This window comes from Gymnoscopelus braueri (genome assembly GCF_963280865.1).
Source record: "Gymnoscopelus braueri genome assembly, chromosome: 6".
Classification (NCBI taxonomy): Eukaryota; Metazoa; Chordata; class Actinopteri; order Myctophiformes; family Myctophidae; genus Gymnoscopelus; species Gymnoscopelus braueri.
Genome location: NC_137607.1, coordinates 7,850,255 through 7,922,343, shown reverse-complemented (window position 1 = coordinate 7,922,343; position 72,089 = coordinate 7,850,255). Strand labels below are relative to the sequence as shown.

Here is a 72,089-nt window from a genome sequence, read left to right as displayed (position 1 = left end):
AGTCACTGCCCATATTTCGCCGCAGGCTGAAAACTCACCTCTTCAGGAAACACTACCCTTCCTCTCTGCCTGACCTACTTGTTGTTAACTAGTTGTACGAACGCTTGTTTTCTATTGTTGTATTGTTTATTGGATCTTGTTTAGTCGATACACTTATTTGTTTTAGCTCATGCTCATTTGATTTAGCTATTTTGTCTCATCTGTTTAAGGAAATAGGTAGCTGATATATTGCACTTTTACCTTAGCGCTAGGTATACTCTTGGTTGCTTGTTTTTGCAGAAAATGCACTAAAGACTTCTGGTGATTAGTAGTTTTCGTTCCCTACCTATGTTGAATACACTTATTGTAAGTCGCTTTGGATAAAAGCGTCTGCTAAATGAATGTAATGTAATGTAATTATATCACCATTTATGACTTTTAACTGTTCTTATTGTTGGTTTTTCAGAAATGTATTTACTGTCTATTAGTGTCTAATATGTTTAATTAAATGCGAAAAGTCTATTTTCTGCCCATGCATTGAACACTCCCCAGAGGGGTGTAGACAAGTTTCTTTGTCCCTGGGATTGGAGTAGGGTGTATTTTGCTCCTCCTGACTCCCAGGTGTTGTACATCATCATTAGTCAATGTCTGTGTATATATATGATGCTTTTGTCTGTCATTATAATATTTGCCTGATGGAGACTTTTACCATTTGAAACTGAGGGATTCTTCCTCTTTGAGGTGCATTTCTTGGAGGAGGAAGCAGATGGAACCGAGTGATCGCCCGCCTGAGCGTTCGCCAGGAAGAAATAGAATAAATCGTCGTGGCTTATCCCCAGTGGAGCGGAGATATTGTGCTTATACAGAAACTCGAGGATCTTTGTCACTGGCCAGTCTTTGATCAGTGGACGTTTTTTTGCTAAACGGGAACTACACCGAGAAGCAACTTCTAGCTCTGGATCGCCAGTCTCATCCTCCTCGTTCTGGGTGTCCAGAACACACTCATCCGAACCGGAACCATTCTCCTGCCCGATATGAGCCATGATGAGCCAGGAGATGGTGAGTACTATAGCTGACTTAATAATCATACCCCGAATGAAGCGTTGGTTTAAACAGCAGATGATAACACAGCAGATGTTGTCAGCTCGGCAGTAGATGACAACTCAGCAGCAGCTTAGCAGAAGTGTAGGCAGCAAGTCCAGCAGAGACCTAGAGAATTCGAACCGTATTTAAAGGAACCTTGTTGCTAATGTGTGAGCTGTGATTGGAGTATGAGTGTGTGACGTAATGACCAGCTGAGCTGTGAATGGGGAATTGAAAGCTGATGTTCACATCAGCTGACTGACCGCTGGTTACAGCTTTGGCGTGCACGACTTCCGTGTCCTAAGCTCACATAGTGTACTTCCAATACGTCTATAACTTTATCAAATGACTTATAGAACAGGTACGTGGACCCACTAACAGATGGACCACGACTAAAGTGAATACGTTTCATAACATCCTCTAAAGCTCTGTGAGCTAATCCATGTTTGTCTGTCTTCTGGCCATCTCTCTACCGGCTCCTCAGGTGGAGAGCTTGGGACAGGTGGTTGTTTCATCTGTGAATTTGAAATAGTGCATTAGCACTCTCAGTGCAAGACTGCACAGCATCAAACACATGTACTCTTTTGGGTGGTAGGCAACCACCTGGACTAAAGCAATAGGACACTTGGTAGATGTTTTGGTTGTGTAATTACCTTGAGAAGATTAAACTAGTAAACCCGAAGAAAAAGTCAGGAATTCAATGTGCGATCGTTATTCTAATGTCCAAATGTGCTTTTCTGTCATTACTCTTCATACTCCAGACAGTGTAGATAACAAAGAAAGGCTAAACAAGCAACACACGAGGATTCATACAGGAGTAAAGCCCTATAGTTTTTGCACAGTTTGTGGCAAATGTTTTATTCAACGGGTCACCTGAATAGGCACAGGCAATCTGTAAAACATGGTGATTCATACAAGTATAATCATTTACAGTGTGTGGCAGATACTTAAAGGGGAACTTCGCCGATTTTGCTGCCCATAGCGTCAAATGACGTTTTCCGCGGGTTCTCACCTATGTCCGCACTACATGGTGTCTCAGTGAGACCAACCCCACACACACCCCAAGGGGTGTCTCCCAAAGAGTGGGATCAGCCTTCTTTCTCCCTGCTCGCGTCGGTAAACACTCCGTGGGAGGAATACTAACACAACAGATATTTATTTGAACCATAAAACACAGAAGAGCAGCTCCACCGCAGAGGAATTCAACAGGCTGTATGCTGAAATCATGCTGGACACAGCTTGGATTAATTACTTTATAGAGTAAGTAATGATTGCTGTAAACGTTATGCCAATTTGACATAATAATCCAAGTGTAATTGTACTTGATTGCTTTAATGTTAGAGATTAATAAAGTTAGGGTAGTAGTATACAATGTGTAGTTGACTTCTGATAGACGCATGCACGCAGAGCAGTGTTGTTTACATTGTCGTTCCATAGCTAGCCAAATGCAAAGCTAAACCACTTGAGTGACAAGCCAAATTTATGCTTTGTCTCTTGTCAGATTTCAAATATAAAGTGCTTATGCCATGGCCACGGATGTTACAATTTGAATCGGCTGGGTGCAAGTACCCGTATCTTCCGTATTGTTTAAATAAAAGCATTTTAATCTGATCGGTGGTCATTTTCTCATAAACCTCCCAACCGATCGCATAAGGGTCGCATAATAAATGGCCACTGATCGGATTAAAATGCTTTTTTATTAAACAATACGGAAGATACTGGTACTTGGACCCACCCGATTCAAATTGTAACATCCGTGGTCATGGCATAAGCACTTTTTATTTGAAATCCGAACGTTTATGTAGATGTACGGATTGTACATGTAGAAAGTGCAAACACCAGGTTGAAGTTCCCCCATGACAGTCATGTTTCAGGGCTACGTCGCCGGGTCCCGAAAATAGCAGATCTACAAGCTCACAACGCGTCAGACTCGACACTTTGTGAGCTTGGAGGTCTGCTATTTGCGGCTTGCATGCAATATTAGTATAGATTGGCTTCACGTGGGATGATATCTATTTAATCTACAAGTGTAATCTAATGTGTTCTTTTCAACAGGACAGAATGTTGTTTCGCCTGCCTGCGGAAATGGAGTAACGTTCGGCTGATGAAGACCCCTGGGACTCGCCTTTTGAGATACAACCATATTCTTTTTCTAAATAAAACGATTACATTTACACCCTGCTTGCTCTACTCATTGATCATGGTACATTCTACATTGTATAAGCATTCATAATGACAAAATGTGAACCCCAATTCTATAAGGGTTCTTTTGAACTGTTTCATGATAGGAGATGGTCTTTCATTTGGCAGAATGGTAATTGCATTACAGATATAATAGTGAAAAACTCTTGTACATTCTGTTAGTATTTACTTCTACATGTAATCATAATTTTTCTGGGGACCCCAGCACATTGGATTCAACTTTACTGGTCTTAGATACAATAGGCTATAGTAAAACCTAATATTATCCATATACACCAATTAAAAGCATGAAACGGTCTCATTTGAAAAAAGAGAAAAAAAACGATTAGGCTGTGTGTATGACAAGAGTATTTGAACATTAGCATGTCATTCTAAAGTAATGCCCATGTTTTCTATAAGTTTAGTCCAAAGAATATAACTGGAAATGACAGTGAAACATTATGCTCTCAGAAATAAGGAGTCACACATGACATGAGTATGAAACGTTTTGTTTTATTATTATATTGTTGACTACTATGCTGCATCTCCATGGATGTCCCGACTCCCAAGTAGAAGATGGACGTCACGTCACCAGCACCGGACTGTCTACATGTACATGGTGGGATGGAATGTAGAAAAAAATTTATGCACGTGCGCGCGCGCACACAGACACACACGTTTAGCGTTACTATGCTAATTTATACATGATATATTTAGTTTACTATAAGATACAATCAAATCAATACAGAACACAATACAACAGCAGCCAAGACTAATAGTTTCACCTTGGCTTGCTGGCGCAACAAAGACACGGTGATGATGGGACTGACATCCTGGTATAGATATAGCAAACTTGCAATGGGTATTTCACGTGATCCAAGAAAGAACATGGCTTCGATGTCGTGTTTTGTGATCCAAAGGTAGACAAAAAAGTCGGAAAAGTTGGAACGTAACATTCAGTGTTGCCAGATCTTGTGAGAGAAATAAGCAACCAGGTATATGAAAACAAGCCCAAAAGAAAATACCTGTGCCAAGAGCACTTGAAACCTAGACATGGGTTATTTGAAAATTGCCGATCTACAAGCTCACAACGCGTAACGATGTGACGCAGTGTGAGCTTGTAGATCTGCTATTTTCCAAAAAATCTTGAGGGGAAAAAAGTGCAAAATGTGGAATATTTTTAAAACATTTTAACAACACATTTTTGGTAGGGTCTACCTGGCAAATATGTTGGCTGGCAGTGCACAGATGAGGGTCCGTGGAAAAGTACATGAACAATCAAACAACATAAAACAACAATCAAAACATTTGGAAACGAGCCCAAATATCAACTACATTTTAGAAACCAGCCGCTTATAATAAGCAGACATGGCAACACTGGCCAATGCAATGTGCTGTATGTGTTTGTTGATGTTGTTGTAGTGAGAACTGGGAGGGGAAAGTTACAACGTAGACCACGCCCCCACGCAGCCTCCTCCCCACAAGGAAGTGCAGTGCCCCAAAGCATTGTGGTCATTGTAGTAATGCAGCCAAACCCCAGTCATCCAGTCAAAGTCAAGACTTCTATATTTTTCTGGCCATAGGGTGCAAATTTGAAATTTTGCTACTGTTATCTACTATATTATAATAGATCATTAATATATATATGATTAACATTGAGTGACTGCAAGTTCTTCCAGGGGTGTAATGCTCCTTTAAGTTATAATGACAGGTGAAGAAACACGACTCAGCCTGACAAAAACATGCAGTAATCCTGGTCACTATACTGCCTCCCCCTGGCCAGCCGGGGCGCCTGATGGAGGGGAAGGGAACTGGTTGGAATAACGTGTTCCTTCCACGCGCTACGTCCAACCAGGGAAACTCTCCCCTGTCAGGTGACAAGAAGGTCAGTTGGCTCTCATGCATTGAAGGAGGCATGAGCTCGGCCCTGGCCTCCCTAGGTTGGCAGAGGGAAGGTAGTGCCCAGGATTACATAGATAATTGGCACTGGGTGTAAAAAATAGGGTTACAAAATCGCGGGATAAAAATTTAGGAGAAAAAAAAGAAACACGACTCAGGAAGAAAGTTGTTGAACAAATTATATATTTTTAAATAACATCTTTGCTGACATAATCATCATTTGTTTTATCCATTCTAAGGCACATTAATTACTCAATGTGACAATTTCAAAATGACTAAATAAATTCAACAATTTTAACTATTCGTCACACCACTCTCGTCTCGAGCGCTGTATTTACATTTGGATGGATATCAGCACAATCTACATTGCATGAGAACGTTAAGTTAAGACCCCCCCCCCCCTCTCTCTCTCTTTCTCTCTCTCTCTGTTCAATTAAATTCAAATGAGCTTTATTGGCATGAGAAAACACGTTTACATCGCCAAAGCAAAAGTTGAACAAAACAATCAAAACTGTAGCTGAAACCTGAGAACAATAGCCACACATTAGCCAACAGAGACATCAGATAGCCACACATGTTGGCTTTGACATGATAATGTCTTTTTCACTTCAAATTGAATTGTTCTACTTTCAATGGTGTATTGGGGCTCATTAAAATTGCATTGTTTGTTTTTGATGTCAATAATGAAAGTAGATATTCTTCTTCATAATAACATTCAAGTGATAGACTGAAGTTATAGCAGTGACTGAGACAACAGAATGAAAAACATGCTTTATAACTGAATGCCACCATTGGAGAGAAAGAAAGAGAATGAGACAGCAATAATATGTGGTATTATTTAATTTCATAACAATTCACTATGAATATAAATTCTAATGAAGTAGTGAGATTGGATTGGTGAAGTTACTGGCCAATTAAGCGTGGAAAAAGAATGCAAGCAAACTACACAGGCAAAATTATATTCTTAAAGAAAGCTGGTGCCGTTATCAGAAGCTTGTCAAAGTATAATCATTTACAGTTTGTGGCAGATACTTAAGTTATAATGACAGGTGAAGAAACACGACTCAGGAAGAAAGTTGTTGATTGAACAGTAACAAATTATATTTTTTTAAATAACATCTTTGCTGACATAATCATCATTTGTTTTATCCATTCTAAGGCACATTAATTACTCAATGTGACAATTTCAAAATGACTAAATAAATTCAACAATTTTAACTATTCGTCACACCACTCTCGAGCGCTGTATTTACATTTGGATGGATATCAGCACAATCTACATTGCATGAGAACGTTAAGTTAAGACCCCCCCTCTCTCTCTCTCTTTCTCTCTCTCTCTGTTCAATTAAATTCAAATGAGCTTTATTGGCATGAGAAAACACGTTTACATCGCCAAAGCAAAAGTTGAACAAAACAATCAAAACTGTAGCTGAAACCTGAGAACAATAGCCACACATTAGCCAACAGAGACATCAGATAGCCACACATGTTGGCTTTGACATGATAATGTCTTTTTCACTTCAAATTGAATTGTTCTACGGTTCGAATTGGGGCTCATTAAAATTGCATTGTTTGTTTTTAATGTCAATAATGAAAGTAGATATTCTTCTTCATAATAACATTCAAGTGATATACTGAAGTTATAGCAGTGACTGAGACAACAGAATGAAAAACATGCTTTATAACTGAATGCCACCATTGGAGAGAAAGAAAGAGAATGAGACAGCAATAATATGTGGTATTATTTAATTTCATAACAATTCACTATGAATATAAATTCTAATGAAGTAGTGAGATTGGATTGGTGAAGTTACTGGCCAATTTAGCGTGGAAAAAGAATGCAAGCAAACTACACAGGCAAAATTATATTCTTAAAGAAAGCTGGTGCCGTTATCAGAAGCTTGTCAAAGCCGAAAAGCTATTTTTAAGACAAAGTATGTTACTACGTAACTTAAGTGATCAGGTTCTGATAATAACTGGACAGGAGTCAGGAATCATTCTTAGCTTGGTTAATACATATTAACAAAGTACATTCTGATATGTATTAAGTAATTGTCCCTCTTCCTCCACATGTGAAGAAAAACTCACACACTAACTTGACTGGCACAGGTGGGTGGAACTTCCTGCTGTTAACTGGTTACTGATTGGCTGGAACCAACATATCAATCTATTCTGTGATAGTACTTGGATATTAGATATGAACCATTGTTTATTGTATATGAACCTCAAATGATTATGTATTGGGTAAAACAACACTGAAATATAGTATTGCATACAGTATACTTATTTTATTTAGACAGACCTAAATCTAAATGTTCTATCTATTACAACATTACAATAAAATAAAACAGACCCAATCTGCTTCATTAATGGACAATCATTGGAGCACTGGATTACTGTAACGCATGTTACTAATGTAACCAAATGGACTAATAGAGGTTACTAAATAAAGCACAGACACTACTGACTACGCAAGTTGGAATTGCACCAACAACCATTTAAGTCTTTAACTTTAGGAGGTTCGTTTTACAGAGCTTTAAAACGATATCGTTATGAGCTATACTATTATTGAACTGGGTGTAAGTCACACATACAAGGGTGGGTGCTAGATTAAAACATATTTTTGAATGACAAAACACAATATGACTGACGGCCTATCAGGCTGACAGGCCATCAATCTGATGGGTCTGTTAGTAGACGGCCTTGTTTTCGGCGGAACATTTTAAAAGACAAAATGTGTTCACCCTCCCCCCACACACACACACACACTGATTGGCCATCACACAAACCCTCTGTGAGTATATAGTAGGGCTCTGTTTAGTTTCAAACCACTTAAATCTCTGCTTGAGCTGGTTAAGAGCTAAACACCTCATTTGGAGTAGCTGAAGCTATTCACTCAGCTATAGATTTTTGTTTAGGTGCTCCTTCTGCAGTGAGCTAGCTTTGAGACATGGCTTTACTACAAACACTGAAGTCCCTGGTCAACAAGCGACTCAACAAGCGACTCTCTGCAGCTGCAGCTGAAGAGATTTTTGAGGTCGTTGGAAGAATCATAACAGAGTACGAGGACCAAGCTTTCTGTTCCAAGCAGGAAAATGACAGGCAACGCAGACTACTGGATTGGGTTTTAAAACCACACATCAAATTACACAGATCAGGTTGGTAATCCACAACATTACAAAACACAAAACATGAGTTTAAACATGTTTTTATAAGCACATTGATTTTAAACGTATTGAGGTATGTCCATACTAGTGGCCACCATTCAGATTAGGGGGACTATTAATGAATGATTTGATGACATATAGTGCTGATCATGTATTGTGAGACAGACAATTCAGCATTACAGGTCAAACATGCTGAGCTGACTGTTGTAAGATGTTTAAACATAGTTGCAACGAATACCATTTATAAATGGCTGAGATAGATGTGGGTGAATTACATCAATGACTTTACTTGAGTCAAAGTTCCACTACCCATGTGTAGGTAAATTGGAATGGTGGCAGCTGGTAACTGTTACCAAATGTCTTTGATAACCATAAACAAATGCATGGTCTTTATAATCTAACAATAGCATGGCATCTTACACTCTTATCAAAACATTGACCAAAACAATGATTGATGCAAACACTTGTAAACACTTACATTTCAAACTCTCATGTCTTACTCTCGTGTCATCTTTTGTCTAGATTTCTTCCATCTCTCTGTGCTAAAACAGGAGGTTTCCCCTGAACAGCAGGAGTGGAGCTTCAGTCTGGTGCAGGAGGTACCAGAGCCTCCACAGATTAAAGAGGAACAGGAGGACATACACCAAAGACCAGATGATGCTGATGGGTCACCACAGACATTACAAGCAGTGAAAAGTGAAGCTGAGCCTCCACAGATTAAAGAGGAACAAGAGGGTGCACATCAAAGACCAGAGGATGCTGATGGATCACCACAGACATTACTAGCAGTGAAAAGTGAAGATGATGATAAAAATGTCTCCAGAGAGACAGAGCCTCTAGCCAGCTTCCCAATTGAACACATGAAAAGACAAGCTGATGTAGAGAACAGTGGAGTATTACAGCCATTTACTGGTGTAAATGTCCTCTCTTCACATTGTTCTGAATCTGACACTGAAGACAGTGATGAGTGGGAGGAGAATAGAGAAGACCAGCCAGATTTAAACACACTGCAATCACACAAAACACACATGGAAGAGGAGGAAAGTATGCCTTTGAGACATGAACCGTCAAAGACATTCTCAAAACAAACAACATCCATGAGGAGTCACAATGGGGAGGATCCCTTTAGTTGTAAAGTGTGTGGCAAGGGCTTTAATTGTAATAGTAAGTTGAAGCGACATATGCTTAGTCATACAGGGGAAAAGCCCTCCAGTTGTACAGTCTGTGGTAAAGGCTTTCGTGACATGTATGTTCTGAAGCAACACATGAGGATTCATACAGGAGTAAAGCCATATAGTTGCAAAGCGTGTGGCAAATGCTTTCATTTTAATGGAAATCTGAAGCAACACATGGTGATTCATACAGGGGAAAAGCCCTACAGTTGTACAGTCTGTGGTAAAGGCTTTCGTGACATGTATAATCTGAAGCGACACATGAGGATTCATACAGGAGTAAAGCCATATAGTTGCACAGTTTGTGGCAAATGTTTTATTCGAATGGGTCACCTGAATAGGCACATGAGGACTCATACAATGGAAACCTCTTAAATTGTGTAGACTGTGGTAAAAGGTTTTGACCAAATGAATAATTTGGTCAAATCAATAATCTGTAAAACATGATGATTCATACAATAATCATTTACAGTGTTTGGCAAATACTTAAGTTATAATAACAGCTGAAGAAACATGACAATGCATTCAGGGAGAAAGTTGTTAATTGAACAGTAACAAATTATTCTTTTTATAAATAACATCTTTGCTGACATAATTATCATTTGTATTATCCATTCTAAGGAACATTAATCATTCAATGTGACAATTTCAAAATGACTAAATAAACAACTATAGTTAAAGGACTACTTCGCCACTATTTGAAGGCTGTTACCATCCTTTAGTATGATATCCGTAAATGGAAAAAATAAATAAATAATCATTTGGCGATAAACTGTCTGAGTCCGGTGCATTTTGCGTAACAAAGCACCCAGCGCTCATTTCCTACAATACCCATAGTGCGTTGCGCGACACACATCCGCTTCCGCCCCCGCCCCTACCCACGAAGCAGGAAATAATAGGAAAAAAACGCGCGCTGAAACTTTCTCTTTGAGCTTACTGAGTTGGAAGTAGCCGCCGCAGTATTTCTCAGTAGCGTATTTTGAAAGCAGTATCGAAACACAATGCCAGTAGTTTGTGTTGTACCTGGATGTGATGAACCCAGACAGAAGCAGAAAGGAGTCATCTCTTATCACCGTTTTCCATCGGGACTGGAGCGACGGGAGCTTTGTAAGCAGTGGCTGCGAGCTATTATAAACCCCCTCTTTGATTAAAACACTGATCCAGCTCTCCTCAAACCTCTTCGGGTGTGTGGTGAGCATTTCAAAGATGATGACTTCCAACACAATCTGATGGCAGAATTGATGGACAAGGACAAAGCTAGGAAGGCAAGGACTCTACTGACGGAGCACGCGGTTCCCTCAGTATTCCCACAACAAATGGAGCCTGAGGCATCCACGTCAACTGCTGCCGGCCTGCCCCGCAGAGCAGCGGTATGTTTTGCTGTACGAAGCAACATCTGTATTGTAACACTGATTGTGTTGTCACCGCTAATCTTTAGCCTAACTTTTTAGCCTGTACTCTCATACAGCCTCCCTTGTGCTGTATATCACATGGATTCAAGTTCACTGATGTCAGTCATTTGGAATGGAAGCATGTTTTCTTCGAAAATAGCCGATCTACAAGCTCTCAATGCGTGGTAGAGCTTGTAGATTGGCTATTTTCGGTTAATATTTGCTCCTTTCACACTGTTTCACAAATCACAACATTAGGACTTGGCCATACAAACATTTGCAGTCGTGAGATTTTATTTTGCTTTAATCCATAATATCACTAAGGCAGTGGTTCTAACACTGTCATGTAAATGTACACGTACCCCATTTGAGAAACAATGGTGAAATAACAGTCAACAGAGTGGAATATATTATGTGAATTGATTCGTATACATTCTCTCATGGGTTACGTTCTAGCTGGTAAATAATAATATTAATAATATTATAATATATTATAATAATAATAATAATAATTCCTCATTTTGCTGTGACCCCCAGGGGTCCATGGAGAGGAGGGACTCGAACCCTACTTTGAGACCCACTGCATTGTCAACATCAACTGCTGACCTGCCCCTGGCCAAAAGAACCAGAAAGGAGGTATGGTTGGAGTTAAAATGCTGGACTAAGCAACATGTGTATTGTAATATACACGCAAAGGCTAGCCACTTGACTCAAGTAACACTGATTGCGTTGTCACCTCTTCTTTCTCTTTGGAATCATCAACCTGCAGATGGTGGAGAGGCTTCAGGTGACCTCTTTCGAGAGGTAAGAACGTTTTATTTTGGAAGAAGTGTGTAGGAGGAACCAAGCAACAGACAGACACTGGAGAATGGCGATGGGTGTTATTATTGTCTATATAGTCTCTGATGTCTCTGATGCTTACAGTAAGAATGAGAATTGAGGTTGCTAACTGTAAGACCTTTGTGTTGTTGTTTAGTTAGTGTTAGTGTAGCTGGAACACCATCCACATCTACCCCAGGCACTGCAAGCCCACATGGGCTACATATGCTTCGCCAATGAGTAAGTATTCACCATGTTTACCTGTGTCAGTCTGAACTCATTCACATAAAGACTGTGTGCTATATGTAGCATCATGGATAAGTAGCTAATTGTTTTTGCATTGTACTCAGGATTGGTTGTTATTTTACATATCAAGATGTACATTTTAACTACAAACCGTAACCCTTTAAAACCGGGAAAGCATCTGTCATTTTAGATTTTTGCATTGGCTATTCAAAAATACCAGTTATACAAGCTCACAGCGTGTCGCTTAGTGCCGTGCTGCAAGCTTGTACTTCTGCTATTTTGGATCATTTTTTTAAAGTGTTCTTGAAAGTGTGAGAACTACTGATTTACAAGGCATTTGTAGAATCGCTCTTAGATCTTAATGGGTTAAACCAGACATTATCAACGGCCAATGTTAGTGTGGTCAGTGTGTTAGCTTATTTCTTTATTGTCTCCGCCAGGCCGAAAGGCATGGCGAGAGAGTATGTTTTACCCTCCGTCCGTCCGTCCGTCCGTCCGTGTGTCCGTGTGTCCGTCCTTGTCTGCGACCAGCTAATCTCCGCCACCGTTGGCCCGGTCGCTGTGAAACTGCACACACACACTCCCTGGATGTCCCAGCAGAACCTCTGCCCCACATTTTTCAGATCAGGCTGTCATAGCGCCACCATGAGGCCGACTTTTGCAAAACACATTTTTGGATATGACTCCTACAGATTTTCTCCAAAAAACACGCAAATCAGTACACAGTATCTCTATAGTCATGTGATCATCACGGATCTGTCCGATTTACCAGATTCCATCCTGATTGGCTAAGATTGGCTCCCAAAGTTTGCAGGATTGGATCATTTTGAACACAATGCCTCAAATCATGAACGAAGCATGCGATTTCCGTGACATTTTCCACGTAGATTCCCACTTGGCCCAGGAAGAAATGCCACTTGAAAACTTTCCTAACAGCCTCATGGTGGCGCTATAATAGGCCTATAACTGCACCGATCTGCGTGAAACTTTGCACGCACACTCCCCAGAGGCCAAGGAAAAACATCTGCCCTGCATCGGCCCAGGAAGAAATGCCACCCTTTTCACATTGGCCTGTTATAGCGCCACCAGCAGGTCTAATTTAGCAAACCAAATTTTTGGAACAAAATGCCTCAAATCATGAATGCAGTGTCCGATTGTCGTGCAAGGCCTAATAAGAAATGGCACCCTTTTCACATTGGCCTATTATAGCGCCACCAGGAGGCCACAATAATCTACCTGACCTGGCGGAGACCTGTGCTCCGAGGAGCACTTTTTCTAGTTTCTCTTGACATTTTCTTTTTAAATTAGGCTGTTATGGACACAAGCAGCAGCAGTGGCGAAGTTTTCGACCCCAAGGATGCCGACTATTGCCCTGAAGATGATTCCTCCACCACCACCGCCACCCCAATGTCATCTCAAGAGGAGAAGAAGCTGCTTGATTGGCAGGAGCCCAAGGTAATTGTTTACGAGTCTTGTATCAAAGAACTCTTCAGAAAGTGTCAGTGCTGTGGAAAGCCCATAAATGACACACACATTACCTTTGTCGGGGCACAGATGAAGGTTAGCTGGGACTGCCTTGGAGGACACTCTGGTACTTGGACTTCATCTCCTGAAATCAGAGGGATGCCTGAGGTGAACTTGCTCAGTGCTGCCTCTGTGCTGTTCACGGGTAGCACCATCACAGAGTTGGTGGATTGGTCGGACTTAATGAATGTGAAGATGATCCAACCCACCACCTTCTATGACATGCAGAAGTCATACCTCGGTCCTGCCATTGAGGGCGAATATGCCCTACAGAGGGACCAGATCCTGACCAGACTCATTGAAGAGGGGGAAAAGGCTCTTGGAGAACCATCTACGCCAGTCCACCTGGCCGGAGATGGAAGGTGTGTATGAAGAATGTAAAAGAAACGGCAGAAATAGTACTAGTACATATAATGAAAATAGTACTAATCATTAGTTTTGAATTCATTGCATTGATTGGCACTTGTCTTTATATTTTGTTTTTTTTACTTCATCAACTTCAAAAAGGTGTGACAGCCCAGGGTATTCAGCCAAATACTGCCATTACACCATGATGCTGGATGCCACAGGAGAGATTTTGCAGTCTAACCTAGTGCAGAGTAATTTGGGTTGTGTTATTGCATAACATTGTGGCATAACGGCTGTTCTTAAAAAAATATTACAACCCTTCATCCCTTACTTCCCTTACTCCCTAACTTTCTTGTAGGTCACAGAAGCATCCAGTTCAGTTGCCATGGAAGCAGTTGGCTTCAAGCGGGCACTCACAGAGCTCCTTGAAGTGGGACTACAGGTGGAGGTTGTAGCAACTGACCGCTCACCATCAGTGAGAAAACTGATGGAGGAACTGTTTCCAGAAATTGATCACCAGTTTGATCTGTGGCACACTGCCAAAGGCAAGTACAAGATAATGTAAATGGATTGTGTTTCATAATCTCTGATTTTTTATGTTGTCTGTATTTTTAGCTGTAGGTGATAATTGAGAAAAGAAACCCCAATAGTTCAACATATTTAAATTACTGTTTCAGGTTTCAATAAGAAGCTGATGGCTAAAGCCAAGCGGAAGGGTCGGGGAGAACTGGCTGAATGGTCAAGGTAAGGACAGATATTCATGTAGCAAAAAAGCAGATCTACAAGCTCACAGTGCTTCTCTGTCCCTTTTTTTTCTCTATAGTATAATCTTCAAGAAAATAATTGATTGATAGCACTAGTGTGTAACTTATGTATTGTGTTTCACCAAATAGGTCTCTGATCAATCACATGTGGTACTGTTCTGCTTCGCGCGAAGGAAACACAGAGGTATGTGATCATCACATTTTACCTTATTGTTTGCCCTTCTTTTACTATGTTTGACCCATTCACCTGACTGGAAAACCTTTGGTTTGGACTGTTTAACAAGAGCGCAACCCTTTTCCCTCATCTTTGTTGTTACCTTATTGTTTACCATAGTTTCTCTTATTGGTCACAGAGATCCATAATTGCATATTAATTTATTTGTTGCAGGAGTTGAGGCGTCGGTGGCTGTCCATACTGCACCATGTGCAAGACGTCCATAGCTGGACTGAGGGAGAACAAACTTACAGCTGTCTTCATCGCCCTCTGAATGCAGAGATGCGGAAGAAGAAGAAGTGGCTTTCAAGGAACTCAGAGGTATATTATTTTGATACAATTTACTCTTTGTATGTTACTCTGTTAGGGCTATTAAAAAAAACTACACACAATCTCGAATCATACATCAATGTGATCTCATTTTAAAGTACTGTTCAAAGCCCTCTTCCAACTATAGTGTTGCCTTGCCTGCTCTGCTCACTCAGTGTTGAATGACAGTCAAGAATGGCGTTGTGAGCTTGTTATTGAAATATGTCAAGTTGGTATAAGTGTAGTGTGAGAATAATTTTCACATTTCGTAGGGAGAAAAATCATTCTTTACCAAGAATCGTGCAGCCCTTTTGCAGATGAAAGTGTCTGCTAAATGCATAAATTAAACCCAGAATGCCGCAGCACGACAAATTGTCTCCCTGCCTCTCCGCTCCCTCCATTGGCTCCCAGTTACTGAGAGTACAAACCCTACCCTAGGGTAGATCCAACCCTACAATGACTCAGATCAGCCAACACAGGTAGTAGAGGCCCTATGAGGGGTCCACGTGCGACTGCTTATTCTTTTTCTAGTTTTGACTTTTGGCATCCATAATATCCTCTAATATAGGGATTTTGATGATCCCAAGAAAAAAAGAGTTTTATTACCCCTATGAGACCTGCAGGATGGCTGGCTGGAACGCCGGCGAGAATGTCTTTCGGAGACTGTGGAACGCTCAAATTTAGACGCAGCCCAAAGATAGAGATACCATTTGATTCCAGACAACCCCAGGTTTCCAATGAGACCAACCTTGTCATGCTACCTTGTCGGGAAGGGGGCTAAATACCTAATGATTCAAAGTTAAGACAACATTTTGGCAAGGGAAAAACTAGCCTGGTAAACCCTCCCTCCGGAAATCTCATTTCCATTTGATTCCAGGAGTGAGTCTGGCATGATCGCCCATTCTGCAATAGTGGCTGTGGGCTGGAGTTGGGCGGGAGTAATACCGTTGACTGACAACCCCTTCAGCCAATGATCGTTGTTCCCCTTCAGCCAATTGCAGTGCATTTTTACCACCTCCGCGACTAATGTGACGCAACGGGACTTTTGAGATGGCCATGCCCAAAATAGGTTGCCTTATTCGGATACATGCGTGTCACTGCCCGCCCCTGCCGGTTCTCTGAATTTTTATTTTTAAATAGGCTCTGTCATGATCAGTGTTGGGCATAACAGTGTTTAAATAAACGGCGTTACTGTACCTAACGCCGTTATTTTTTCCAGCAACGAGTAATCGAATTAATTACAATTTCCATCGTTGCAACGATGTTACCGTTACTGACAATGAAATGTGCTCCGTTACTATGTCAAGCGTCCCCAAGCTTTCTGTTACCAAACACCGGCTGACAGTGTGTGTCTGTGTGTGTGCGCAGCGCTACTACAGGCGGGGGCTGCTACTCCTCCTGGCTCCTGGTGCAAACACGGTTAAAAAAAATACCAAGGATACGGCAGTGATGTCTCTTACTTTTTGCTGTTACGCAACCAGGAAGTAACACGGACTCGACGCTGTTTAAGCAGTGACATGTGACATAACATCACTGACGAATCCTTGGTATTTATATCTTCATGCGTATTTTTTACACACAAACCCAGCGCGGCGCACACTCAAACAAACTAACTTTAACAACCAGACCAGTAGAGAAGAGATGGCGAGTCACGAGCAATCCGACAAGATGGCTTTCACAAATTGGCGGTACAAGCACTACTTCACATATATTGAAAGGAAAGAATGTACGCGTGAAGTGCACGTTGTGTGCCGGGGGGAAACGTTTGTCCACATTTGTCCAAAGCAACTCCAATTTAGTGTGTGTGTGTGTGTGTGTGTGTGTGTGTGTGTGTGTGTGTGTGTGTGTGTGTGTGTGTGTGTGTGTGTGTGTGTGTGTGTGTGTGTGTGTGTGTGTGTGTGTCAACTGGTCTACTAGACCAGTTGTCTTAAGTTCTGAGCCAGTCTGTGTCTTTAATTCACACTAGTGTTAAAAGCACTTTGTTGTTTAACTGTTTACTTCTGCTCAAAGAAAATACTTGAAGTAGGCTACGCTACAGTATTGTCTACCAGTACCATACCAGTTGTCTTGTCTGAAGTTGTAACTAAGACAGTTTTTCTTTAATTTACACTACAAGCACTGTAGTGTAGTCCAGTGTTTTTCTTTGTATGTGAACATGTTGCTCTGTAAAGCTTTAAACCAAATTAAGGAAGAATTTTGACTAGCACAACTGTCACTGAATGGAAAATAGGTTTTAAAAACGTATTTCAACATATTGAGACTTAAAAACTGGAAAAAGTTTGAGAACCACTGGTGTAGGCAATTACACATGTTTTACTGTTGTTATCTACCAGTTGCTGTGCGTTGAGTTGCAATAAATATTATATTGAAGTGCAATACATATATTGAAGTTTATTTCTCCCTCATGGCAAAGGTTATTATGTGTAAGTAGTAAGTACCTGTCTATGCTGTTCTACTCTATGCACCTGGCTTGTGAAACCTGCTCCCAAAAACAATCCAAATTCTTTGACGTATTACAACTTTTTCACGCAAATAGTTACTTTTCCTAGTAACTAGTTACTTTCACAATAGAGTAATTCAGTTACTAACTCAGTTACTATTTTGGAGAAGTAACTATTAACTATAACTAATTACTTTTTTAAAGTAACACGCCCAAACTGGTCATGATTAATCGACCACATATATGAAGTTAAACAACTACATTCTATCCAAACGATATCTTATAAGTAAATTCCGTGCCTCAAAATAGAAGTTTGAGAGCGTTTTAAAACCGAAAATAAAAAGTAGAAACTGCCCACAGAAACAATGGCTGCCGTTCGTGTTTGGTCGGCTGCACTCAAACTGCACTCGGGTCCATTCGGGCTCACTCGAACTCGCCACCTGATTGGCCAACTTTTGCTGTCAATCACAGAACGATGAGCGACGACGCTGACAGGCTCGTTTTTTTGGTAATAAGCTAGAAACGCCCATACAAGCCTTCATGCCAGACTCACTCCTGGAATCAAATGGAAATGAGATTTCCGGAGGGAGGGTTTACCAGGCTAGGGAAAAACGTCCATCACCATTTTCCAAATGGTCCCTTGAGCTGTCTGCTCAATATATGTGAATGGAAATAGGTTACATGGATACCTACAAGCCTCCCCTGTACCGACATGTCAAATTTATGCCAATCTCATGCAGTTTCGGGCAAGAACCATGCAGTTTTTTGCATGAAGTACAAATATGTAATTTCCGCCTATTGTAAAAAGGAGACCACTTTACTGTATCTATAGCTGTATGAGACCACTGCACTGCATCTATAGCTGTATGAGACCACTGTACCGTATCTATAGTTGTATGAAACCACTGTACTGCATCTATAGCTGTATGAGACCACTGTACTGTATCTATAGCTATATGAGACCCCTGTACTGTATCTAGAGACCACTGTACTGTATCTACACCACCGTACTGTATCTATTGCTATATGAGACCACTCTACTGCATCTATAGCTGTATGCAGTGACGTGCAGTCAGGGGAGGCAGGGGAGGCTTGACAAACATGAAAGATCACAAGCCCACATTCAAAATCTGATTTCTTTAAAAACCTTTGGAACCTCACGCATTGAACTGGCTCTGAATGAACAACGAAGACTGCATATCAGCCTCCATAATGCAAAGGTAAAAGAAAATCGTGAGATTTTGAAAGACCTCATAAATGCAACCTGCTTTTTGGCTAAACAGGAGCTGGCCTTTCGTGGTAATGATGAGAGTGCAAGCTCTTCCAATCGTGGAAATTATGTGGAACTAGTGCAAGCGTTTTCAGAGAAAGATGAGACGTTAGCGAGACACTTGGAGACAGCCACTGTGTTTTCTGGCTTATCAAACAGAATACAGAATGATTTGATTGAAGCAGTAGGTGATGTGATCAGAAATGACATTAAAAAGGAGATTAATGCAGCCCCATTTGTCGCAGTAGAAGTAGATGAGACAACTGATGTCACAAATAAAGCTCAGATATCTGTAATTTTACGTTATGTGGCTTCGAGTGAAAGGGCCTGTGAGGTTAAGGAGGCATTTTTGGGATTTGATGATGTCAGTGATGATAGACGTGCTGCTGCTATAGCTGAGTATGTTTTTGGAGTTTTGGAGAAATATGACTGTGTTAGAAAGCTAGTAGCCACGCTGGCATCGGACCTTAATGGGGTGCAGGCTAAGATAAAAGAGAGAGTCCCAGAGGCCATGTTTACCCACTGTTATGCACATAAATTAAATCTTGTGCTCTCACATTCTGCAAAATGCATGCCTGAGTGTAGAACGTTTTTTAAAACAGTGGAGGGACTAGCCTCATTTTTCAGCAAGTCAACAAAACGCACTCACTTAATGGATGAAGTTGTGAAGCGGCGTTTAGGTACCTAGAGCAGCGCCAACGAGATGGAGCTCAAATTCAAGGCGGGTGCAGTCAATAAGCATGTACCAAACTGATCTGCGTGATCTATTCCGTATCATGAGTGAAAATCCTGACAACTGGGATAATGACACCCTGATGATGGCCACTGGATATGATAAGTGGTTATCCAAAGCATCAACATGCTTTTATATTATGGCGTATGAGGACATTTTCTGTCATACTGACTCTCTCTTTAGAGTGCTGCAGAACAAGGCAATGGACATTGGATTTTGTTGTGCACGGATACGTGACACAATTGCTGTTGTTGACCGTATGAGACAAGAGTTTGACAATTTCTATGAGCGGTTTGAGCAGAGATGCTCTGTACTTGGCCTGACAGATAATGAGAGAAGCAAAAGTAAAACGCCAGCCAAAGATGAGATGAGACGGAAGTTTTTCAACATTCTGGACAATGTCAATACTCAAATGAAAGCTAGGTTTGATCATTTTGGTGAGCTATCTTTCCTTGGATTGGTCGATTGTGCAAAATTTAATGAAATGTCAAAACACTTTGATGACACTTAACTGCAGAGCTTGTCAAAGTATGCCAGGTATTTTGACTTTGTCAGGCTAAAGTCCGATCTTATTGGACTGTATAGTTCACAAACGGTGAGGAGTGGATGCAAATCTCCTGTACAGCTTCTAAACTTTTTAGCCGAGAATGATCTAATTCAGACTGTTCCTGAGGCAACAAAGTTACTCCAGCTGGTGCTTACTATACCTGCTACAACAGTGTCTGTGGAAAGGTCCTTTTCTGCATTAAAAAGAATCAAAACATACAGTCGGAATAGGACTGACCAAGGACGACTTTCTTCACTGGCAATTATCTCAATTGAGGCAGAGAGACTTTTAAAACTCAAAGCTAAAAAGGAGGACTTTTACAACAAAGTCACGGATATCTTCGTCCAGAAGGAAAGGCGAATGGACTTCATTTACAAGTAAAGGTAAGATATACTGCAAAATACAGTGGTGTTTAAAATGGTTTTCAATTTTATGAAAAATGGGATACTACTGTATGTTTGTAAATCTGACTTGTGAGTCAGTCATCCTACTGTATGTTTGTAAATCTGACTTGTGAGTCAGTCATCCTACTGTATGTTTGTATATCTGACTTGTGAGTCAGTCACAGCCACAGGGCATAGCCACGGGTTGGCATAGGTAGACCCGCCTGGGCCCACCCATTTGGTTTTTCTGCCCACCCAAAAAAAATATTAAAACAAATGTATAAAAATGTGTATATATAGGTCAGTAGTGTGACGCTGACAAAAAAAATGTTTCCATTTCAGGTGGACCCGCACCAATCAGGCATTCTGCAGGCGAACAAAGAGCTGGGTTGTGAAGAAGGTGTACGAGCCACACACGCACCTGTTCCGACAGAGTCTGGTCAATCTGGCAATTGCCCGAAGACGGGATCCAAATGTACCCTACCAAGTGCTGTCATCATCTCTCGATCGGCTTTGTTTACCACCAAACATTGCTTCAAAGCCTAAGCCTTCAAAGCAGGAGGCAATTCTTGCACACAGATCCAGATTTCTGTAATCTGGATCACCACCAGGGGGACAAACTTTGCCTGTGTGCCCTTATTGATTTTTTATTTTTTATAAATAAAGTCAAAGACTTATTTATATTGTGGTCCTTGGTCTTGTATTAACAGGTATAATGACAAAGAACAGACATTGATCCCTAAGCCCACTCTAAAAACTATAAAGTCTGTGACCTATAAAACTTCAGCCTAAATCTATCTAGAAGCCATGATTGACCTTTTTCCTAAACAATGGGCAGTGGTAGCATATTCCAATTGACTGCTCCACTGTATTTAAAAGAACATTTATCCATATTTGTTCTGCACTTGGGCAGGCACAGCTCTGCAATGCTGGCTCTGGTATTATTATGCATGTGCATAACCATTTCTACTTGGGGGCAATGTGAGTGTAATGTTATGGACCATATTGAGATGTAGCTGGACAAACCTAGCTTCCAGGGGGAGCCAGCCCAGTTGCTGTGAGTGTTCTTTAACCACATGCTCTCCAGGTAGTATAAGTTTGTTTTGGGAGACCTGCAGTTTCTCCTTTAAAACCTGTCAGACCACGTACCAGTAACACCGGGCTAAGTTACCTATTATCATTGTCCCTAAACCGTCTTGGAAGGTGGTTTTTAAACCTCATGGATTAAAGTTGACATGATAGTTTGAGCTTTATAAGATTAAAGAGGATTAGAATTGGTCAAAATGTAGAAATGGAATACATGAAATAAGCAGTTGTTGCTTGGGTGTATGTGGAACAGCAAGAACATAGGATTAGACAGAGCAATATCTAAGTCTAAACATTAATAAGTGTTTAGGAAACAGCATTGGTATGGCTCCTTTCACACTGCTTGGAAAATACGATTGGGATAGCTTGGGTTGGGATGTTCAGTCATGACATGAGTGATTTAATCTCTGCAACCTGTCATGAAATGACAATTATTTTATATTGCATTCAAGCATTTTCTTTTTACACCGAATCACTCATTCTAGCTGGACTAGTAATGGCTCAGAAAGATCATCAGCTTCAACATATCACTTGTACACGCTATCTGGGCTGAAGTATCTCTGTCTGACCTGAGGATGAGTGGGCATTTCGATGTTAAACTGGCACAATAAAAAACACAAATAGTGTAATACAGTATAATATCAGAGATAGTAGTTGGTGTGTGTCAGTAGAGGTCGCTGAGGCTGGCGGTCTTGCAGGCTTTCTGCATTAGAGCACGGAACTGCTTCGGGGACAGGAGACGCACATGCTGTGGCGAGAAGAGAAGACAAGAGTCAGTAATAGTGAAAACACTCCAGGATAACTGGAATGGAAGATTGAGTGTGTGTGTGTTGCATGTGATGTAGGTTTGGGTATAGCCCTAGAATGTCTGTCATCTTACATACATTTCATGTATTTCAAATAGACAGTCATAGGTTTCATATCCATTAGAAAGTTCTGCCAGAAAACGTGTGTTTAGTGAAATATCTCCACTTTTCCACGAGCTGCACGAGCTGCAAGTTTTGATAAATTCGGTCCTTCACTCAAGTCTGGCCCCTCGCCCGTACAGAAAGTCGTCCGTGTGCAGCTCGTGGAAAAGTGGAGATATTTCACTAAACACACGTTTTCTGGCAGAACTTTCAAATGGATATGAAACTAGAGGACAATATCTGACTCCAAGTCTTAGGAATTAATTATTGGGTGAGTACAGACGGACTTTAGAGCACTTTTACGGCCGCGCAGATCATGATGTACACAGTGCGTCGGCCAGACCGATCTATGACTGTCTATTTGAAATACATGAAATGTATGTAAGATGACAGACATTCTAGGGCTAGTTTGGGTATTGAACTCCGTACAGACCAAATTACAGATGAGTACCAATCTGTGCAAGGCACCTTGCTTGTCAATTTGTACTGACAGGATGTCAGTACCAGTTTGATAGTATAGTTTGTCGATTACTTTTGATGCAGTAATAGTCTTGATTTATTTTCTTTTTTAGGTATTAAAAAGGTCTTAAAAGTCATCACTTCACTGTCATCTGGGGACAGTGAAGCGCTGGTGTGATTCAACACAGATGTGTGCAATAATACTACTACAGTGTGAGACACAGTATAATATAAATCTCTTGTGTCCCTTGATGTATATTATCTATTTATTATGACCGTATTTACTGCATAGTAACTACAACTACATTGTATGCTCACCTTGCACACCGTCACAGTTCATCGAAGAGATCATTAGCCTCAACAAATCCTGTGTACACCCCATCTGGACTGGTGCACCTCTGTCTGACCTGATGAATGGACACAGGAAAAGAGATGATGACCATGATGTTTTAAAAAATGATAATTTGCTAAATGAACTGAAGTAATGTAATATATGATACCTGGTGAACTACGCAAGCTGGCAGGACGACACGACGGCTTTTGCCGAGCTACTCCCCTTGGAGAACCCACTCCAGTGTGATCCTGTACCCAGCCAAACGGTACTGCCTACAGTGAGAAGAGAAAAGTTGGAAAGCTGACTGTGTTGTTGCATAGTCACACACACACACACACACACACACACACACACACACACACACACACACACACACACACACACACACACACACACACACACACACACACACACACACAAGCTGTAAATAAATGGAAAAACTTACTTCATACTCATTGTCCCTCTTGGTCCATCGGGTTTCGTTTGCTGCTTCCAATTTATTTTAGGGATCCTAAAGTACGTTCCCAGCACACCCCTATCTAGGTGGGCAGAAAAACTTGGGCGTGTCGTCATACACTGACTGAAATGTGTGGTCTCCCCTGGTTCGACAGCTGCTAAGTCGTCAAAGATAAACGACGCACGATGCCATTCTCTGCAGCACAAAGACTCTATTTCTGTTGGCACCGGCGGACAATGATCACACTGACAGTGTGAGTTGCTGTGAGCCCTGGGTGGTTGCTCCGGTAAAGCAGCAGCCACAGATTCAGCTTCCTCGGCTTCTCTCTCTTGTTGCTCCCGTTGCTCCATCTCTTCAACCGTGTATTCTGGTTCAAACATATATGGCTGTACAGTGGATTCCGCTATGATATAAAAAAAAGTCCTCGTCGTCCAAAAGCTCCTCTGAAGCAGCCATGCTGACTTCTTGTTTATGTTTTTTTTTAGTCGAATGTTTTCGCGCTGTTGAGGGGGGTGTGTCGTTCTGGCTGCTAGCTACGGCAACGCTACTTGTTCAAACTGATAAACGCACAAACGTTTTTTTCCTTTTTGTCCCCCCAACGCGCTTGGAGTTTTTACCAGCCTACCGAGCGGAACCACATACGTCATCATGGACCCAATACGTCGGTGGTAGACGGGTTTCAAACCCCGCCTCCGGAGCTACAGAGCAACAATGAAAATATATAGGCGCATATTGGCATGAAAGGACTTCACTAAAGACACACAGACATGGTTGAAAAGTGGCGAAGCCGTCCTTTAACAACTTTAACTATTCTCAATATTTGTAGTTATGGTTATAAATACTGCAACAGTCTATGTAAATACACAAGTATGGTTGTTCAGTGTGTGTATACTGTTGTTAGATTGGAGAGACTTAAAACAAAATGAAGCTGATCATTGTAACATGTGTTACAGTGATCCAGTGCTCCAATCTGACCAAACATCAACATGTGACGTGAAGGGGGGTCAAAAAAGTCAGAATATGACTTTCGAGGAATAGGCCTAGGAGGTATGGCCTATACTTATAGAATAGATAGATAGAACAGGTGCGTGGACCCACTAACAGATGGACCACGACTAAAGTGAATACGTTTCATAACATCCTCTAAAGCTCTGTGAGCTAATCCATGTTTGTCTGTCTTCTAGCCATCTCTCTACCGGCTCCTCAGGTGGAGAGCTTGGGACAGGTGGTTGTTTCATCTGTGAATTTGAAATAGTGCAAGACTGCACAGCATCAAACAAATGTACTCTTTTGGGTGGTAGGCAACCACCTGGACTAAAGCAATAGGACACTTGGTAGATGTTTGGGTTGTGTAATTACCTTGAGATGATGAAACTAGTAAACCGAAGAAAAAGTCAGAAATTCAATGTGCGATCGCTGTTCTAATGTCCAAATGTGCTTTTCTGTCATTAGGGGAGAGTGGGGTAATGTGAGACACTTTTTACATTTTCTCCCCTCTAGGTGAGCTAAAATGATATATCAGTAAAATTTACACATTTCCCATACATTTGGGATGTTTCCTAACAATGGAAATTATCAGAATGTATTCAAGACAAAAGGCAGTGAAAATATGATTGTTTTAAAAAAAGTTTTCTGGTGTCTCACTTTACCCCAGGTCTGGGGTAAACCGAGACAAACCAGAAAAATCAATGGGGTAAAGTGAGACACCAGACCACTTTTTTTTAAAACAATCATATTTTCACTGCCTTTGGCTTGAATACATTCTGATAATTTCCATTGTTAGGAAACATCTCAAATGTATGGGAAATGTGTAAATTTTACTGATATATCATTTTAGCTCACGTAGAGGGGAGAAAATGTAAAAAGTGTCTCACATTACCCCACTCAATGTAAAAAGTGTCTCACATTACCCCACTCTCCCCTATATTCTTGGCATAACAAGTAAAACATATTATGCAATGTAATATTAGATTAAAATATGTTTAAGTACTAAACTTAGACACTTAGGGTAAAGTGAGACAGTGTCCGACTTTACCCCAAGCCATTTGTCTCACTTTACCCCACAGCCACATTTTGGTGAAAAGGACCACTTTTAGCAATTCTGGCTAGTCTACAATTAGCATTAATCACATGGATGTATAGGTTTGTAGTTCATCAACATGCATGACATGAGTGTTTCTACCTGAATCAATTTTTTTTGACACAACAGCTGATTATGTTGACAGCCCAAAAAATTACTTTTACATGCAAAAAACTTATTTTTGTGAAAAAACATGCTTACCACAACACAATGAGGTCCTCTCCTCCATGGTAAGTGGGAAATGGGAGGGGCTTCAAAATCTAATGGTCATATGACCACACAGGTGTTGTGGTCAGGTGATAAGGGGGGTGTCTCACTTTACCCTGTGTCTCACATTACCCCACTCTCCGCCTACTCTTCATACTCCAGACAGTGTAGATAACAAAGAAAGGCTAAAAAAGCAACACACAAGGATTCATACAGGAGTAAAGCCCTATGGTTTTTGCACAGTTTGTGGCAAATGTTTTATTCAACGGGTCACCTGAATAGGCACAGGCAATCTGTAAAACATGATGATTCATACAAGTATAATCATTTACAGTTTGTGGCAGATACTTAAGTTATAATGACAGGTGAAGAAACATGACTCAGGAAGGAAGTTGTTAATTGAACAGTAACACATTTTTTAAATAACATCTTTGCTGACATAATCATCATTTGTTTTATCCATTATAAGGCACATTAATTACTCAATGTGACAATTTCAAAATGACTAAATAAATGCAACAATTTTAACTATTCGTCACACCACTCTCGAGCGCTGCATTTACATTTGGATGGATATCAGCACAATCTACATTGCATGAGAACGTTAAGTTAAGACACCCCCCCCCTCTCTCTCTCTCTCTCTTTAATTAAATTCAAATGAGCTTTTGCACAAAAACCGCTTTTGCACAAAACAATCAAAACTGTAGCTGAAACCTGAGAACAATAGCCACACATTAGCCAACAGAGACTTCAGATAGCCACACATGTTGGCTTTGACATGGTAATGTGTTTTTAACTTCAAATTGAATTGTTCTACTTTCAATTGTGTATTGGGGCTCATTAAAATTGCATTATTTGTTTTTAATGTCAATAATGAAAGTAGATATTCAGCTTCATAATAACATTTAAGTGATATACTGTAGTTATAGCAGTGACTGAGACAACATACTGAAAAACAATGCTTTATAACCGAATGCCACCATTGGAGAGAAAGAAAGAGAATGAGACAGCAATAATATGTGATATTATTTAATTTCATAACGATTCACTATGAATATAAATTCTAATGAAGTAGTGAGATTGGATTGGTAAAGTTACTGGCCAATTAAGTGTGGAAAAAGAATGCAAGCAAACTAAACAGGCAAAATTATATTCTTAAAGAAAGCTGGTGCCGTTATCAGAAGCTTGTCAAAGCTGAAAAGACTAAGCTATTTTCAAGACAAAGTATGTTATACTACGTAACTTTAGTGATCAGGTTCTGATAATAACTGGACAGGAGTCAGGAATCATTCTTAGCTTGGTTAATAATATTAACAAAGTGCATTCTGATATGTATTAAGTAATTGTCCCTCTTCCTCCACACAAGTTAAAACTCACACACTAGCTTGACTGGCACAGGTGGGTGGAACTTCCTGCTGTTAACTGGTTACTGATTGGCTGGAACCAACATATCAATCTATTCTGTGATAGTACTTGGAAATTAGATATGAACCATTGTTTATTGCATATGAACTGTATTGGGTAAAACAATACTGAAATATAGTATTGCATACAGTATACTTATTTTATTTTATTTAGACAGACCTAAATCTAAATGTTCTATCTTTTACAACATTACAATAAAATAAAACAGACCCAATCTGCTTCAATAATGAACAATCATTGGAGCACTGGATCAATGTAACGCATGTTACTAATGTAACCAAATGGACTAATAGAGGTTACTAAATAAAGCACAGACACTACTGACTACGCACGTTGGAGTTGCACCAACAACCATTTAAGTCTTTAACTTTAGGAGGTTCGTTTTACAGAGCTTTAAAACTATATCGTTATGAGCTATACTATTATTGAACTGAGTGTTAGTCACATACAAGGGTGGGTGCTAGATTAAAACATATTTTTGAATGACAAAACACAATATGACTGACGGCCTATCAGACTGACCGGCCATCAATCTGATGGGTCTGTTAGTAGACACAATGTGTTCAACCCCCCCCCCCCCCCACACACACACACACACACACACACACACACACTGATTGGCCATCACACAAACCCTCTGTGAGTATATAGTAGGGCTCTGTTTAGTTTCATACCACTTAAATCTCTGCTTGAGCTGGTTAAGAGCTAAACACCTCTCACTTGGAGTAGCTGAAGTTATTCACTCAGCTATAGATTTTCGTTTAGGTGCTCCTTCTGCAGTGAGCTAGCTTTGAGACATGGCTTTACTACAAACACTGAAGTCCCTGGTCAACAAGCGACTCAACAAGCGACTCTCTGCAGCTGCAGCTGAAGAGATTTTTGAGGTCGTTGGAAGAATCATAACAGAGTACGAGGACCAAGCTTTCTGTTCCAAGCAGGAAATTGACAGGCAACGCAGACTACTGGATTGGGTTTTAAAACCACACATCAAATTACACAGATCAGGTTTGTAATCCACAACATTACAAAACACAAAACATGAGTTTAAACATGTTTTTATAAGCACATTGATTTTAAACGTATTGAGGTATGTCCATACTAGTGGCCACCATTCAGATTAGGGGGACTATTAATGAATGATTTGATGACATAAAGTGCTGATCATGTATTGTGAGACAGATCATTCTAGCATTACAGGTCAAACATGCTGAGCTGACTGTTGTAAGATGTTTAAACATAGTTGCAACGAATACCATTTATAAATGGGTGAGATAGATGTGGGTGAATCACCCACAGTGAGTCAATGACTTTACTTGAGTCAAAGTTCCACTACCCATGTGTAGGTAAATTGGAATGGTTGCAGCTGGTTACCAAATGTCTTTGATAAACCATAAACAAATGCATGGTCTTTATAATCTAACAATAGCATGGCATCTTACACTCTTATCAAAACATTGGCCAAAACAATGATTGATGCAAACACTTGTAAACACTTACATTTCAAACTCTCATGTCTTACTCTCGTGTCATCTTTTGTCTAGATTTCTTCCACCTCACTGTGCTAAAACTGTAGGTTTCCTGACAGCAGGAGTGGAGCTTCAGTCTGGTGCAGGAGGTACCAGAGCCTCCACAGATTAAAGAGGAACAGGAGGACATACACCAAAGACCAGATGATGCTGATGGGTCACCACAGACAATGCATTCAGGGAGAAAGTTGTTAATTGAACAGTAACAAATGATTCTTTTTTTAAATAACATCGTTGCTGACATAATTATCATTTGTTTTATCCATTCTAAGGAACATTAATCATTCAATGTGACAATTTCAAAATGACTAAATAAACAACTATAGTTAACAACTTTAACTATTCTCAATATTTGTATTTATGGTTATAAATACTGCAACTGTCTAAATACACAAGTATGGTTGTTCAGTGTGTATAGTGTTGTTTGATTGGAGAGACTTAAAAACTAAATGAAGCTGATCATTGTAACACGTGTTACAGTGATCCAGTGCTCCAATCTGACCAAACGTCAACATGTGACGTGAAGGGGGGGCAAAAAAGTCAGAATATGACTTTCGAGGAATAGGCCTATACAAGGTATGGCCTATATGAGGTATTCTGTACCTGGTACATGGTACATGGTGAGATAACTCGGACAGTGCTGAGTCGGCTCAAGGCGGAATTCAAAGCGCTCTGCAGGGCGACAAGCTCGCTTAAGCTCACATAGTGTACTTCCAATACGTCTTTAACTTGCAATGCATTCAGGAAGTAAGTTGTTAATTGAACAGTAACACATTTTAAATAACATATTTGCTGACATAATCATCATTTGTTTTATCTAAGGCACATTAATCACTCAATGTAAAAATTTCAAAATGACTAAATAAATCAACAACCAATCAACAACGCAGCATTTACATTTGGATGGATATCAGCACAAGAACGTTAAGTTAAGACTCTCCCCCCCCCTCTCTCTCTCTCTCTCTCTCTATTCAATTAAATTCAAAGGAGCTTTATTGGCATGAGAAAACATGTTTACATCGCAAAAGCAAAGGTTGAACAAAACTATCAAATGTGTAGCTGAAACCTGAGAACAATAGCCACACATTAGCCAACAGAAACTTCAGATAGCCACACATGTTGGCTTCGACATGGTAATGTGTGTTTCACTTCAAATTGAATTGTTCTACTTTCAATGGTTTATTGGGGCTCATTAAAATTGCATTGTTTGTTTTGTCAATAATGAAAGTAGCTATTCTTCTTCATAATAACATTTAAGTCAGGGGTCTTCAACGTTTTCAGGCCAAGGACCCCCTAGCTGAGAGAAAGTCGAAGCAGGGATCCCTGTATAAAATTGTGTTTCAGATTAAAGTTTTTTTTTTACGTAGTCTGCTCTTTTTTCCCTCTACACCCTCTTTTTAGCCTCTTTGCCAAAAATAGCCGATTTAGAGGCGTTGAGAGCTTGTATATCTGCTATTTTCAGCTAATGTTCCTCTCAGAAAAGGAATTCTAGGGTTCAAGTGGTAAAAAAACTAAATCTTATCACACAAAGATTTGGCGGACCCCCTATAGTAGCTCTGAGGACCCCCTAGGGGTCCCGGACCCCCTGTTGAAGACCCCTGATTTAAGTGATATACTATAGTTAATTTAGTTATAGCAGTGACTGAGACAACAGACTGAAAAACAATGCTTTTTAACTGAATGCCACCATGTCACCATTGGAGAGAAAGCTTTTCGACAACAAGGACCCCAGAACCTTTTATTCTGGTAGACACGGCACCTGGACATGCCCCGATCTGTCCTTCGTCTCCAACGACATCAGTAGACGCTGCAACATAATGGTTCTACAGAAGTTCCCTAGATCTGGTCACTCGCCCATCATCATCTCCAGTGACATCAAGCTAGCCATCTCTAGCCTCAACAGAAGATGGAATTTCAGGAAGGCTAACTGGCAAAAGTTTTCAGAACTCACCAGGAAATTAACAGCAAGCCTACCTGACCCATCATCCAATGTGAATTGAGCTTACAACGCCTTTTGCATCCTGCTCAACAAGGCTGCTAAGCTTTCCATCCCAAGAAGCCGCAGGGACCCACATGTACCTTGCTGGGATAAAGACTGTGAGAAACTGTACAAGGACTACCTGAATGCCACCGACATTGACCAACGCTCTCTCTATGGTGGCCAACTGCTGGACCTTCTCGGGCAGAAGAGAAGGGTTAGATGGGAGGAGGACTCAACAAGTTGCTGCCAAGACCGCTGCCCGTGTAAACCTCCTGAAGAGACTGGCTGGCACTGGGTGGGGTGCAAACTTCACCACCCTGCGCACCTCTACCCTTGCCCTGGCATACTCTACGGCTGAGTATGCCGCCCCTGCATGGAGTCACAGCAGCCATACAGCCTCTATTGATGTTGTGCTGAACACCGCCATGAGGCTAATTAGTGGTGCCTTAACATCGAGTTCCTCCCCATACTGTCTGGCATCGAGCTCCGTCGAAACTTCCTGACCTTGAAGCTGGCCTGCAAGAGTGCAGATGAGCCAACAAGCCTGATTCCCCCGCCTGCTGAATATGGCCACCAGAGACTCAAACGCAAACACTTCTCCACCGAAGCTAGGAGACTCCTTACCACGAGCCCTCCACACCCTGGATGGATCCTTGACTGCTGGACCAAGCAATGGCCCAAGTCAACATCCACGTCTCCTTCAACCAACCCACCTGGGTGTGACCTACAGTACCACGGAATGCCTGGGTCAACCTCAACAGACTTCGGTCTGGAGTAGTAAAGACCCAAATCTACCTGCATATGATTGGAGTGTCTGTCACTGATATCTGTGAATGCGGAAAACCACAGACTGTTGAACATATTATCGATGAATGCCCAATCGTCAAATCACCACATGGAGTCAGCGGCCTCATTGAACTGGATGATGATACCACTTCTTGGCTGATGTCCCAATTGCCTGTGTAGCCCTACACGAACGAACGAACGAACGGAGCCTGTCAGTGGCGAATGGTTAACGGGAAGAGTAGGGCAGAGGTGCCATGGCCTCCCGGGGGAGCTCCTTACAGGTGAGCCAGTAGGGTAGAACAGCAGTGACAACACAGACATGTGTGGGAAGGAGTTATTGACACAATGACTAAATTGGGAGGAAAAAAGGCTTACTTTTTGTTGGCTAATCAAAAAAACAAAAGCAAAAAATCAAACAAACAAACAGAAGGAACAGACAGATAGTCCACAAGCACACTGTTGCACTCTGACCCCTAATGGCCAGAATAGGTATTAGTTTACAGTTTCAGTTGTATCCCCCTACATCTTTAAATAAAACCCAAAATAAAATATACACACAAATATTTATTGTGTATCATTCGGGCAATGCATGCACCCTACTATGGCAAGCACATAATGTATTGTGTATCACTCGGGCAATACATGCACCCTACTATGCCAAGCAAAACAATTTCAATGGGTTGATTTCATTAGCTACCAAATTCCACTACAATGCAGTCTCTGCTAGTATGGTGGATATGGACAGTGGGAAACTCTGGTATTGGTTCGAGTTCAACATTTGTCATTCCAAGTCAAGTATTAATTGTTACAGTATATGGAGGAAGGTTTTGTGACATTTTGCAGCTCTTGAAAGACATGCATACATAATGAAATTAGACTACAGCAACTTAGTACTGATTTGTACTGATTAATTCAAAGACATTACAGGGCCAGGCTCCTTGTTGAAATGTAATTAGATAACTCAGTTCCCTGTAAGCCTGAGTGCAACCCTCTTGTAGTTGTTCCTGTGTGTGAGGTCTGACTGCCAAGCAGTCATTGGGTAACAATTTTACATTTTATTTAATGTAGCCCCTGACACACTGCGAGCATCAGATGCGTGGGTAATCAAAGACACCCATTGTTTACAACAGCTGTAGCCATACTGGAGGCGTCAAATGACCCGTCGCTCAGCGCTCCGTTCTATTTGGAGCGTCGCCGCGTGGCACAGACCATTGAAAGATAAGTTGGAGCAATGCATAAAGGTAACCTCTTACTTCCCTCTTTAGACACGTCAGTGATGCTTTCAATGTGTCATGGCCTTCACTCAGTCAGGCATAGATAGACTAACCACAAGACTACTGAGCTGATAATGCTTAAACCCTTCTCTGCTCTCAAGAAGGTGAGGAGTCATTATTTGTTCTTTATCATTTACTGTAAGAACCTGTGACGGAAACGCTGTTTCAAGCAAGGCTCCAAAATAGACATCTACTTGTATGATTCAACTACTTTACTTTCTAGAAATTATCCAGGTCATGCTGGATAATGAATCATCATGTACAGTATGTGTGTGTATGTTTTCTTTTTACAATTCAACTAATATTTAGTTTAGCAGTCTCTCCTGCCTGAATTCTCTTGTGTTTCTTCAGAACTACCTGTCGATTAAAGCTTCTGTTAACTGCAAACCGTTTGCCAGTATGAGTCTGCATGTGTCTTTTCAACTCAGTTTTTCCATCAAAGCCTTTGCCACAACGTGTACAAATGCAGACTTTATCCCATGTATGAATCCTCACATGTTCTTTCAGATATTCACTTCGACTAAAGCCTTTGCCACAAATGGTACAACAAAAGGGTTTTTCACCAGTATGCATTGTCATGTGTCTCTTGAGACTTTCATTTCGATTAAACTTTTGGCAACAAACTGTACACCTAAAGGGTTGCTCCCCTGTATGAATCCTCATGTGTCTATCCAAGTAATTTTTCATGCCAAAGCTTTTGTCACAAAATGTACAACTAAAGGGTTTCTCTCCTGAATGAGTCAGCATGTGTCTCTTCAAATCAGTTTTTCCACCAAAACATTTACCACAAACAGTACAAATACTGTCTTTCTCCCCTGTATGAGTTCTCATGTGTACATTCAGATGTGCAGTTCGACTAAAGCCTTTACCACACGTTGTACAAATAATGGGTTTATCGCCTGTGTGCGTTAACATGTGCCTCTTCATGGTTTCATTTCGATTAAAGCTTTGGGAACAAACTATACAACTAAAGGGTTTCACCCCAGTGTGTGTCCTCATGTGTCTATCCAGGCTATGTTTTACACCAAACTTTTTGCAACAAACGGTACAAATAAAGGCATCCTTCTCTGAGTCAATCATCATGGCTGGAGTTTGTATGGATGACTGCTGGTCCTGGGGCAGCTTGTTGCAAAAAGGCAATGTTTGTCCTTCAACAATTTGAGTCTTTTGTGATTTCAATGTGTGTAAAGCTGACTGATCTTCCCTGGTCTCTTCCCACTCATCACTGTCTTCAGTGCCAGATTCAGAAAAGTGTGACAAGAGGAGCTGGCCATCACTAGTTGGTTGTGATGTTCCACAGTCCTCTACAGCATGTGTTTTCATGTGTTCAGTTGAGGTGCTGGCAAGAGGCTCTGTCTCTGTGTTTTCATCATCATCTTCACTTTTCAGCACTAGTATTGTCAATGTTGAACCAAAATCCTCCTCTGATCTAAGTAGCTCCTCCTCTTCCTCTTTAATGTGTGGAGGCAATGGTTCCTCCTGGTCCAGACTGGGCCTCCACTCTTCCTGTTCAAACTCCTCTTTACACACCGGGACCAGTTGGCGATCTAGGACATAATGACAGCAGAGATCAACATAACGTGTGTTCTGACAGATTTTATAGATTTCAGAGTGTATATATAGATATATAGACATACAGACAGACAGATATATATATGTATAGACACACACACACACACACACACACACACACACACACACACACACACACACACACACACACACAGTGGGTTTCCCTCCTGGATTCCTTAGATTATAACGTACATTCCCAGTGGGAATGATTGCTTGACCTGCGGTTCCAGAGTTAAAGGTTAAAACGTGAAGTGGCCTGTTATAGAGCCACCAAAAGGTCAATTAGAAAACAATTGGGGTAGAGGTTCTTCCTTGTCCTGTGGTTTACGTTCGTCTGTCTTGACACGTGCTAAGCTAAGCTTTGACCGTTCAATAAACAAACGGAGGAACTGGGCTGGCACTGCTGTTTAGAACTGATACCGACATAAGGAAGGCTTTACAAGCTGCTTGCGCATTCTTGTATTTTCACACGTTGGTTAGGGACTACTAGGGGAACCGCAGCACGGCGCCATGTGACTAAAGTCTGCAGGTGTTTTTGTTTTACATCGTGGGTAGGATGCATGCAGCCGTTGTGAGCTTGTAGATTAGCTGTTTTCACCGGCGCTCACGTCGCAGGTTCAGTGTGTGTGTGAGTGTGTGTGTGTGTGTGTGTGTGTGTGTGTGTGTGTGTGTGAGGGACTTGGGAGAGGGGGAGACGGAGCGCTCTGGCCACGTTCAAGTGTCTAAAGACAGATATCTCGTTGCATCCCAACTGAAAATGCACACCTGCCCGGTCGGGCAACCCGATAGCAAACTTCACCTGCCAGACCATTTTATTTACCTGCCCTGGGCAGTCGGGCAGGCATTAGTGTCAACCCCTGTAGCATGTAGATCGCCTATGGCCTGCCCAGAAAAGGGATGCAAGGGTGGTTAACTCTGTTTGCAAATATAAAGTTCTTAACATAATGAACCACATAAGTCTCCTACAGGCTCCTACAGAATGTCTGCAGTTTTGTGTTAAAAATAAAAGGCAGATTGAAGGAACCTTTTAAATCAGTTCATTTGCATTTAGTTTTTTGAGAGCCTGCACCACAGTTTTATAATTCCTTATTGTGTTTACAATAGAAATCATTAAAACAGCCTAACTCCATTATTTATCTTACACAAGTACTTGTCTAACGCTAACCCTATGTTTTGGGGGCCTAGGAATCCATTGGACTTGTCCAAATTGTAGAGATACAATTAGATAATTGTGAAATCCATTATTTGTTTGTGACTCTATTAACTCATTGAGTGCCATTAACGTGTTTCACGTGTTTTTACCGCTATGGCGCAACGTGCCAATGACGTGCTTGACGTGTTTTTGAAAAAATAGTAAAACATTTTTTTTTTTTAATGTTCAGAACCCAAGATATCATCATCGGAAGATTTGCAGCTCCATCCACTCCTTGTTTAACTTAGAACTGAAAAAGGCTGTACCTCGCTTAAAGGGGTAGTTCACCCCCAAAATAACTTTTTTTCTATTGATTACTGACCATCTGGAGCCTTGAATTCATAGATATTTTTTTGTTTTTGTCACATTCCTAAGCCAATAATTTGATTATAATAAATGTGTCCCCATTGATTCCGGTAGGAGACACAAATGCATTTGTGTCTCCTACCGGAATCAATGGGGCTAAATTTATTATAATCAAATGATAAAGGAAGGAATGCGACAAAAACAAATAAATATCCATGAATTCAAGGCTCCATGGGGTGGGTAATCCATAGAAAAAAAGTTATTTGGGGGGTGAACTACCCCTTTAAGCACTTTTTTTTTACTTTTTAAAACTCTGGCACTGGGACAACATCATTCTGAAATAATTCAACTACTTGTGATGAAATAATTAAAACCCTCTGAAATGGTCACCCGTTTCAAGTTAACTAAACTAATTATGTAATAAATATCCATCTAGTTACTTTTTTTTATTGGAACAAGGCTTCATGATATCCTCAAAACAGCTAAACCCAACAAAACTCATTGTCACAATGTCCAGTAATTCAGAAGGTGGTGGCAAGAATATTAGCAGCTGATTAATAGTATTGCTTGCATTATTGAAAAGTTTTGGATAGCTCTGTGGATAACCCCACGAGAACTTCATAACTCCTCTGTCAAGATCTGCATTTCTGTGTCTTTTTTTAAAATCTTATTTTGTAGTAATGGTTTTGTGTTCTCTCCCTTTGTAGTTGTTACCCGTCTTGTCTCACCTACCCTGATTATTAGGGGTGGAAATTATAATCGATTCAGCAATTAATCGCGATTAGGACATGGGCGATTACGAATCGATTCACAAATGTCAAAAATAGTTTTTTTTAAATATAAATATTATGTAATATTTTACACAATAATATGTTACAAAATCAGTTTTATCCCGTTCCTTTTTTCCCTCAACCTTGAAGAACCCAACATGCTGCCATACGCTGGCTTTGAATCCCGAAGGAGCCGGTCGAATTAGTTTTTCTGTCATATTCTCCCTCGTGTGTTGTGTCTCATGAGTTTGTTTAGAGTTAAGCGCGTGCCACATGTGTGCGTTTGCAGTGTGCGTCACCCTAAACTGTCCGGTATGGCGCCACAGCGCAGTCGCACATTAGTTCCCCAACCCAAACAATGATCCCAAACACGTTGACAAAGCTGCCCATACATTCAGAAAAGGCGAAGCGAATTACAAAGTCCATCTGGGCTTTTATTGCCAAGGATTTGCGTCCATACTCAGTCGTCGAGAATGATGGATTCCGCGCTATGGTGCGCACTTTGGAGTTAAGGTACGTCGTCCCATCTCGGACAACCTTGAGAGATACAGTCATCCCCGCACTGTACAACGAGGCCAAAGACGAAGTTTTAGAGTCACTAAAAAAAGCGGGTAGGGTTGCTATAACGACGGATGCGTGGACATCGATTGCCACAGATTCATATATCACCGTAACTGCACACTTCATCAGCGATGAGTGGCAGCTGATGTCTCATGTTCTCCAAACAAGGAGAATGACTGAGCAACACACAGGCAAAAACATGAAGGAGATGTTAATGAAAGCAGCAGAAGAATGGCATATCAGTACCAATGATTTGGCTATAGTTACTGACAATGCTACAAACATGATTGCTGCTGCTCAAGAGGGTAAATTCCTGCACGTAAGATGTTATGCCCACACCCTAAACCTGGCCTCTCAGCGAGCACTGAAGCTGCCCCTCGTTGTGAAGCTGTTGGGGAACATCAGGCGAGTGTCTACATTTTCCCACCACAGCACCACTGGTAAACACCAGCTTGAGGAAAAGCAGAAGCAACATGGTCTAAAGAAAACAAAGAAGCTCAAAACAGATGTGTGCACCAGATGGAACAGTGCCTATGAAATGGTGGAGAGGTTTCTGTTGGTAAAATGAAATGTGAGGCTTTTGTGTTTACCTATTCTTCTCATTGAGTTTGTGTTCACCTGTTCTTCTCATTTTGTACTGTTATCCTACAGCAAGTGGTGAGAGTTGAAGAGGAGGAAGACCCAGAGCCCGACTCAGAGAGGGAAGAGGACACCCTGAGTGCCGATGAAGAAGAGAAAAAGGCACCCTTATCTCTGCTAGAGAATCTGCTGGGGCAGAACTTCAGAGAAGCTGATGTGCAGCCTGTGTCAGCGTATGCCAGAGCTGAGGAGGAAGTGGCCAGGTACCGCTCTGTTCATTCACTCCCTCTCAAAGGGGACCCTCTCAACTGGTGGAGGAAGAATCAGGAGGATCTTCCTCTGCTTGCAAAGTTGGCGAAGAGATATCTGTGCATTCCAGGCACCAGTGTCTCTGCAGAGAGTCTTCTCTACTGCAGGGGACATAGTGACTGCACAGAGGAGCACTCTCAAGCCAAAGCATCTTGACGAACTTCTGTTCTTAAACAAGAACATGCACTAATTAACTTCCATGCATTGGCATGAAAGGATTTTGGTTGAGGTCAGAAGAACTCAGAATTGTCTTTATTATTGCTTTGTTTATTCAGGGATTTAATGTTCAGTTACTGAAGTGTCATTAAGGAAGCTTGGGGTCAGTTATTGAGATTATGTTGCACTTTGCAGTTTGTTTGCACACAACAGGAGCATTTGGTTTAAAGTATTTCTTTATTTGTTAATATTGACATCTTACGTCATTAATATATATTTTTTTGAATGTATTCATAATTTTTTAAGAAAGCTGCTAAATGTTTTTTGTATTTTGTTCTTTATTACATTGCTAATTGCACAGATTAGCAGAGATTTTGGTTGGTCATCAGAATATTGAGCAGCTTTTGTTATATAAGTCATTATTTCCCCAAAAACTGTTGGTTTTCTGCAATTGTTCATGTTGGCAAACATAACCTTCCAGTTGACAGTGACACATCTCTTCCATTTGTTTTTATTGTCAATAAAAGATAATGGAAGTAAATGAATCTGTTTTCATTATTAGAAAGCACTTGTTTATTAGTCACACAGTGAGGGGGAAATAAATCATGTATTGGAATCGCGATGAATCGGGAATCGCAATAATCGCAATTTAATTGAATCGTAGCCCTCAGAATTGGAATCGAATTGAACCGCTAGGTACCTACTAGAGATGCGCGGATGGCCTCTCACGTCATCCGAATCCGCATGTACAAATTAATTATCCGCCCGTTATCCAACCGCAATAATTATATTGACCAATTTAAATATCCGCACCAACCGTTTTTCCCGTATGTCAAAATATTATTATTTTCTGGTATTCCCCGTTAGTTGTGCGATGCGATCACAAAATGCATTGATTTAGCCTATGGAATGTCGGTGCGTCTTTTTTCTTTTTTTTTAAACCGGTGCTGCGCTGAACATGAGCGCACGTGCTCTGCTGCGCTGAACATACAGAGTCTGTATTACAGCATACAGACTCTGTGCGGCATCCAACATACAGGCATCCAACATACATGCGGCATCCAACATACAGAGCGCACTGCTCTGCTGCCAGCGCAGCACCGGTTTGAAAAAAAGAAAAAAGACGCACCAACATTCCATAGGCTAAATCAATGCATTTTGAGATCGCATCGCACAGAGGCTGCTCTACACACTCACACAGACACAAGCACGCAGAGATGTAGCTATTTTATGGATAGATATATTAGATGTCATTAATTTATTTACCGCAATATTTCACCCGCGGTTTATCCGATATTAATTAATAATTATATTTGATTGACCCGAATCCACCCAAACTGCGGTTAACTGCGGCAACCGCGGCTAAAACCGCGATCCGCGCATCTCTAGTACCTACCAATTCCCGCCCCTAGTGATTATGGTTCATTTGTATCACCTGTGTCCTGTTTGCCCCAGCCAATCCCTGTGTTGATTTTCTTTGAGTTTCACCTGTGTCTAGTTATTCCCTGTGTATATATATACACCTGGTTTGTTTCAATGAGTGTTAGTCAGATTCTTACAGGAGATCACTGTCAATTCAGCTAGTAGAAAAAAAAGCATACTCAAAATGGTAGCCTGACTATGAGTGCTAGAGAGACTTGCCAAATCTGCCATGAAGAATTAAGAGATTCTTCTGATGTGGTTGAAGTTCGTCAGAAGGGAGCTGATGGAATAAACAGCGCAAGAGTGCAAAGAGGAGATGACATAGTCATTTCAGCTGGTGAAAAAGTACACTCAAAATGTCGGCAGCTGTACATAAAAAAAACAAAAAATTCAAATCCAACAAAAAATTTAAGTTGAGCCACCAAAGAGAAGTGCCAGAGTAGCAACCAGTCCTTTCAACAGCCAAACCGACTGTCTATTCTGTGGGTTTACAGTAACACTTGGAAGTGCACACAGAGTACTGTGTGGTGAAAATATACAAAATGACATTGGGATTAATATAGTCCCTCCAGAAACTGCACAGAGGAGCACTCTCAAGCCAAAGCATCTTGACGAACTTCTGTTCTTAAACAAGAACATGCACTAATTAACTTCCATGCATTGGCATGAAAGGATTTTGGTTGAGGTCAGAAGAACTCAGAATTGTCTTTATTATTGCTTTGTTTATTCAGGGATTTAATGTTCAGTTACTGAAGTGTCATTAAGGAAGCTTGGGGTCAGTTATTGAGATTATGTTGCACTTTGCAGTTTGTTTGCACACAACAGGAGCATTTGGTTTAAAGTATTTCTTTATTTGTTAATATTGTCATCTTACGTCATTAATATATATATTTTTGAATGTTGGTACAGTATTCATAATTTTTTAAGAAAGCTGCTAAATGTTTTTTGTATTTTGTTCTTTATTACATTGCTAATTGCACAGATTAGCAGAGATTTTGGTTGGTCATCAGAATATTGAGCAGCCTTTGTTATATAAATCATTATTTCCCCAAAAACTGTTGGTTTTCTGCAATTGTTCATGTTGGCAAACATAACCTTCCAGTTGACAGTGACACATCTCTTCCATTTGTTTTTATTGTCAATAAAAGATAATGGAAGTAAATTAATCTGTTTTCATTATGGATCATTAGAAAGCACTTTGTTTATTAGTCACACAGTGAGGGGGAAATAAATCATGTATTGGAATCGCGATGAATCGGGAATCGCAATAATCGCAATTTTATTGAATCGTAGCCCTCAGAATCGGAATCGAATTGAATCGCCAGGCATCTACCAATTCCCGCCCCAACTGATTATGGTTCATTTGTATCACCTGTGTCCTGTTTGCCCCAGCCAATCCCTGTGTTGATTTTCTTTGAGTTTCACCTGTGTCTAGTAGTTATTCCCTGTGTGTATATATATACCTGGTTTGTTTCAATGAGTGTTTGTCAGATTCTTAAAGGAGATCACAGTCAATTCAGCTAGTGGAAAAAGCATACTCAAAATGGTAGCCTGACCATGAGTGCTAGAGAGACTTGCCAAATCTGCCATGAAGAATTAAGAGATTCTTCTGATGTGGTTGAAGTTCGTCAGAAGGGAGCTGATGGAATAAACAGCGCAAGTGTGCAAAGAGGAGATGACAGTCATTTCAGCTGGTGAAAAAGTACACTCAAAATGTCGACAGCTGTACATAAATCCCCCCAAAAATTTAAATCCAACAAAAAAATTCAAGTTGAGCCACCAAAGAGAGGTGCCAGAGTAGCAACCAGTCCTTTCAACAGCCAAACCGACTGTCTATTCTGTGGGTTTACAGTAACACATGGAAGTGCACACAGAGTACTGTGTGGTGAAAATATACAAAATGACATTGGGATTCATATAGTCCCTCCAGAAAAATGCGATTATGCAATCGCATAATTCAATGTATTATCAGCCAAATTGTGCAGATTATGCAGGTGTCAACAAGGGCGCATATGCACTACAATAATCGCATATTTCCGCACAAAATGTGCAAAATATGCGGGTCTCGCATTTTTCCACAAAGTTTATAAAGTCATAGCCTCACCCGTTCGTTCACGTTCACACACACACACAGAAGCCAAACAAACCGTGGTGTGCTGGGAAAAAACTGTGCTCCAGTGTGTGTGTGTGTGTGTGTGTGTTGCTCAATAAAACTTTATGTAGCCTAAATTAAACGGCTCCTTCAAAATTCAAGAAACTTTCATAATGACAATTTAAAGTCAATCCTACTGAGCTTGCAACGTTGACACGTTCAAAAAAGCATCCAGCTAACTCAGACAAATGTAGTTATTCCATGGTAGCAGTTATGCGCATTGCGCAACACTTGTACACATAACATCTTAAATCCCTTTAGAGTTTAAAGCCACCTAAAAAACTGAGTTTAGCATAGCAGTTCACTTAGCAGTGACAAGGTTTTTTTTTGCCATTTTTTTTACGAGTATGATGAGTTAATAATTATAGACACCCAACTTGGGGCGGAGGGGGTGGCCTTAGGTGTTCTATCTTAAGTAAATAGTTTGTCATCTCCAGAAAGCTGCTCAAAGATCGTGTGCAACGTGCGAGCATGTGCGCTGTATTGTGTGGATTGTTCTCCGCAGAATCAGGATCGCTCTCCGCGGAATTTGACACGTATAACTTTAAACACTGCATCCTGCATCTACATTGTCAGTTACCTGTAATAGAGTAACTGTAACTGTTGTGTTTTCCCTCATATACGGCACTAATACACGGCATCACGGTCAGCCAAATCTAGCCTGGGATCCAGCCTGCTTCGCTACGTACACGGCATCACGGTCAGCCAAATCTAGCCTGGGATCCAGCCTGCTTCGCTACGTTCGGTGGATTTTTTTTTCTCTCTTCGCTTCTCAGTCTGGAAAGCCTCCTATCTCCAAGGGAGGCGGGACATGCCAAACGGCTCGAGTCCTGCCGTGGCTTCTGATTGGTCTGTGGTGCGGGGCGGGACAAAGCACCAGTGAGACGTCATTCCAATGCGAAAAGCATGGAGGGTGGCGCTGGCTGATGACGTAGGTTGCCTAACGCTACTCTCATTCGTTGGAACGACATCCAATCAGCAACGACGTTGACTACGTAACATATGTAGTTCTAGTGTAGTTCTGCAAAACCTCCAAATGGGAGGCTTTCCAGACTGAGAAGCGAAGAGAGAGAAAAAATCCACCGAACGTAGCGAAGCAGGCTGGATCCCAGGCTAACCCAAATCAGTGGTTCTCAACCTGTGGGGTCGGGACCCCCATGATTTTGGGGGGTCCCCAGATGACAGTGAAGTGACAACTTAAGCCTTTTTCATACATAAAAAGAATAATACCATTACTGCATCAAAAATGATCAACAAACTATAGGCCTACTATAAAAAGGGGTCAAACATTGTCAACTACTACAAGAAAGAGGCAACATTTGTGAACATAGCTGATCTACAAGCTTACAACGCCTCGTAACGTAGATCAGCTATTTTCACAATATATATTTGTGGAACAGAGTCAAACTAAATGTAATGCCTCAACTCCTACAATTCTGTAGTGCTTGTCAGACTGGGGAGTCCCCAGTTCAATTATTATTTTGGGGGGTCGCGGCCTGAAAAGGTTGAGAACCACTGATCTTAAGTGCTCTTTTGACCACGATAGCCGCACCCTAACCCAAGTGAAATGTCAATTTAGTCACTGTTTCTACTGAAAAAGTCTTTGGAACGGCGTTTGTGACTGAAACTCCTGCCATCCATGCACCAATAAGAACCCTCTTTTCCAGTTTACGTGAGGCTTTTTCTTGATACAATATCGAGGTCAACTGGGCTTCATCTGCATTTTTATATGTACAGTGCCCATTTGGGGTATGCCCGTTCGGAATGGGTGCCAGGCAAATTAGCCGGCATCTGGAAGAGGTGCTTACAGTATTGTTGAGAACCACGGTAGGCTATGACTGTTTTCAGCCTTCTCCAGAGCCACTCATCCTTTTGATTTCACACTCAACACTGCACGCCCTTGCATTCTCAGCAATACAACCAAGTGTGAAATCATGGGACAAATTATTCTCCAGATATGCAAATGGCGGATACAGACACTCCGTTAATGTACAGATCTACCACAGAGGATGCATCACAACTGTATGGAGGCATGTGCATTTTTTCATTCTCCACTCATTTATTCAGGTTTTTCCTTTAATTTGCCACACGTCTGTATATCGATGCTGTAGGGCAGAAAGTGAAACCTTGTATCTCTTCTTGGTGAATGAATGCCCTACTTCATCATACAAGCAGGGTCCCCAGACATTTTTAGCAATGAATTTCCAAAACTTTTCCAAAACTTTTCCAGAATATTTAGACCAATTTCCAGGCCTATATAACAATCATTCAGCGCAATAATGTGTCTCTTACTCCTATGTACAATGCCCAAAGATAGGCAGTGTAGCAAAAATAAAGCATAGAATATAAAATGGTACAATTCCATTCAAAATTTCGTGCAAAATTAGGGCATAGCTCTATATTTTGTGTAATGTTATACATGTTTATGAAAATGTTTTGTGTTAACAAAATCAATAGCCAAAAACAATGCATAGCCAAATATTTTTCCAGGACCCTTGATAAATTCCAGGACCTTTGATCAATTCCAAACCTTTTCCAGTACTGGATTTTTTAAATTTTTATTTCAAAATATTTCCAGGAATTTCATGACCGTGGGGACCCTGTACAAGAGTGTCGCACTAAAGTAGCCGTGCGTTGAGAGCTTGTAGATCGGCTATTTTCACTGTATTTTTTTTAAAGAATAAAAACGGTTTCGGACGTACAAGGTTTGTCCAAAACCGACAAATATGTTATTCAATAACATCCCAAAGACTCAATTTGTTTCTGTTTGTTTGTTGTGGGTACCTTCATCATGTTCACTTTTCACTGCTAGAAAGGTAAATGTTGACCCATCAGCCTCATCTGGTCTTTGTAGTAGCTCCTCCTCCGGTTCCTCTTTAATGTGTGGAGGTTCCTCCTGGACCAGACTGGGGCTCCTCTCCTGTTGCTCAGGGTAAACCTCCTCTTCACACACAGGGAGGTGCAGGTAGTCTAGGAGGACAAAACAACACGTCTTTAATTTATTTTATTTTTTTAGCTGTTCACACTTTTTTCTCCACAATTTAGTGAGTCGTTATGCCAATTGAGAGAGAATCGCCACACCACCCGGTATTCTACCATGTGCTATTCTATCACGGAGATCAGTATAGTAGACTCTCCAACTCCATGAAAATTAGCATGTAGTGTATTTCCAGATCTTGTTTAGGTAACCATGTCTCATGGCTGCCAGAGGTTTTCTAGAACAGTCTGCAGCCACTGCCAGGGTTTTTGAGCATTCTGACTAATGTCAAGACCCACAGAACATTTTCTGCAATGAATATGAACACACCAAATATCTCAAAGGAAAAAAATATAATCTCTTCTTCAATCAGGAAACAGAAAGTGAGTTTCTAGCATGTTCCATTCTTTAGTTATTGGTAGTTGAATGTGTGTGTGTGTGTGTGTGTGTGTGTGTGTGTGTGTGTGTGTGTGTGTGTGTGTGTGTGTGTGTGTGTGTGTGTGTGTGTGTGTGTGTGTGCGCTTATAGATCGGCCATTTTCAAAAGATTTTTTTTTTCCAAACTTGTGAAATGGGGCATTCTACATAATGAGTACTTTTACTTTTGGTATTTTAAGTACATTTTTACGCCGATACTTTTGTATTTTTTATTCCGGACTTTTACTTGTAACGGAGTATTTCTACATTGCAGTATTGATACTTTTACTTAAGTACAAAATGTTAGTAATTTTTCCACCATTGATGGGCGGGCACAAACGTGCGGCATTCATTTAAAGGGTTGAAAATATGGTCACCCTACATACATCAGAAGAACCGTACTGTGGACATAGCCTTACTAACAATGAAAACTAGCAATTAGCAATTTAGCATGTGCAATGTCTTTAGCATAAAGGCCCTAATGTATACTAACAGCACACTGGGTGTCCCGCCAAAAATAGCAGATCTACAAGCTCGTATGCAACGACCTGGGAGCTTGTAGATCTGCTACAAAACCGCATGAATGCGGTTTTGAGAATGCAACCAACCTGTTCTGTTGAAGAAGCTCCGTGTTGAAGGAGAATACCCTGCCATTCTGCTTTAAAAACAACAAAACGACAAGAACAAGTGTTATAATTACGCTCCTGTCAAACGGCTCGTTCGACGTCCGCGGGCACGCGTTGCGTGAAGAACGCACAGACGCACGCTCTTTGAGCTCCACACACCCACCCACACACGCACACACGGACCGTTGAGCTGCGCTACCACGGCAAGCTGCTAGCAGCGTTGCCAGGTTTTGCGAGAGAAACAAGCCAACCGGGCCTATGAAAACAAGCCCAAAATAAGCCACGAGCACTTAGTTTAAACCTATACCGGTACGTCACCTTTTTTTTTTAATAGCCGGTCTACAAGCTCTGGGTGGGCCATGGCCCATCCACATCGAAAGCTGGCCCACACAATCGATTTAGCAAAAAACTTTTTTTTTTTGCAAAATCTTTTTTTATATATATACATAGATACATTTTAACGTGTCACGATGCGACGCGTTGTGAGCTTGTAGATCTGCTATTTAAAAAAAATAATCTTGAAATAAAATGTGAAATATTTGGAATATTGTTTAAACATTTCACAAACACAAATCTGGTACAGGGCTCCCTGGCACATAAGATTTGCAGATGGGGGGTAGTAGGGACAAATACATATTAATTTAGGGGTCCATGACATGAAAATATTTGAGAACCACTGGTTTAAATAATACTTCCAAAAATTGGAAGCAAGCTCAAATAAGCAACTACACTTACTTTGGAAACAAGACCAAAAAACCGAAACCCGCAAGTACTAATATTTACAAGCAACTTAACAGAAAAACAAGCCCGAAGTTGCTTATAATAAGCAGACATGGCAACACTGGTACTGGCAGCGCGTCAACAGCGCTGCATGGTGTTCAGCGCTACTTCCGGTTCATTGTTCTGTTCCGTTAGTGCACTACAAAATAAAGGTTCTGATTGATTGATTGATTGATGTACTTTATAGGCTAGTGACAATAGAGACACACGGGGACTACAAATTTTTCGCCCACTTTTGAGACAGCGCCGCTACTCGAGGTCCGTTAGAACGATGAACTGCAGCTGCCAATGCATTCCCTATGAGAGGATATGAGAATGAGCCTACTTTTAAAATATTCCTACATTAACTGGAGACGATATTGATTTAAATAAAATGTATGGAGTGGCTTTGTCAACATATCTTCTTGTTTTCTTAATAGTTGATGTGTTTCACATTTAATTTGCCACTTTAACGAGTTACCCATAATGTTAACACAGCAGAGGGTAGACGGCAGACGGACATTTCAGTGACATCACTGTCTTTACGAGCGCCGAGCGCCGACCGGTGGCGTACCCACTGTAGAGGCAGGAGAGGCGGTCGCCTGCCCAACTAAGACCTCGCCTCCCCTAAAAAAAAAAAATAACCCGCAAATGTGTCATTGCGTGCTTAATGTCCTCAAAGTCACGCATCCAACAAGCTTTGAACTGAGCAGATTGGACCTTCTGTTCCAGAGATAATGACCAAAACCTATTGAAAACGCCCACTTTCGCCAGTTTTCTGGGTATTGAAAACCTCAAGGGATGCGTCCGTGACGTATATACCATGCGACCACTTAAACTCTAGATCTCCGATGCTAGCGGTTTTGACATACTGATGGAGTATATTATAGTATATTGTGGGTAGTATATCGAGATGAAAGATATGGGACATTAAAAAGGACAAATTAAATAAATGGGACAGATTATTAGAACACAAAAAAATCGCTACAGCCTCAGTAGTTAACCAGTGAAATGACGGTATTTTACAATGCCTCTCATAGAGATTGCATTGAGAGCTGCAGTTCATCGTTCTAACGGACCCCGAGTGTCAAAAGTGGGCGTGGATTTGTAGGCCTTCCGCTTCCGTCCGTGTGTCTCTATGGCTCCAAAAAATTGGGGTACCCCTCCCGGAGGTATGTTTTTTCCTCATCTATAAGGCCTCCCATACATGAAATGGATTGTTGTATAAAAATATTTTACTGCAAAAGTGGTGAAATTGATATATAAAGTTATACACCCCAAACTAAAAATAAAGCCTGTCCGTCTGGGGGTTGAGGCATATATTTCAATTCAATCTTTATTTCAGACCTAGGAAGATCCATATCACAATAAAACAACACCACACAATAAAAACAGAAAATAAAATAAAATAAATAAAAATACTGCAAATATCCAGCATTATTCAGTTTCTGACATACAGACATGTGCGCCAATGGTTCCACAGTCTGGAGGTGAACCTGACAGAACTGCGTGTGGGGTCTGTTATTACAGCGATTATGTCATTTACTGACTCAGATGCTCTACACATAAACCTATACATAAGGTTACGTAGCACAGCAGCACAGGTGGGTACCCCAACACTAACAAACATCTGGCTTGCACTGGAGCTTCTTGGAGCTCTCAGCAGCAGCCTCATGCAGTCATTATAGGCCACTGTAAGGCGTCTGATGCTACCTTGCCTGTAGCGACTCCAAAGGTGGGCAGTATACAGTGGTGTACAAAAGGATCTAAAGAGAGAGATCTTCACAGGTACTGAGCACATGCTAAATTTGCGACAAAGCATGTTTGCTTGGGCATACAGCTTACGCCGCTGCCTATAGATGTCCTTGTCATCTGATAGGTCATTGGAGATAATATGTCCCAAATAAGTAATCTCACTGCACACACTAAGGGCAGTGCCAGCCAGATAGAATTCAGATATGATATAAACTCATGTAGATTCACAATGGAAGCTCTGATAGGTTTAAAACTTGGCATACTTGAAGCCAGGACTTCCTTCTACAGTACATTCTAGAAAATACCAAATGTCAATATCTGAATGTAAATAGGAGATACAGTCATTTGAACACATACTTACAATAGGCGGAAATATAAATCTAAAGAAATGTTTTCTTTACTTTGTAGTGAATCTGACATGGATTGTCATAGCAATACATATTAGTCTTGTTGGAAAGGTGTGGTTCTACTGAATCCAGCAATACCAATTATGCAAAAGTAGCTTTATTACTCATGGAGCTATGCCACTAAACGTATATGGTGTCCCAAATGGGGAAAACATGAAACTATCTATAATCTACAGTATCACACCGATTAATTTTATATATTTGATGCTCAAAGTTATCATCATAACAGCAAGTAATTCAGTTATGTAGAGTTTATACAATTTAACATATTTGGTTACAGTAAAGTTATACTACAGTATTGGGCTCCACCTACTCTATCTTATTGCCTACATGGGCTTCTTCATAAACTGACAGGTAAATCATTGCAAATATTTTGGAATGTGAAAAGATGAGAAGGACCTTGCCAAATCAAGTAGTTAAAAGGTAGGGTAAATGATTTGCAATTATTCAAATAATTGCAAAATGGGTCTATGTTCTGATAGTACTCGTTACTATAGAGTGTCCTGTCCATATAAGGAGTCTCCCATGTCTCTCCAGCTCTTTATTAAACAGAAAATGCATTTACAGTGCTCTCTCCTGATTGGCTCAAATGTTGTCACCTACCTGAAAATGTACTATATTCTGTTTACTAAAGAGCTGGAGAGGCCCTGTGACCGAACAAACACTCTGTAGCAATGATTACTATCAGAATATAGTACTTTAACCTTTTAACACATTTTTTTTTACAAAAAAATATCACTTACCCTACCTTTAATCAGCTAGCTGAAGAGTGACCTAGCTTAAAGTTTCATTTAGTGTTACAGAGCATGTCATTGACACATGAACATTGACAATAGCAGAACCCTGACTCTGTTTCACAAGAATGGAATAGAGCCTTAATTAGTATCACTGGCAACAATATGGTTACTGTACATAGAGCCTAACAGACAGTAGTGTACGTACAACATAGATACTGTGCAAATTCTGAAGTGTATCTTTTTATTTTTACCGGAATGGAGTGTGATGTACAAACATTGGATCCAAATCTTTGTATCATCTGTGGTAAACATTTAGAAAAAGGAAAGAAACAAGATCCATATGTCAAAAAGCACACAGCAGAAGGGCTTCAATAATGTTGCTCAACAGAGAGATGATGATGTTCATACAACCCTGTCTCCATATACAGATGATAAACTTTCCTTCAAAATAAAGGTTGTATATCTTATCATGTATCATGATAGAGCAAACTACTCCAGTAAGACCGATGTGACAAGGTTGAAACGGGGGTTTCTTAAAACTTTTGTAAATGTTTTATTGGTGCTTAAAGGGATATTTCACTTTCAAAAAAACTTTTGGTCATTTTATCATCTACTCAGGCTTTTGTGAACCCCCCAGACAGTTTTTAAGTTGCTTGATTAATTATTTAGATATTTGATATTCATTTTATCAGACACGCCCCCTTCCTATACAAACCCATTGTAACTTCAAACTTCATTTGAACCATGTTAGATTCATCAAAAACACCCGTCCTTGGTTCTGGTGACTCATCCTGCCCTCCTAATGCGTGAGGGGGCCGTGTTTTTTCAATTACTTTTTTCATTTATTTTTTATATATATTTTTTTTAAATGAAAAAAATTAAATACAATAAAAAATGTAAATAAAATAAATGAAAAAAGTAATCGGAAAAACACGGCCCCCTCACGCATTAGGAGGGCAGGGTGAGTCACCAGAACCAAGGACGGGTGTTATTATTATTCACTTAACACCACCATCTTATTGTTTTCTGTACACCATATTATTGCACTGTCGTTCTACAATTGTTTTCCACCCGGTCCCTTAGTCTATTTCACTTCAAGACAGTCAGTGGCTGAAGGTGGTCACGAGGTCATGCCCAAGGACACGGTCATGGCCAATGTCGCCAGACATTATGTCACCACGGCCAAATGAAAGAGAAGAGAGGTGTGGTTTTGACAGGTACAAAAGAGGAGGCGGGACAGTTTGAAGAGAGCAGAGCCAAGAGAAACCAAGGTGTCAGAGGGAGAAGGACAGCAGCAGGGGAGGTTGTGTGCAGAGTCACGGAGCAGAACGAAGGAATACGTGAGTGTATTCACACCAGCCACCTGGGAGTTGTGAGCCGAGGTGTGTCTACCACGAGAAACAGAAGGAGAAAGGGATTGAACCGAAGGGGAGGAAGAGAGCGAGACCAGACCATAAACGGATGACCATATGAGACCAGACCAGACCATAAAAGGAGCGCTGAGACGGAAAGTGGCAATAAAGTTGCGCACGCAACCAACTCAGCGCCAGGTGTAAAAGCCTGGCTGTGAGTAAGTACCGGTCCATGCAACGTTCATCCTTGTATACCCACGACCTGAGAAGACGCGAATGTACCTTAATGCACAGTGAACTGGTCTAGATTTCTATAATTGCAGACGGAGACTAGAAGACAAGAAGACAAAGACGACTGGCCTAAAATCCTCTTCCTATCCACCCCCATATATGGACATACAGCATTTCCCCTTGAACGAACTGTGTTGAGTATCTAAAGAACTTTATTGGCACCGCACTTTATGATGAAGTAATGGTTGCATAGAACCCTGCTAAGGAAACCCTGTGACAAAAAGCCTTGCGTAATTTGCACAACTTTATAAATGCTTTCATAGTTGTTGTGTAAATTGCTTTGTGTGTTAGTTAGGATTTTATTAGTGTAGTGTTTATTTTTGATTGTTTTTAAGGCACAGATGCCATTGTATTAGGGACTAATAAATGTGACTTACCTTTTTGATACATTTGAATCCGTGTCCAGTTTCTCAAGGGAATTTTCTGAAGTGTTGTGTTCTCAAAACAAAAGTATTGAAACTTACCAGTACAACCCGAACCTGTGAAAGCCTGAAAAGCTAAAGTGTGTTTAAAGGGGACCTCCCTCTCTAACAAAGGTGGCGTAGTCGTTAACAGGAAGTATTCAGATTGGATTCACAATAATTACGCACCCAGCACTTTATTGTGCATTGATATTTTATTGTTGTGAATTTGATTCGAATTATTTATTGAAGGACAAGTAAAGTGTGCTATATCTCCAAGATATTGGCAAGTCAAATGTGATGTATCATAAAACCTGCCTTAAACACTACATCTCTAAACGAAATATAGCAGCTTCCAGATGATAAAAGAAAAAGAACAGCAGACCAGTATCTATAACAAAGCCTTTATTAAGCTAACTAAAGTCATTGACAAAAATGTTTTCTCTAAAATAATTAAAGTGATGACACTAAACTAAGAGATGATGACATACTGAAGACACTGAGGTCTGAGGTAGAAGATGAGATGTGCCAACACACAAAATGAAGATCCTGGCAACTGAAGGAAAAGCTCATACAGCATTACAATTTGTAGAACGAGCTGGAAAGTCTTATGTGGTATGCTCTGAAGGTGTACCCATGGTACAGTATGCAATGAGAGAAGCTGCACATCTCCAAGAAAAAACAGAAGAGACAGAAGACTGTGAAACACAACAGCCAAGTCAAGATCTCTTTGAGAGGCAAATACTACAAGAGCTGCAGATACAGTATGTTGAGAAAAAGCATGGACCAGTGTGTTTAGTACGTCATCATAACTCTCAGTCAAGAAGTTTTGTGTCATCACTTTAATTTCTTCAGAGAAAACTGTTTTGTCAACAACTCCAGTGAGCTTAAAGGTAGGGTAAGTGATATTTTTGGGTTAAAACAAAAAGTATTTTTTTAAAAGGTTAAAGCACTATATTCTGATAGTAATCATTGCTATAGAGTGTTTGTTCAGTAACAGGGGCCTCCTCGTCTCTCCAGCTCTTTAATAAACAGAAAATACATTTTCTGGTAGGTGTCAAAATCTCAGCCAATCAAGAGAAAGTACCAATTTTTAAGCTTAATTTTTATAGTGTTCCAGTTCCAATTTTGCCTGCTCATTTCTTAGTGTCATCACTTCCAATTTCACTTGTTTAATCTATATCCTGATTGAGTTCTCTATCCTGATTGGATAAAATTGGAAATGAAACTGAAACTGAAACGAAAATGCATTTTCTGTTTTATAAAGAGCTGGAGAGACATGGAGACTCCTTATATGGACAGGACACTCTATAGTAACGAGCACTATCAGAACATAGACCCATTTTGCAATTATTTGAATAATTGCAAATCACTTACCCTACCTTTAACAAAAACTTTGTCAAAGATACTGGTCTGGTGTTCTGATTATTTTATTTTATTTTTGTCTGGCAGCTGCATTTTGTTTAAAGATGTCGTGTTTTAAGGCAGTTTTATGATATCTGGCATCATACACAATGAGATACAGGTATGAGAGCAACCGATGATATACAACTTCATCAACCTTTCTGATGCTGCATGACGGACCAATTGTCTCTGGTACTCTTACCTGTACTAGTAATAATAGCTGTCAGATGTTCTGGTCTTGTTCTGGCCTTCCCACACATGAAACAATCTTTCCCTATTTAACAAAGTTAACAATGTTGTAAGAACCCTACTCAGTCTTCTTGATGAGGTGGTGCAGGTATTGTTTGATCTACATGATACATGATAAGATATACTACCTTTATTTTTGAAGGAAAGTATGTAATCTGTATATAAAGACAGGGTTTTATGTCTGTTGAGCAACATTTAGTATGAATTGAAGGTCTTCTGCTATGGGCTTTTTGACATTATGGATCTTGCTTTTTTACTTTGTCTAAATGTTTACCACAGATGATACAACAATTTGGATCCAACGTTTGTTCATCACACTACATTCTGTAAAAACCCTAACCCAAAAGTTAGAAAAAGGTTACTGTTAGGCTCTACAGTAATCAGAATCAGAATCAGAATCAGAATCAGAAAGTAACCATATTGTTGCCAGTGATACTAATTAAGGCTCTGTTCCATTCTGGTGAAACAAAGTCAGGGTGCTGCTATTGCCAATGTAGGCCACTGGACAGGCTCTGTTACACTAAATGGAACTTTAAAGAAATAGTTCACCCACAAAATGACAGTTTTGTGTGTAATTGAGTAATTTTTTGGGTGAACTACTTCTTTAAGCTAGGTCACTCTCCAGCTAGAGTTAGCTACTTGATTTAGCAAGGTCCTTCTCATCTTTTCACATTTCAAAATATTTGCAATGATACCTGTCAGTTTATGAAGAAACCCATAGGCAATAAGATACAGATAGAGCAGTAGTACAGTAGTAAAACTTGACTGTAACCAAATATGTTACATGATATAAACTCTACAGAATTGACGTTATGAGGATAACTTTGAGCATCAAATGGTTGGAGCTTGCTTTCCTCAGCCAGATTTGCTAAATAATTGTTAGTAGTTCTACTGTAGGCCTGCATTTTTCTCTGCATTGTTGAAGTTGCATATATTTTATAAATATTTTAACAATTTCACATTTTCTCAAGTTTGGGACATTTCATACATTTTAGGGACTTCTTCACTAAGTGAACGTGTTAATATTTTCCCACCCTTGATAAGTGAATTGAAAATAAAACTAATCGGTGTGATACTGTAGATTTCATTAGGACTGTTTCATGTTCTCCCCATTTGGGACAGCATATACGTTTAGTGGCATAGCTCCATGAGTATTAAAGCTATTTTTTACACAATTGGTATTGCTGGATTCAATAGAACCACACCTTTCCAACAAGACATCATATGTCTTGCTATGACAATCCATGTCAGATTCACTACAAAGTAAAGAAAACATTTCTTTAGATTTACATTTCCGCCTATTGTAAGTATGTGTTCAAATGACTGTATCTCCTAGTTACATTCAGATATTGACATTTGGTCTTTTCTAGAATGTAGAAGGAAGTCCTGGCTTCAAGTATGCCACATTTTAAACCTATCAGAGCTTCCATTGTGAATCTACATGAGTTTATATGCCTCAACCCCCAGACGGCCAGACTTTAGTTTTAGTTTGGGGTGTATAACTTTATATATCAATTTCACCACTTTTGCAGTAAAATATGTTTATACAACAATCCATTTCATGTATGGGAGGCCTTAGAGATGAGGGAAAACTATGTTGTGTTTGGTCCTACCTCCGGGAGGGGTATCTCGAAAACTAAAGCCCTTTTTGACTGTTTGTCACAGGCCTAGTGTGATATCAAGTGTGGACAGCTCCTGTCCAGCCATCCAACAAAGCCTCTAGCTCCTGTCCAGCCATCCATCTCAGCCTGTACCCCTCAGCCATGGTCTAATGGTGAGTAATTTGTCAGAAGCACAGTAACAGTGCATTACTAATCTCCAGTAATAATATTACTAGAGTCTATTGTGGTATACACTAGGTAGGACATATGTGGTCATTATTATTCTTTTTTTGTTTTTCAGGGCAAGGCATAATTTCTACAACAGAGGAAACATCATTGGAAGAACGTGTATGTTTAATGATGCAACATGACATTGAAAAACTCAACTAGCACAACTGTCAGATGATTTGTATTTGCAAATGTATTGAACTTGACATTACGACTGGATGTTATGGCACAATTCCAAATAAATCTGCTCAAGGCACTAATTGCAACTCTTTCACTCATTTAAAAAAAAAGAATGCTATTAAAAGGTGGGTCATCATTCAGCATCCTATGCTGGCTATAGTTTTCTCTTGCAGTTTTAAGCAACATATTGTAGACAGGGGTAAAGGTTTGAGAACCACTGGTCTAATGCAATTAAAACAGGGGTGTTTTCCCACATGGAATGGATATGTATATATGAACATATTTGCCATATTATTCAGGGACATGTGGATTTACAGGAAATGTCATATATAGCTCATATATATCCACATATGTTAAACATAATAGCTACACTAATGATGCCCAAATAACTAATATTCCAGGCTGAAAGAGTTTAAAGTGTCTGTGTGTATACATGGATAAAGGTCTATTTAAGTGCTTGTAGATTTGCTAGTTTTGATAACTGATTCAGTGTATATTGATCAAATAAGAGATGGAGTGCTACTTGGGAGAGATAGATAAAGATCGATTTGTGTGCTTGTACTGTGGTTTTATTGGTCAAATAGAGATGCTTAGATTGTTTTATGCAAATGTTTTTTATACTGTAGCACGGTGAGGTTTGTATCAAATGTGAAGTGCAATAATATTAGTTTCTCCTTGTGAAACTTTCTTTCATGCTTGTGGATCTGCAGTGTTGGTAAACTGGGTTAGACTTAACCTAACTCCGCCAGATGGAGGCGGTATGACGCAAGCTTCCATCTCTCAAGAACAGATTCAGAGCTGCGCTGTTTTTCCCTTTTATTTGACTTGGTATCCCAGATTGCATATTATGATTATAATCTATGATAATAAATCGGTAAAATAAGAAGGAAACCCAAAATAAAACCGCCCAAAAAGTAACACAAATCCGCACAAAACCGCCAAAAAATTGAGGGGTGCACGCTCATGCATGCGCACGCCGCAAATGCTTTTTTCCTAGGGCGGGATGTCTGTAAACCAGCCTTATATAAACCACAGCCTCTCTGGCTCTCTCTGTTCAGTATGCCAGATCAATTATGAGACTCAAGCAAGATCACACGCCATATTTGCCAAGCCTGGCAAACACATTTCAGCCCTTGCCCTTTTTATATTACAATTACACCACTCTGCCTCGATGACTGACATTGTACTCATTTTACCATTTACCTGTCCATGTTTATGTCTTTGCCTCCTCCTGGAACTGTTTAGTTGCCATTAAAGCACCTGGAACGCTATTTCTCTGCGTATACTCTATGAGTCCATCTCATGGTACTCGACATTGAACACAAATTGTGCACACACAACTGAAGACAACTGTAGGTCTGAAATGTGGCTGGTGACAGAAAACATGGCTGAGGGAATGGACAATAATACCTAAGAGGTGTAATTGAAGCCACAGTTGTGTATGTCAGAGAATCAATATTCAATAGTTCATGGCAACCAAACATGGTCTACAGTCAGTTGATAGTGCTGGACTACGGTAATCAAAATGACATACAGTAATGACAATTTCCGAGATGCAACCAATCGACTTACTTTTTGAGGACACACCTTAAATCATTCTCATGGCATAAGAACTATCGATCTAATTGCATGAGTACAACTAACATTGAAAAATTAAGGAAGGCTGGATTGAAAAGAGGAAAAGACCAGTTTGTCTGCATCCACATCAAATGCCAATCTGCAAAATCTTAGTCTACGGCGCAAAACGACTCCAGTTGATTGAAAGCTGTATCTTTTGTCAACAAAATAAAGAGTCATGGTGAACATTAGAAGTAGCAAACTATGACTAATTCCTAAGAGTTCGACTAGCTTGTGTAAATGATCTTACAGCTACAGATGGGGATATCACCGGAGTTGCATTGTAAAATTTGAACATAGAACTGTTCGCTTGGCCAATATCCCACGTAGCAAATCATGCCAGATTTGTAGTGTGACGACGTCTCCACGTCCCGCCGACAGGAGCATCCCCTCGTCGGGACCCGACGTCTCCACGTGCCGTCCTTGATCAGCGCTTACCGTGCGCAGCGCCGGCCCGCCAGCGGCCGAGTAGCGTGGAAACATGTCTGCGACGCGTTGTGAGCTTGTAGATCTGCCATTGTTCCCCCCAGAATAGAGATGCAAGGGTTCAAGAGGTTATGTAAAAATACAGCTCCTATCACAAAGATTGGCAGCCCTCTCCAAACCCCCGTTTGTTGAACAGGGAACAAATGGAACAATACAACAGAATGAGTGGCCTAAACAGGCCTAAAGGGTCCAATACCATATAAGGTCAGTGAAGGGCTAAATAATAAAGTCACAGTCCACGGTCCGAGGAGCGGACTGTGACACTGTTGAAGACCCCTAGCTTAAATGTAATAATGCAGCACAGATGTTAACTTCATTTGGTTGGTTTTATTAGAAAAGTTACAAAAAATAAGCAATACATATCCACAAGTAAGACGCACGAACGCAGCTCGAAAATAACAATGAGAAGAATAGAAAGGAATGAGCAATTGTAGAGAACTCTTGCTGAGTTGTCGGCAGAGGTGGTTTAGGGCGTGCGGCTCTTGAATGCCGCATCGTGTCAGCATTTTTTTGCCGCAGCTGGGCCCGACTGGCGTCATCCAGTTGTTGGAGGCGGTGCTGGTTGCGTTCAGCATTTTGTTGGCGCAGCTGGGCCAGGCTTTCGTCATCCAGTTGTTGGCGGTATCTCGCTTAGTGTTCCTTAAAATTGCAAATGATGAACCTGACTCTACCTATTAGAGCATTGCTAGCTAGCTACATGGAGATGCATAGAAATGTATGTTTATTTTTGGGGGTGGGGGCAAAAATAAGGATAAAAACACACCATTGTAGTAGTTATTGGCCCCCCCCCAAAAAAAAAAATTATCTTTATTTGACTGTATCTGGCTCTGTTTTTCTTAAAAGTGCAAATTAGTCATTTGGAATCCCATGTTACAGCATAGCTAGCTAGTAAGAAGAAATCTAAAACTGTCCTCAAACTAAGGCGTTTTCAACTTGCCATCCGGCCTGAAATACGCACAAATGACATGGAATTCTTAGATATCCCAATAGATGAACTCGTGTAGATGCTTTTATTATTTTTGACTGTAGCTGCTATATTTCTCTCAGAGGAGTGTAATTAGTCACCCAGGGGCAGGCGGATTTCAGCCACACTGTAGTGCGCTCTGAGATCTGTCAGCAGCCAATGAGAGCGTGAGTCACATGGGGGCGCGGCTGCACACAGGCAGTGCACACAATACTGCACACAGACACACACACACACACAACCCGAGCACGGTTTCATAGTAAGCTCCACTGCGCGCAGGCGCGCCTCCTTCCGCTGCGTTCGCAATAATGAAACAAATTTGAATACACTTTTATAAATTAAAATATAACTATAAAGGGTCCATTTGGTTACCAACCCTATCATTTAGCTAGGGACCACCTGGAACCCTCTCAAGGACCACTGGTGGTAACATTTATATACAGTCATGATGTTTTCAAGTGTTCAGGGAGGGCATTCCACAGACATGGGGCAGTGGAGCAGGTTGTCCATGGTGCAGAGCTTGGTCAAGGGGAGGGGGGGAGGCTGGCTGTTTATTCCTTCCCCCATCACGATCTGAAGCTCCTTTGAGGTAACGTATGATCTGCTCCTGCAGCTCTGCCTCGGTAACCCCCTTACAGCTCTCAATGCACCTCATGGCCCCTGGAATGACAATTAAAGAACAAAGTCAGAAATTGAACAAATTACTGTACATTTACTGTATATTTTAGTCCACATCATTCAGTACTTACTCTGCACAATGTCCTTCATTTTCAATGAGCAGAATGACATCTTCTTGAACCCAGTCCATTTAAGTTGTTTTGCCACAGCGTTGGTCATCAGCAAAGGCATCATTCTGTACGTCTTTAACATCTTTCCCACCCTTTGTGGCTAGATGCAAGGCCTACAATGACAGTAAAGATCTTTAAGACAAACAGCCAACACCATGGAAATAAAATAAGAAGATTTACATTACGTAGTTTCTAAATTAAAAATTACGATGCCCTCTCCAATGCTGCTGTCTTCAGCTAGCTGGCTCTCTAGGTGGGTTAGCGCACTCAGGCTGGACAAGGGGAGCCCGATGTTCTCTGGTGAGGCCAAATCCTAGCCCGTGTCATTAAAAAACAACGGGCGACAATGGCCTAAACGCAATCGAAACTCGGCGATCGAAAACTGGCAAAAGTGTCCGTTTTTTTCGGGCCTATAAGTGTGGTAATTCCATCCCCTGCCTCTCCAAATCCTTCTGCACGTCCCTGAATAAATCCTGAATCAGGGTAGAGGCCGACGCACATGGGGTGTCGTCACAAATGACAACATGTTTGCCATCCAGTGCACACACACAGTGAGGAAAATTCCACCTCTGACCAAAGACATTGGCTGTATCTTTCCAATCCTCCTTTGTTGGCACAGACATTAACTCTGGAACCAAAAACTCCCAGATGGCTTCTACAACGGAGGGCACAATGCCAACCACTGGCGATTATGCCATAAGAATCACCATGGGCAAGGTATCTGTAATAGAGGTATAGACAACAATCATCATGTTAGAACACAAGCTGAATTCACATGTTAAAAGTGTGGTTGGTAACTAGGATTAAGGTTTATTAACCACAACTACACTACACCTCTGAGGCAAATAATGTACGTTTTAATCCACTACAATTATTGTACAAGTTAACCACTTGGACCCCAGCATCCCTATTCAGGGGAACAAAAATAGCCGATCTGTAAGCTCCCAATGCGTGGAAATGCCACATGGTGTGAGTTTGGACATCGTCTATTTTCGGCAAAGCCATTTGGCATAGAAGGGATAAAGGCCACACCAAGTACAGTTGTAACTAAAAAAACAGTTTTACTAAATAAAGAGGGTCTAAGTGGTAACGTTAGCGCTTACTTTGAAGATTTACATTACTATAAAAAAAATACACATCAACTAATTGAACCCTATTTCATACTTTCATACAAATAAATAGCCAGGCTATACAGGCTCACAATGTGTTGTCATGTGACAAGCTTGTAGATCAGCAATTTTCAAATAGGTGATAGACACAATTGGACAAATTGTATATTTGGAAGCCAATAGTAAAGGTACAAACCTTTACTCAAGCTGTGGAAACAGAACTATTACTTGTGACTGAATATTTTCTACATTGTGTTATTGCAACATTTATTGAAGTAAAATCGGAGTACTTGTTCCACCACTGGGAACAAAATAAGTCAAAGACCTGCATGACACTGGGAAAACATTAAATACAGATATTTCCGTGAACCATGCCTCACACTCAAGTGTTGTTGAGTTGAAATTATTTCAATACAGTGCTAGGGCATTTACAGTCTCTCCACCACCATTGTCCACCATCAGACCACACTATATGTATGTAAACATGTTATTTTGTTATGTCTGCCCGCTTGCCTTTAAACTGCTACCCTACTACCCTGTCTTGCAAAAGATAATTATCTTAATATCAAAGTGACGTGTATTTGAAGGTCATGCAGTACAAATGAATGGGGACACAACGTTAAGTGTCAAAAATGGAGCCAGGACACCACAAGCCTCCAGAACAGCTAGTGCCTGTTCGCAATATACACATCCTTTCTATAACCTAACTTAATTGAGACGCAAGGCAGGATGGGTTACCTAGCGACTCATCACACTGGCAATGTAAACAACAGCAATGATCATGATGGTGGTAGTTACCGTAAACAGATGGCAAGACGTTCCGGACTGATGGCTTCACGCCAAAGTGTGTCTTGCTTCTCGATCTGTGCCTTCACCTTGTCCAGAACCCAGTCGAACTGCTCCACAGAGAGCCTTAAGTACTCTTTGAAGTGTTGTTCGTCCTGGCGTAGCTCCATAAAAAGGTGTTGGTAGTCCACTTGTTCTTTCCTTATTGAAAGGATTGGATAGACCCACAACCTGCTCCTGGCCCTGTCCTCTTCACCCTCCGCCGTCCTCATCATCCCACCCCTCCTTCTCGTTGCCACCAACACCAGAATTCTCCTTTGTCTGTTTGTCAACAGTTCTCAATATCACGCCCACGTCGCCAACCAATAACTAAAGAGGACTACACGCCAATAAATAGTATTCCGTGTGCATCTCTCCCGGGACTGCTCAAAGCCCCGAAAGATATCAAAGAAACGGCCGGAAAAGGGCAAAAGTGCCGCATGGGCTTGCGATCTTTTGCGGCTACTTGCCATCACTGTGTGACCGCACCATAAGGGCTGACCATGAGGAAGCTGATACACTGATTTTGCACTGCATCCATGCTGCTATGGAAACAGTGGTTATGTCAGCACGTGATACAGATGTGTGCTTCTTCTACTTATGGCACACTATGACAGAATGCAATGTAGACATCTCTACATGAAAGCAAGTTGACACACTAATTGGCATCCATGCTGTCACTGGCAGTGATAGCGTGACTCAGTTCAGTGGCCATGGTAAGAAAACAGCCTGGCATTTTAGCCAGTGCCGTATCAAGTTGGATTACCTCACGATAACTGATGACATGACCTGCCTGGTGAAACATGTTCACAAACTCTTTTGATCTTGTAGCTTGGTGAAGGGTACTGGCCATTCCTATACGTTTGGAGTAATGAATTTGTCTCCACAGGCTGTGTACAATACATGAGGTCCCTGAGCAATGCTGATTAATGAATAAGAAAAAGAGGTTGCACATCAACAATGCGTTTTTTCAGTGCAGTATAGACCCACAATCCAGTATATACATTACATTACAGTCATTTAGCAGACACTTTTATCCAAAGCGACTTACAATAAGTGCTAAAAAACTACTAATCACCAGAAGTCAGAAGTGCATTCTCTTCTAAAACAAGCAAAGTTAAGCTGAATTCCAATCCCCCAAACTCGGTCACTCGCTCACTCTGCTCGGGTCCTCCACTCGCGCCTAAGCCCCGTCCCTGCGAGGAGGAGAGGATTAAAAGCGAGGACGGAGTGGTCGACCTGTTGGAGACTTGTCGTGCAGATTCCTTGCAGGCGGTCCGTGAAGAAGTCCAGGACCGCCCAGTTGACTGTGTGCAGGCCCTCCCTCTCCGGAGTGTCCCGAAAGGGCATGAGCATCACTTTGTCCCTCATGAGGCATTTGAGCTGCCCTAAGTCAAACATTTATTTTGGATTATGCTTGTAAGGAATTTTGGGACCCTCAAAGAGCAGCACCACCTCCAACCTTGCCGGAAGGAGGACGCTACCCTTCCACTTGAGGTCCGACATGTGCTGCAGGTATGCGTTCCCCCTCCTCCGAAACATGGCATTCGTGTTGTGGTGGAGGAGGCCACAGGTCCCCACCGCGCCTGAGATGGGGCACCTGAATCAGAATCAGAATGTATCAGCTTTATTGTCACATCGCAGTACAAAATGTGGGTGAAATTTGTTCTTGTGCACAGTTACCATCATATCATTATTTACTCAAGTACCTGAGATAAGGTGCGTGAGCATTGCATACCTGGTGGGTGTGCGGGCTGTCGCAGTACAGCTGCATGAAAAGCAGAGTTTGGGTCCTGTCCGGAGCCTCTGCCACGATACTGGTCAGTTCTCGCTTGACGTCGAGTCCGAATTCTCCCAGATTGCTCTGATAGTTTGCAGCTTCATGCATCGCTTGGATCGTGAAGACCGATCCCCGGGACCCGGTCATGGACTGGACCCCTAAACGGGACCACATAAGGTGGAGTCCCGGGGTCTTGCTACGGATGCTCACAGCTGCATGGATTGAGAGAGACTCTGTTTTGCTCTGCGGGACGAGGTTGTCCAGGATAAAGCTGTCTCCGGACTTCTGGCCAAACTGCATGAGGGTCTTCATGATCCTCATCCCATCCGGCATAGGGACTGCAGCAATGGCATTGTCCAGCAGCCTGAGCACTTTCTGTCTGTCCTTCTGCACAATGGAGAATGGAGATCCTGCCCCCGCCGTACGAGGTCAAGCAGTTTTTCTGCACCGTCCCCATAGCCATGTCATCCGGCCCGAGGGCCCTAACCAGGCCCCGGAATACACACAGATACTGTATTAATGACATTGTACATACAAATATACATATAAATGAAACATACACAAACACAATGACATGTGACACAAACATTTAAGTATATACATATTGTAGAAAATACATTACATAGAAAAATACACAAACACAAAAAAGATGTACAATAGGTCATACACAACAAATCAAGCTTAAAACAAAGACAAAAAATACACAAACACAAAAATATGTACAATAGGTCGATAGGTCATACACAACAAATGCATTAACAGTCACAAATAATTACTTTTCTACTTGAGTAATCGGCAACAATGCTGGCTTTGTGGAGCAATCCTCTCAATACATGTACTGTAGCTACTGGTGGAGTTGATGAATCAACTTGGTGAGTTTATGTCTAACGGGTGCTTTTGCGATCTTTTCCGTTTCCCGTCTAGACAAATGGTGCATCCTAATTTCGCAGTAGATGGAGGATGCCATTTTCACCAAGCTATGCAGCTCCGGGAACCATGACTCACCTGCACTGTGTTTCAGTACTTGACAGACAACCTGTGATGTTATGCCATGTCCCTTGGGGAGCTTACCAGAGGTTTGACACAAAATCCTTTGAAAACCACGCTCTGGTTCTAGGCACACAGCAATTATCCCCTCTGATGCTCTCTGCAAACCTACGCAATCTTTCAAGAGGACCAAGGGCAAACCTCCGCAATCTTTCAAGAGGACCAAGGGATGTACAAAGGTGGCAGATGTCAGAGCGTCTCTGCAAGACATATACAGTTATGCTCTTCCTTGATATTTTTTACCACATAGCCAGCAATGTAGCCGATTGCGTTATGCTTGAACTAAGAGAGAGAATCGACATTTGGATAGTAGGGTCAAGCTGCTCATATTCAACAGGGTTCAGTTAAAAAAAACGAGCAGTGTTAACTGACGCAGGTGTCGCCTCCAAGATGCTGGTGTTGTCAAGGAGGAGACAATTACTCGTTTGTGTCTTCACCTGTTGCTTAACCAGAAGACGTTTGCATGCAGCTGTGAACTGTTTTGAAGTTGGATTGTTGTTAAATCCTCCACATGCTCTGACTGCAGAGAAAAAAAGCACAAAGTGTTCTTGACTGAGCTTATATGTGAGGAGGTACCGGCATTGGGGATTGGGCTTCTCCACAAGGTCATGGAAGATATTTCTTATGCTTATACAACTAGCCACGAAGCCAATTACGCAAGTATTTTTCCTCCCAGAATGCAACAATTTGCCTTTGTCGTCCTTGAGTTCCAGGTGTGTTTTTTCCGCTTTTAGCAGGATTCCTACTGCACTCTCTTTGTTGGATGTTCTCATTGGTGCTTTGGATCCCTTTCCCAGGGGGTTCCTACTGTTGAGAACATCAAAAGCGGAATCAATGGTTCTCAGGAAGTCGACAGTTGCCTCACAGCCGCTGAACTGTGGCAGTTGGAGGGATGTGTTGCAGCACTCTAGAGCATCAGCTATACTCTTGATGATAACCTGAGCTGCAAGTTTGACCTTCATCTTCTGTCTATCCCACCGTAGGTGCGCCATCTTCAATTTGTTTCCGAGACGCAGCCCTTCCTCCTCTTGAAGATTGATCAACTCTACAATGTATTGCCATTTTATTTTGCCTGCCGGACTTTAAAGTTCACCCATGTCTGCCAGTGCATTCCTTAGCAGCTTCAGCATGTGGCACACATCCAAAATCACATGCACCCGTCGTTTCTCTTCATTTGTGTCTTGTTCCTCTTCAGGATGTGGAAATGAGGGACTCATGGTCTGAACATTTAAGTCAGCGTCAAGGGCTCTCAACATGGCAAAATGGCATGATGCACCATCGCACGTCAAGGAGACTGTACGGACTCCAATCTTACGGAGTCTGTGAAGGCATTCGGTGACGAGGCTGGCACGCTCTTCACCAGTCAATCAACTGACATGGAAGTATGCCACTGGAATTTTCCAAGATTCATCGATGGCAACAACCATGAAAACCAAGGCATCTTTGGCTTCTGGTAAGCTGTCATTGACATTGCCACAGCCAAGGTCCACATAACCATGACATTTTCCAGCACTATATTCCACATGCTTTCTAATGGCCATTTCAGCCAACATGAGCGCACACAAGGTTTCTTTTCCCTCGGCTTTCCTGTCTTTCACATGAGCCTCGGTAGCAGAAAAGGCAGGTGTTGTGAATCCAGGATCTGCAGAGATGTTGGTGTACCATTTCCGGATAGTGTCCGGGGAAACTGTGACGCACATAATCATAAGCTTTGCAAGAATAAAATTGGAGCGTCATGGCAAATGATTTTAATTCCCTCGACACTTTCGATGTTTTCCCTTTTCCCATTCTCTGAAGGATTTCCCTTGTCACTCCACTGTACTGTGTCTCCAAAGTGTCTGCACAATTTGTAGCATTTTCTGCTTCAGCTCATCGATGACCTCTGACAAGCTGGCTAGTCTTTTTAGAAGCCTTTTGGTCTTCTGTTTCTCAGATTTCAATCTCTTTAGGTATTTCTGCAGTGTTCCTACTTTATTTTCCAATTTACGCTTCAGTTTTCTGGGAGACTCAAACAATTGGTAGCTGTGGTCGTGCTCTATGTGCTTAAAAACTTCTGTAGTTGTGTTATTTTGCGGCAGGAAAACGCAGTCCACAGAATTTGTGTGATCATGCCTTTCCATGTCACTCTCAAGATTATCTGAGACATCTACATGTACCCAATCATCTAGAGCTCATTCAACAAAGATGGTGCTGTGATCATGTGCAAGAGCTGTATCACTCACCTCTACTGTGGGGTCATGTGCAAGAGCTGTATCACTCACCTGTACACCTACTGTGGGGACAGCTTGTTAGGTGAGGTACCTCCGCTGGTTAAAAGGCGAGGCTGGCTCAAAACACAGATCTTCAAAGTGTAGAGCACACAGATTGGAGTAAGCAGTTGGTGTCCAGTTCTTGCGCCCGACATACTTGATCCAACGAGGCAGTCTTTCGTTGTCACTCAATAGAAAGCTGTGAAGACAGACAGGGTGCATCAATTTATGTTACATAACATTCATTACAACGACGACTATCAAATCAATGCTAAATCAATTTCTGAAGCAAAGTCAAGAGGATATTCTGAATTCACACACAGTGTAAGAAATCCCCTCACTCATCAATCACATGCGTCTATTTATTTATGAAAACCAGTTTCTCTCTCTCTCTCTCTCTCTCTCTCTCTCTCTCTGTGTATGTGTGTGTATATTATACTATTATAAGCATATTTACAGACAATTGGAATCAATGCTTACAAGAATGGAAATAGTTGATGAAGCGAAAACCATGGAGGAATAATGGGGGGGGGATTACATACTACATTGTGTCGGTATGACAGTATACTTACTCATTGGATAAGTGGCCATTTTCTCCTGCAGGCTCCAGTCGTTCAGCCCAATTGATTTTGTTTGTGAGAAAAAAGGTTTCTAATACAGCTCTGTGTATTATAGGTGCGAAATCTGCAGATGTTGTGATACAGGGTATGTCTTCCTCTGCCACATCTGGATGCCACAAATAAAACTCTATGCAGCAGATGCATTCCTTAGATAGTCTCATTTTAGTGCATTTTTTTCCTTTGCACTTACACCAGGCGACAGTGTCATCTTAATTTCTCGGTGTTCCGCAAACGGTTGTGTCAGCAAACGCCTGTTCTTGTAAGAATATTGCCTGCTCTTCCATAACACAAAGCTCTTCTTCGGTATACTCGGGGTCATGTACGGGGCGCTGCCGTATTCAAAGTCTTCTGAAATAGCTACATCGTCATAGTTATCTGCCATTGTTGAACAGAGACAGATGTGTGAGGGCCTGGAGGCAAAAGAAGAGGTTATCTCCTAATAAATTATGAAAAAAACAAGTCAGAAGTACTCTCTCTGATGAAACAAACAATGTCCTCCGTAGGTAAACGAAATATGCTTTAGATTGTACATGTATCGCTCTGTTTCACTCCAAAGTGAATGAACATGAACACTGAAGTGACTGTTTTCAGTTGATTATTATTATTATTATTGTTTTACTATATAATAAAATAAATAATAATCATTCAAAGTTCAACATCAATAAATGGTGCAATTAGTGCAAAATAAATAAATACAAATAAAATCTCTGCCTATAAATCCAAAATAGAAAAGTGGCAGGTTGAACAAGTTTTTACTATTCAAACAATTTTTCAACTCCAGTTGTATACATCAAATAATAATAAATAATAATAAGTTCAAAGTTCAAAGTGCAACATCAATACATTGGTCAACTTTTTGCCCACACTTATTGCCCCACAGTCAAAATCTCAAGCTACACCTGTATTCATAGCAACAAATAGCAGATCTACAAGCTTTTACTGAGATTATAGATCAGCTTTTCTTTTCACAATGTGCTCACAATGTGCAGTGCATGGTGAGTGAGGTTTGCAGGTAAATAATAAATAATAATCATTCAAAGTTCAACATCAATAAATGGTGCAATTAGTGCAAAAATAAATAAATACAATTAACATCTCAGCCTATAAATGCAAAATAGAAAAGTGGCAGGTTGTAGTGGCAGTAGCAGCCGTTTCACTACAAAGGACAAAGTGCAAAGTGCAAAGACTGCTGATGGTTGACCCGAGGCCCAGCTTAGCCTTGGTCACGGCCTTGATGACTGGTGGCTGCCCTCTGTTGTATCGGAGAGTACCGCACACGTGGGTCCCTTTCCCCAGAAGCTCAAGGCACGAGTCCACCGAGTTGTAAAGGTTGTCCATGTAGAGACGGTACCCGTGACCTACAAGGTCACACAGCAGGAATGACACTGTCTCACGCAGGGTAGACTTCATCATTCCACCACAGCACGGCCTCATGTTGTAGAGGTACCCCGTCTGAGAGTCGCACAATATGTTGGATTTAATTCCATACTTGATCGGCTTCTGTGGGTTGTAGACCTTGAAGGGACAGGCGCCCACGCCACGACAGCATGCCCTCATCAATGCTGATGTGCTGGCTTGGCAAGAACATCTCTCTGAACTTCAGCATCAAGTAGGTCAACACTGGGCGGATTTTCCACAGCGGGTCTTTCTCGTTAGGTTCAGTGGGCTGGGGGGTCTCGTTGTCTGTGAAGTGGAGGTAGCTCCAGATCAGCTGGTACCGGTTCCGCGCCATGGTCTTGCTGAAGTAGGGAGTTGCCAGGGACTCACCAGTGGTCCAATACATGGCAATATCAGGCTTCACACAGATACCAGTGAGGAAGAAGAGGCCAAGAAAGTTCTTCAGCTCTGTCACTTTCAGCTGTGTCTCTTTTTTCCAGGCATTTCCTCTGGCGAAACGCCGATCACTGGGAGCCCTCTGACCCGCATAGAGGTTAGTCTGGTCGCAGATTTCCTGGAGCAGCTCATCTGTCAGCAGTAGCTCCAGGAAGTCGACCGGTTTATCTGACTGGAGATCAGCAGCCCCATTGCGAGGCCCCGGAGTCCCAGCAGGGGAGAAGGGGATGTCGTGAGGCTGCCAGTCCCCAGTGTCAGACCACACACGAGGAGGAGCTGCAGCCTTACGAGGCCTGCCACCTGTGAATTATAGAAATAGATAATTACCATAAAATGTATTTTTTTATTTGTGTGGTTTACGTTGTGGCGGTGGTGCATGACTTTATTACACTTGGAATGAATGAGAGCACACACACACACACACACACACACACACACACACGCACACACACACACACACACACACACACTATAACAAGTATAAATCAGGCATTAGTCTACCCCCAAAACCTAAACCTAACCTCTAAATGCCTAATCCTAACCTCAACTTGAATCTTTTCCTAATTGTAAGACTAACACCTCTAAATCATTTTTGAACCAATTATATACAACCATTTTTCTTGTGAGGTCCACGAAAATGGTCCTCATCTCTATTTCTCAAATTCTACTCTAATTGAGGAGACTTTGGCCCTCACAAGTATAGTAATAAAGTATGCGCGCACACACACACACACACACACACACACACACACAGGTTCTTTCTTACCTCTACTACGAGATGACGGTCCAGGTGGCGGTCCGGGTGACAGTCCGGATGACGGTCCGGGCCCACCCATGTCTCCCTCATCCCCAACCGTGTCTGGCCCTGATAGAATAAATAAATAAAATACTTGATCAATATTATGTACATGAGATCAATTTAGGCATTTAGCATCATCATATATCACATGCATGTATATATATACATAAATATGAGAGAATATTTACCGTTGCTGTGTAAGGTTTTAGCTTGTCCACGTCCACCAACTGCTCCCTCCAGCGCTTCTTCATCAGAATCCTCAAACTCTGAAATGGATCAAATAATAAATGTTACTGGTGAATTTTTCAAATGCTATGTTGACATAGCACCACAATATATCAATATAACCTAAACATTGTCGTCATCTGATCTATAACCTAGATCACACAAGTAGACGCAACGCGTTGTTGCGAGCTCCGTTGTGGTCGCTATTCATGCACGTATTTTTTGGTGTTGCCAGATTGTGGGAGAGGAATAAGCAACCAGGTCTATGGAAACGAGCCCAAAAGTAGCGACTAGCCAACTATATGTCACATGAGCACTTCAAACCTATCTGAAAATAGCCGATCTACAAGCTCACAACCACAATCACCATGATTTACTAGCAAAAATAGCAGATCTACACGCTCAAAAGCTTGTAGATCTGCTATTTTTGCCATGGGTCAGACCCCGGTCTGTCCCTCTTTTCCTACCCAGCCATTCAGATTTCAACCAGTTTTTTCAACCACAGTTTTTGCCAAGAATTCCACGTAATGATGTCATCATCACACGACATCATAATGTCGTTATAACAACTAGGGGTCTGGCAGAACCAGGTCTCCTGGTTTCCCTAGTCTTTATAGCACCACAATATATCAATATAACCTAAACTTTGTCGTCATCTGATCTACAAGCAGATCACACAAGTAGACGCGACGCGTTATTGTGAGCTCCGTTGTGGTCGCAAACCACAGGTTTGGAACCTACTCGTGCGCGTCTTTTTTGGTGTTGCCAGATTGTGGGAGAGGAATAAGCAACCAGGTCTATGAAAACGAGCCCAAAAGTAGCGACTAGCCAACTATAGGCCACATGAGCACTTCAAACCTATCTGAAAATAGCCGATCTACAAGCTCACAACCACAATCACCATGATTTACAAGCAGCTTTACAGAGAAACAAGCCCAGTGTGGCTTATAGCAGATATACAAGCTCAACAAGCAGACAATAAGCAGACCTGGCAACACTGGCTACATCTCAACACACACACAATCGCTAGTTTTCTCCATTGAATCAACTACGTAACAAATAAAAGACGATAAAAAAATTGAATGTGTGCTTACTATGACAACATATGAGTTCAGCACACTTGCCATTTGCCCCCTTCAAAAAGGCAGAATAAAATAGCAGATCTACAAGCTCAAAAGCTTGTAGATCTGCTCAGTGAGCACTAGACAGTAAATGGAAACCAGGCTTTGCAAAGGTTACGTGAGGCTAGTGGGACCACCGTCCGCTACACATAATGTGTAACTTTATTATTCACATTTATAAACAATTTAAATTAAACACTACGTAAATCAGTAAAACGGGATTTAGGTGTGTTTTGGTTTCAAAGGGATTTGCAATCTCACATACCTACTTATTATTTGCGTATGACTGACAGCTGCGTGATGTTTACTGAAGTGCTGCGATTTGTCAACACTGTCAAGTCAGCACTTAAATGCATAGGACTTCGTGGACTTGGAAAGTTTTTTAGATAATATAATGTTATTCTGTCATAATTAGACCAGTGTAAAGTAACTAAGTACATGTGCTCAAGTACTGTCAAATAACTGTGTTCACGTTTCTAGTCCCCTGAGCTCAACAACCATGTCATATACTGTCATTTAATTTGAATAAAGTGGACTGAACTCCAGTGGTTGCAGCCGTGCGTAATTGCGCACAAATTCAATTTCTGACCAATGAAAGACTGACTTGAATTAGTGCGCTAATACCCACGGGTGCTACCATTTCTGCGCAATTATTATTGTTCAACAGATGTCCCTTGTGAAGGCAATATTTACTGACAATGAAAGACTAACTTCATTATGATTATGAATATGATTAATAATAATAATAATAATAATAATAATCCATTTTATTTATAACGTACTTTACATTCTTACGAATCTCAGAGTGCTACAGATTTAAAAGCAGAGCATAAAAACAGCATAGGCAACAAAACTATTATAATAGACCCAACCAGGCTAAACTAAAGGGCCAACATTTAGAAATTAAAACTCAGTACGAAAACAACAAAGTCCATGAAAAATTAGAAAAATGCTTTTTTTAAAAGGTAGGTTTTTAGTCAATTTTTAAAAGCATCAGTGGACTGTGGCGCTCTCAGGTGGTCTGGGAGGGCATTCCACAGACATGGGGCTGTGTGACAGAAGGCCCGGTCGCCCATGGTGCGGAGGTTGGTGTTGTTGGAGCGGAGGCTTCGGGTGGCGGGTTTTGGGGTGAGGAGTTCTTTGAGGTAAGGGGGGGCGTTGCCGTAAATGCACTGATGGGTGAGAAGGGAAATCTTGTATTCAGTCCTGAAGGAGATGGGGAGCCAGTGAAG

At 41.2% G+C, this 72,089-nt stretch overlaps 2 protein-coding genes across 2 annotated transcripts; one reads left to right on the top strand and one right to left on the bottom strand.

Moving 5' to 3' along the window:
- Nucleotides 1–11,872: 11,872 nt before the first annotated feature.
- LOC308086334 (uncharacterized protein) lies at nucleotides 11,873–14,557 on the top strand (the record flags this gene model as incomplete). The annotated part of the gene is made up of 5 exons (XM_080429855.1): nucleotides 11,873–11,931; nucleotides 13,246–13,823; nucleotides 13,969–14,069; nucleotides 14,178–14,354; nucleotides 14,487–14,557. The coding sequence occupies exons 2-5, from the start codon at nucleotides 13,252–13,254 to the stop codon at nucleotides 14,555–14,557; spliced, it is 921 nt and encodes a 306-aa protein (XP_080285981.1). The 5' UTR covers nucleotides 11,873–11,931; nucleotides 13,246–13,251.
- Nucleotides 14,558–33,271: 18,714 nt separating this feature from the next.
- Nucleotides 33,272–46,105, bottom strand: LOC308087378 (uncharacterized protein). The gene is made up of 3 exons (XM_080431172.1): nucleotides 46,013–46,105; nucleotides 44,796–44,981; nucleotides 33,272–34,539 (listed from the first exon to the last, which is right to left on the bottom strand). Exons 1-3 carry the CDS (start codon nucleotides 46,056–46,058, stop codon nucleotides 33,287–33,289), a joined length of 1,485 nt encoding a protein of 494 aa, XP_080287298.1. The 5' UTR covers nucleotides 46,059–46,105; the 3' UTR covers nucleotides 33,272–33,286.
- Nucleotides 46,106–72,089: the final 25,984 nt, after the last annotated feature.

What these genes read in the sequence shown, in the direction of transcription:
- LOC308087378 (XM_080431172.1), bottom strand. Translation starts at nt 46,058, where the DNA reads ATGGCAGGGTATTCTCCTTCAACACGGAGCTTCTTCAACAGAACAG. An exon ending in GAGCTTCTTCAACAGAACAG is followed by an intron (nt 44,982 to 46,012) that starts GTTGGTTGCATT and finishes TTGTCCTCCTAG; the next exon opens with ACTACCTGCACCTCCCTGTG. An exon ending in GAAAAGTGAACATGATGAAG is followed by an intron (nt 34,540 to 44,795) that starts GTACCCACAACA and finishes ATTATGTCCTAG; the next exon opens with ATCGCCAACTGGTCCCGGTG.